The 72,089-nt window shown below is 33.8% G+C and overlaps 1 long non-coding RNA gene across 1 annotated transcript; it reads left to right on the forward strand.

Annotated features, from left to right (window-relative positions):
• The first annotated feature begins 18,438 nt into the window (after window positions 1–18,438).
• Window positions 18,439–41,181, forward strand: LOC144287474 (uncharacterized). The gene is made up of 3 exons (XR_013355262.1): window positions 18,439–18,499; window positions 36,694–36,771; window positions 41,027–41,181. It is a non-coding gene; the product is annotated as an uncharacterized LOC144287474 (long non-coding RNA).
• The last annotated feature ends 30,908 nt before the right edge of the window (window positions 41,182–72,089 follow it).

The raw sequence follows: 72,089 nt of genomic DNA on the forward strand, positions 1-72,089 counted from the left end.
CTCATTCAGATAAAGCTGAATTGGCAAAATGGATATATAACTTTTAATCATGTATATCTAATCCTCCTGCCTTCTTAAGATTATTTTGCTCTAATTTAGCTTCTATTCTCTAGTAATAGTTTATTAATAAACTGAACATATTTCTAAAATGCTCACTAATGTAGCAAAATCTGTCACATGTAATTTACCTGTATTATTTCACTAAATCTTTATGATAATTCACTGGGGTAGGCTTATCATCTGTGTTTTATCAAGGAAAACATGAAGAGACACAGAAGGAAAATAACTTGTTGAAGAATGAAGACCTACATACTTGAAGAGCTGAGATTTAAAAGCATCTTTGTGTGCTAAAGGGTTACTACTGAAACCTTGATAGATATTTATTATACATTTAGTGTTATCTTCAACTTTACAGAAAATTTGTAAGTCATTTCAAGACATGTAATCATTCTAAAACAAAGACTTCTCAATATTACATAATTTTTAAAAACAGCCTCAACATATAGACATATTTTATTGCTAGAGGCATCATCCTTGTAACAAAAGTGTGATTTTTTTATACAGTAAAACACTATATATTTTTTAATGGCAGAAAAATATTCTTGCAAGTTACCACAAGAAAAATGAGAACTAAAGAAGATACAGAACTGAAAAATAACTGAGAGCAAGAGAACAAACATAAAGTGCATAGTGAACAAAATACCTCTTATTGTAAAAATCTCTGAAGGAGTATGCTATCAGGAAAAAAAGGAGCATGCATGCCAAACTTCATTTTTCATTTTGTTTGCTTCTCAGTTCAAGGTTAGGAATGTAAAATCCAATAGATTACAAATTACAATATACACAGCCTACATGACAATCACAAAATATTGCCTTAATTCCTTCTTTTCTTTTTTACTATTGTATACTATCATTAAAACACATATGTCTGATACCAAATTATGGAAATGATTTGAAATCATCACTGCAACCTCATTTATAGAGCTTTTGATGCTTGCTGAAAATGAGAGAAGAGTAGAAAATATATTTAAACCAATTATATTTTTCTCCATAATTGTGATTCTCTAGACTTCTCAATTTTATATAAAGATCTATATAATTATGGGAAATGAAACGGAGTTGCATAATTTAGTTTTAATATAAAATAAGAATCGTCTTCTTAACTGGTACACAAAGGAGACAGCAGGTTTTGAAATTCAGGTGAGCAAATCCCATCAGCAGAGGGCAGAAGAGATGACTATCTCAATGTGAAAGTTGAAAATATATAAACATAACTTTTTAGTCAAAATTACGCACATTTGAACTTTGGATTTTTTTGCATCTATCTACATTCTAATACACATACCAAAAGAGTGTTGCTAGTATGGGAGAAATTCATCAGAAATTTAAAGTGACAGAAGCAACTATCACAAATAGCATATATTCCCGTGTCATGAAGGCAAACATCTATGTATCAATTGCAATACTGTCCAGCTACAGGCTCAAGAACATATGAATTATTTGTTAAGTTCATAAATGAGAAAATTTTATTGACATAAAGTATCAATTTTATTGACATTATAAGTATATGCAGAACCAGCAGGAAACCTAAGAATGGCTATCTGAATAGTTTATCTTTATTCCTTCTTTCCTAAATTTATCAGCTAGAGAAATCTGAATTTTAGACACACATACTCAAATGGTCTTAGTCTTTATTCTCTTCTTTTTTGTTCAGAGAAACCTAGTTATTTAACACAATATCAAATGCCCTTTGTAAGTACTTTACAGAGTTTCAAGGTTTTGCCCTCGATTTTCATAGGCTAGCAAATGTGACAGTGGTCTCTGTCTTGTGAAAAGAAAATCTGTATTATATATCTCATTATTATACGGAGGTTATATTCACATGAATGAACATATGTATCTCTACTTCTTATTCTACTTTTCTGCTCCCACTTAGAGTAACGTCCCATAGAATTTTTTCACACTTGCTCTCTTTCCTCTCATTCTTCTTTCTTGAATTTAGGTAATGTTTAGCATGAAGACTATCACTGAAAAGTTACCAAGTCAAAGGGTGAATGCATTAGCTGTATTTTCTTTTCCATTTTCTTAATTCAGTTAAATAGCACTACCACACCAACCAGTTTCTTCTCCTGGTCCATTAAGTGGATGTCATTAGGAATGTATATTCCCAGATTAACTTCCATTACTGCTCCTCTTCACACATCTACCAGCAAGGAATCAATAAGAGGCTCTAGGACTAAGGGTTCTCCTGGCAAGACACTCATATTTCCCAATATCACTAGGTTTAAAATTTATCAAAATTTTCACCTGTAAGACCACCAGACCTCATCACGTTGTCTTTCATTCCACATTATGTCAATCATAACTGAGTGTCTAAGACACTCAGATCATCTCTCACCTAATGCACTCAAATCCCCATTAAGTTTTTCATTCCTTCTTTATGACCTCACCTTTCTCCTCCTAAATCTTGAAATCTTTGCATTGTGTTTATTGGAACAGGTAACCAATTGTTTGCAAAATTGGTTCTGGGTGTATTCGCCAAAAATATCTTTGCATAGACATCTTTTCTGTAGATTCCCCAGGTTAATTGCTTTAATTCAGTCAATATTTTAATTCCTAGTAAATTTTGCTTACTCTGTAACCTGACTTTCATTTATATATCTGGCTATTTCAATATCTATTTAGCTGTCCTTTCTTCAAATACTCTTGACTCTCCTTGACCTCCTATCTTTCAATAATTTTGTCTTCTATCTAACATTAGTTATTTATTCTCATGGTGGTCATATAGAATTGCAAATAACTTCAACTTCTCCATTATTTCAGTATCAATATCTTTCTGCCCTGATGTACAGAATAATGCAATTACAATGATCCTTACATTTCTCCCTACAAGAACCTAAAATTAATTTATCTTACAACTTTCACTAATTTTTTTAAAGATTTCATTTATTTATTCATGAGAGACAGAGAGAGAGAGAGAGGCAGAGACACAGGCAGAGGGAGAAGCAGGTTCCATGCAGGGAGCCCGAGGTGGGACTCGATCCGAGGTCTCCAGGATCACGTCCTGGACCGAAGGTGGCACTAAACCACTGAGCCACCTGGGCTTCCCCAACTTTCACTAATTTTAATCATCTTCATTTCTACATTTTCATCTTAATCTATCTTAAATTATTTGTTATAATGTTATAATCACTCTTCTTTATATAGTTTCAAATCAAGTGCTGTTTCTTCTAGGATCTTGGAAAAACCCCAATGTTTTTTAAATAGACATTTCTACTTTAATTCTACACTTGCACAGAGGTAAAAAACACAAAAAGATGAACTGGTTTTACCTCAGTTCCATGGCGCTAATCTCCAGAGGGCCTTAAATGCTGCCCAGTAAGCATATTAATGTTTCATAATCTATTTAGTATCTTATTCTAAGTCTTAGGCTTTCTCTTCTCTCCCTAAGTTTGTTAAATACCTCCCACCTTCTTCGTTGTTTTAAGTAATCATTCTTTTCCTTTTACTGACTAGCATTCATTTTTTACTGAGGAAAAAAATCCAGTCTTCTATCAGTCATTAACCATATACTCTTCTTTTCTTCCTGTAATTAAAAATAAACCGGGACACCTGGGTGGCTCAGCGGTTGAGCGTCTGCCTTTGTCTCAGGGCTGATCCTGGAGACCCGGGATTGAGTCCCACATCGGGCTTCCTGCATGGAGCCTGCTTCTCCCTCTGCCTGTGTCTCTGCCTCTCTCTGTCTCTCATGAATAAATAAAATTTTTATTAAAAAATAAAGGTAAACCATCTCTCTTCTTAGAGCCATCCTGTCCTCTGGTACATAGGACCCATCCTTTTTGCCTATTTGTATCATTTTGGTAATTCAGTCTCTCAATCTCCCTCTTTCTCTCTCAAAATTTTTTTTCACATTCAACTGTGTTCTTCCCTTCAAACTTCAGCTAAAGTTATTTATTTTATGTTAAAACACACACACACACACACTTTGTTGACAGTAACCTAAATGTTGCTCAACCCAAGGGTCAATTTTTTGTCTTCATTTTCCCTGACCACTGGATTACTTTCTTCTCTTCAAAATTTTCTTCACTTTACTTATATTTTTCACTTTAAAACAATGTGGTTTTTTTTTATGACCCTGTTCTGTTCTGTGATGTCAATAAATATGTCATAATAAACTCTTAATTCAAATAAACTACTAAGTTCAAAATATGCCTTTTGGGGAAATCTATTCAATAAGGAAACTGAAAACTGAGGATAGCAGAAGCTGGAAGAAACACAACATTCTCATTCCAACATACTCAGAAATAGCAATATTTAAAAATGATTACTAAATATTAAAGTATTTCCTAATATGCTAATTTATTCTACATCATAAATTCGAAATTTAATTTTAGCATGGTCCAGGGTGTTTAGTAATGAGAGAAATGGGCTTTCATCTCACTTATTTAATGTATACAGGTCCAGTTTTGGAAACATTGGTACCATTTATGTGACATCATGGTATTCATGAGTCCTGGTGGCATATCCATAAACAGTAATGCAAGCACACGGTAGAGAAGTGTTCAATTAAAGCAAGAGAGAGGACCATGGCCCATGAGACACGCCACAGGAACTCTCATATCTAACTCAGTAAGATTTTGTTTTGAAGTGTTTTTTCCATAAGCTGTCCCATAAGACCCAGGAAATTTTGGTAATTGCATTAATATTAATGCTCTCTACCCTTTCCCAGGAAGATAATGAGGAATGGGTGAAGCTAAATTAGAAACAGAAGAAGTTTTAAGACTACAGATAAGAATACTCTTTTCATTGTTCAAAGCAGTCTTCATTCACAATGTCCCGTGAATCATGCATGTAGGCAAATGTGAATAGGCAAACTGCAGTCCAGTTTGTTTAATTGGTGAACATTTACAACCATTATCTGGTAGCATCTGAAAACTGTGCAATGATCTTTAATGATTTCTATTTTGAATAAAGACTTATGTTCACCTATTAGCCTGTTAGGAATATACTTTGTTTAGCTTCAACAACGGACCAATGAATTTCCATTTCTAAGGAGATTCAAAGACATTATAATGAAATAGATTGTGGTTCTTAAACACAAAAATGAAGGTAGTTTTTAATGTGTATGGAATGCTATAATTATCATAATTATTTTTTTAATGCAGTTCTATCATTGTAACAACTTACTAGCTACCAAGCACACATAGATTTGAATATTTTGTCCTATCTTCAGCAAGGATGGTGTATGAGGATCTGGATCATTCAGAATACATTGTAAAATAACAGTTCAGAGAGAGAAAAAAAGATTAATTAGTTAAGGCAAGTATTAAGTAAGTAAATTACACTTTCCTTAACCTTCTCTGGGATCAATTTATATTATTAACCAACTGCTTTTTTACTTTTATTGTCTTATTTTTCTTTTAAAGACATTTTTGGTTTGAAAAAACCTTGTGTTATATATGTTTGCAATATATGCCATCTTTTTCAAATAAGGGACATTCCTTAAATTCTAATAGAAACTAATTTTTATTATGTAGGGAATAACTGTTTTTAGTTATAACAAATATGAATTTTGTTCCTTTTATTAAATGCCTTAGTTGAATATATTAAGGAAATTGAAGGAAAAAATATTATTGTAGTTAGACTACAGAAGACATTTCTCATTCAGACAAGATCTTTCAAAAATAAGACAATCAAAAATAATGTAGAAATTTCTTTGAGGGCAGCCCCAGTGGCGCAGCAGTCTAGCGCCGCCTGCAGCCCGAGGTGTGATCCTGGAGATCCGGAATAGAGCCCCACGTCGGGCTCCCTGCATGTAGCCTGCTTCTCCCTCCGCCTGTGTCTCTGCCTCTCTCTCTGTCTGAATTAAAAAAAAAAAATTCTTTGAAAAAGCTAATTAATATAAACAGAATTCTAATAGGTTTTATATGCCTCACATTTATGGAATTTTGAGCATGCATAAATTTTTCAATATACAAAAATATCTTCAGAACACCTCAGACAATTGTCACTGTCTTTTAGAATAAATAACAATATATAATACATATCTCACTGGGGAATGAAGAATTTAAAAAGTTATAAAAATTAAGAAATGGATATTCCTCAGACAAAATACACTCCTTGATATTTTCTCATGCATATCACAGAAACCTCATAGATATTAAATAATGTTTAGAGTAATCTAGATGAAATCTAGATGCTAACAATTCAAAAACTGGTTAGAAAAAGACTTTTTGCTGATACTTTGAAATTTAATGATAAAAACCTACAATATGCCGAAATAGAATATTCCTATAATGCACTGGGAAAATTGTAGCATACCATGTTTTAGATCTTGTTAACTCTGATTCATAAAATGTGACATTTCTTATGCCATTTGTAAGGCAGTTAATTCATCCAGCAAATCTCATGATATTTTCTACACTTGAAAAGCTTTACTATATAGTAATAAGAAATACTTTTGGAGAGAGAAATGATGTAGATGTATAACGTGATAAATATTAGATTATGTTATAAACTGTAAACTAACCCACTGTAGAATGCTGAAATATCAGTTTCCAGATCAACAAGGTGCAAAACAACTACAATAAAATATAAAATGTTAACTGTCAACTTGGCATAGTATTTTTTTATGCAGCTGTAACAAAGCTTTAACAATGAAATCTAACTTTTTCACTGTATATACTTCTCTAAATAGTGTCTTTGCAGAAAATTTTGATATTAGTAATAATATCAGGCAACTGATATATAAAAATTTATAATATTTACTCTTATTAGAGAGAAATAAAAATATACTAAATATCAATTTGTGAAAACATCAAGGGCTACTTTTAAAAGATGACGTTATATCCCAAACATATCCACAATGTAGGGAAGCACAATGATTTATAACTTTTTGGTACTTTTTATGAAGAAAGCTTACAAAAGATCGTAATGTAACTCATATTTGAGAAAATAATAAATAGTGTGTATAGGAATCCAAGAGGTGTGAAAAAAATTACCTGCCAATAATAAAATATAAATATATATTATGACATTATATAATTTTTTGTCTACACATTCAGAATTTGACTATTCCCACCTGAAAACTATTTAAAAATTACTTTTGTCATTCTCTTTTGGAAAGAATGATTATCCTGTAAGCAAAACCATAGTATCATTAGGTTTCATACTATTTTTAAGTGGTTCCAATTTCTCTAGAAAGTGATATATTTAAACATTTTGGAAACCTTTTAATTGTCTTTAAGCTAGAAATATTTTAAGTGGTGACTGTTTTTAAGAATATATATGAATAATATAAGTTTTGCAAAGATGCCCTTTGGTAAACCAAATAAACTGAATTACATTATTATTCAGCTTTAAAAAGAAATGAGCTATGAAGCCATGAAAAAGCATACACAAAACTTAAACGCATATTATTAAATGAAAGAAGCTAATCTGAAAAGACTACTAACTATATGACATTCTGGAAACGGCAGAGTATAGTAACAAAGTTAATGGTTCCTAGTGGTTGAGGGGATAAGAATAAATAGAGCACAGAGAATTTTTAGAGCAGTGAATTACTGTGTTTGACACCATAATGGTGAACACATTTGTCTGAGCCAGGAGGATATATAGCTTCTAGAATGAACCCTAATTTAAATAGTGGATTTTTAATGATTATGATATGTTGATGTAGATTCATTGATTATAAAAAGGTACCACTCTGGTGGGGAATGTTGATAACAGAGGGGAGATTATTTATATGTTGGGACAGGAGGTATATGGGAAATTTCTGTACTTCTCCCTTGATTTTGTTGTGAATTTTAAACTTCTCTAAAAAGTACTTAATTTTTAAAAATTCCCATAAATAATTGATGTGACCCACAGGAGGAATGACTTGTTGAATAAACAATGCAATATACCCATTCAACCATTAAAATCACTATGAAGCGTGTGTTGTAGGTCTTCTGGAACTCATATCAACCTCACAGTTTTATAAATCATCTGCTAGTATTTCCTGGAGGCTTTTTGATGCACAGCATTTTCTTAAATAATATAGTGAATTGGTTCATTATATTATGAATTGGTTTGTGGAAGAAAGAAATCTGTGCAGCATGCATGAGATAATGTTGCTGGCAACTCAAAAAAAAAAAATCAAAGCAAAGGTTTTTCGCATTTACTTGCAAAACAGCATGGATGACTTAATCACTAACATTCCAATAGGACCTATCTCAAAAGGAAACAAAAACAAAAACAAAAACAAAAAACAGTAAAAAGGAGAAAGACAATGATTTCCAAGGGACTACTGGCAGTGAGAATGTGTAATACTTAGGAGGGTTTGTATTTGGAAACAATAATGCCTTAGCATTTTGAGTAGAGGAGGGAGACATATGAGGAAGTACAAGAAAAGAGAGTAAGGGAGGGGTAGAGTGAGAAAGATAGAAAATTAGGGGACATATGAGCAGAGTCTAAAAAGACACAATGAGGATGTATTTCAAGATGAATTCTACAGATTTGTTCATTCAGTATTTTCTTTCCAAAAATCCCACTACTTTTTGCACTTAAAAAAAATCAGTATCAAATTTGTCTTTTTTTTTTAACTGTAATACTATCTTGAGGAAATCCCAATTTCCTGAAATGCATTTTTAATATTTTTTAGAGTACAATAAATTCACAGGTGCACCTTGGATTGAATTGTTAACCTGAACTTGAGGAAATAATCTTCTCCCTCTCTGACTACATTATTGTTATTATTAGACTTCTGGATTAAAGCACTGTCAAGAGTCAGACCTATGCTCTAAAATAATGAGAAACCAGTAAGGTACAATTGTGATATGGGAGAGAATCTGATTTTTGAGACTATGGGAGCTATAATGAAAGTTAAATTTTGATATTTCCAGGAAAGGTAAAACTAAATTGATTAAGTGGAATAAAAACCACAATCAACTTGCAATCTGGAAATTTAATTTAGCCCATAAACATCTGTTGTATTAAGAAAATTGATGTATTTTGGAACATATTAAATTGAAATTATTCTAGGATTTTGCTGTAGTAAATGTGGTTCATTCTGACAAATTAGACTTTACAATGGAATTTAAATCTAACATACTTTAGAAATACTGGTATTGGTCATTTGCCATTAGAAACAAGGAAAATTAATGAGATACCTGGAACACTGTACCAGTGATTAGGAGATGAAATATCTATGTAGGGATGCCCAAGCATTTTGGCCAAGAGAAAGTAATTTGTGGAATGCACACCATGACAAGATAGCTAGAAGTCTATGTTGCCATAGAAAACATTTTAATTCTTCTTGGATTCTGATGCATTTAAATTTTATTGGGTATCTTCTAGGAGTGCAGTCCTGAACATGCCTTGATTAGTTTCTGGCCTCCAAACTTGTGAAAGAATAAGTTCCTTTTTTTTTAAAGACCAAATTTGTTGTAACTTGATATGGCAGTACCAGGAAATTAATGTGTTTAAATAGCAAATTTAACAAATAATTCATAAGAAAAATAAAAGAGAGAATGGAAAAAAATCACTAATTATGAAAATTCTCTTTGAGAATTTTCCAGATTAATGAAAGAAATCTGAAAAAAGTATAATTTCATGAGCAGGAAAAGCAAAAATTACTCCATCTCTAAAACCATGACAGAAAAACTAAAAATCACCAAAAAAACAAACAAAATATCCTAAGAGCAATAATCATTACTGTAATTTCATAACACACCTCCAAATAAATTGTAGGTCATAGGAGATCTTTAAAAACTATTTCAAACTGAATTATAAAGAAAATAAGACATCTGACGTGTGGAACACAGATAAAAAAATTCTTACATGGAAATATCCAGTTTAAAAAAGCTTATATTAGAAAGGAAGACAAATCTAAAATCTGTGGTATAACTGTCCAAATTATCTATTTCACCAATTCTTCTACCCACTTCCCCTTTAATCCTTTGTGTGTTGTCCCTGTTTAAGAATCTGTTCTTTAATTTGTCTCTTTTTTCTGTTTGTTCAATTGTTTCTTAAATTCCACATGTGAGTGAAATCATATGGTATTTATCATTCTCTGTCTCATTTCTTTCACTTAGCATTACACCCACTAGTTCCATCCATGTTATTGCAATGGCAAGATCTCTTTTTTATGGCCAAATAATATTTCATCATATATATAGACATAATGTTGTGTTTGTATATATATATATATATATGTATATATATATATATATATATATATCACATCTTTATTCATTCATCTAAGTATGAACACCTGGATTTCTTCCATATTGTGACTGTGGTAAATGATGCTACAATAAACCTAAGAGTGCATGTATCTTTTCAAATTGGTGTTTCATTTTCTTTAAATACCCAGCAGTGGAATTACTGATCATATGATATTTCTACTTTTAATTTTTTGAGAAACCCTCATACTGAAATCCACAATGGCTGCATCAGTTTGCATTCCTACCACAGTGCACAAGTGTTACTTTTTCTCCACATCCTTGCTAATACTTATTTTTTGCCTTTTTGATTCTAGTCTTCTGACAGGTGTAAGGTGATATCTCATTCAGGTTTTGATTTACATTACCTTCATGATTAGTGATGTTGAACATCTTTTCATTCACCTGTTGGCCATCTGTATGTCTTTTTTGGAAAAATGTCTATTTAGGTCCTCTGCCCATTTTTAAATCAGATTATTTGAGTTTTTGATGTTAAATTCTTTATGTATTTAGTATATTAATCCCTTGTAACATACATCACTTAAACATATTTTTCCCAGTTAGTAGGTTGTCTTGTCTTTTTGTTGATGGTTTCCTTTGCTGTGCACAAGTTTTTTTTTTTTTTTTTAATTTTGTGTAGTCCCAATAGTTTATCTTTGCTTTTGTTTTCCTGCCTCAGGAGATATATCTAGAAAAATGTTTATATGACCAATGCTAAAGAAATTACTACCTGTGTTTTCTTCCAAAAATTTTAAGGTTTAGGATCTCACATTTAGGTCTCTAATTCATTTTGAGTTTATGTATGTTGTAAAAAACTGATTCAGCTTCATTCTTTTACATGTAGCTGTCCAGTTATCCCAGCACCATTTGTTGCAGAAACTGTCTTTTCCCAGTTGTACCATTGTATATTCTTCTCTCCTTTCTCATAGATTAATCAGCCATATAAATTTGGGTTTATTTATGGGTCTCTATTGAGTTCAGTTGATACATGTGATTATTTTTGTGCCAGCACTATATACAACAAACTAATGTTGTTTGATTACAACAGCTTGAAATCTGGGATTGTGACACTGTCAGCTTTCTTCTTCTTCCTGAAGATTGCTTTGTCTACTTGAGATCTTTTGTGGTTCCATACAAATTTTAGGATTATTTGTTCTAGTCCTGTGAAAAATGTTGTTGATATTTTGATAGGGATGGCATTAAATCTGTAGACTGCTTTAGGTAGGGTGGGCATTTTAATAATATTCATTCTGGGCACCCCTGGTGGTTCAGCGGTTTAACACCGCCTTCAGCCCAGGGTGTGATCCTGGAGACACGGGGATGAGTCCCACGTCTGGCTCCCTGCATGGGGTCTGCTTCTCCCTCTGCCTGTGTCTCTGACTCTCTCTCTCTCTCTGCGTCTCGAATGAATGAATGGTGAATGAATGAATGAATGAATAAATAAATAAATATTTTTAAAAAACAATATTCATTCTTCCAATCTATGAATATGGAATATCTTTCCATATTTTTTGTTATTGTCTTCAGCTTTTTCCATCAGTAATTTATAAATTTTAGAGTATAGGTGATCTCCTTGGTTAAGTTTATCCCTAGGTATTTTTGGGGTCACAATTATAGGTGAGATTGCTTTTCTTAATTTTTTTTACTCACTCATTATTAGTGTATGGAAGTCGAACAGATTTATGTTTTTAAATATTTATTTAATTTTATTTAAATTCAATTAATTAAAATATAGTATATTATTAGTTAGAGAGAGAGAGTTCAGTGATTCACCAATTGTATATAACACTAAGTGCTATTTACATCATGTGCACTCCTTAATGCCCATCATCAAGTTACCCCATCTCCTCCCACATCCCTCCCCTCCAGCAACCCTCAATTTGTTTCCTATGATTAAGAGTCCCTTATGGTTTTCTCTTTCTCTAATTTAGTCTTGCTTTATTTTTCCTCCCTTCATCTAATCTCCTTGTTTTGTTTCTTAAAGTCCACATATAAGTGAAATAAAATGATAATTGTCTTTCTCTGATTGACTCATTTCCCTTAGCATAAAACCCTCTAGTTCCATCCACATCATTGCAAATGGCAATATATTTTTTGACAGCTGAGTAGTATTCTGCTGTATATATATCTCATCTTCTTTATCCATTCATCTGTTGATGGACATCTGGGCTCTTTCCATAGTTTGGCTATTGTGGACATTGCTGCTATAAACATTGGGGTGCAGGTGCTCCTTCCAATCACTGCATTTGTATCTTTGGGGAAAATTACCTAGTAGTATAATTGCTGGGTCATAGGGTAACTATATTGTTAATTTATCTAGGAACCTCCCTACTATTTTCCCGAGTGGCTGCACCAGCTTGCTTTTCTAACAACAGTGCAAGAGGATTCCCCTTTCTCCACATCTTTGACAATATTTGTTGTTTCCTGACTTGTTAATTTTAGCCATTCTGACTGGTATGAAGTGGTATCTCATATGGTTTTGATTTGTATTTCCCTGATACCAAATGAGCAGTTTTTTTGTATCTGTTGACCATTTATATTTCTTCTTTGGAGAAAGGTCCATTCATTTCTCCTGTCCATTTCTTGACTAGATTTTTTGTTCTTTGGATGTTGAGTTTGGTAAGTTCTTTATAGATCTTGGATACTAACCCTTTATCTGATGTGTCATTTGCAAATATCTTCTCCAATTCAGTAGGTTGTCTTTTGATTTTGTTGACTGTTTCCATTGCTGTGTAGAAGCTCTTTGCCTTGATGATGTCCCAATAGCTCATTTTTGCTTTTGTTTCCCTGGCCTTTGGAGGTGTGTCTAGCCAGAAGTTGCTGTGGTTTTGGTCAAAGAGGTTGCTGCCTGAGTTCTCTTCTAGGATTTTGATGGATTCCTATCTCACATTTAAGTCTTTCATCTATTTTGAGTTTATTTTTTGTGTGTGTTGTAAGAACATGGTCCAGTTTCATTCTTCTGCATGTGGCTGCCCAATTTTCCCAATACCACATGTTGAAGACAATATCTTCTTTCCATTGGATAATCTTTCCTGCTTTGCTGAAGATTAGTTGACCATAAAGTTGAGGATCCTTTCTTGGGTTCTCTATTCTAGAGGTGAAACAGATTTTGTATATTAATTTTATATCCTGGATCTTACTGAATTTATTTATCAGTTCTAATAGTTTTTTGATGGAGTCTTTAGGGTTTTCCATATATAGTATTATGTCATTTGCAAATAGTGACAGTTTAATTCTTCCTTACCAATTTAGATGACTTTTATTTCTTTTTCTTATCTAATTGTTGTGGCTAGGACTTCCAGTAATATGGTAAATAAAAATGATAAGAGTGGATATCATTGTCTTGTTCCTGATCTTAGCGGAAAAGCTCTCAGGTTTTCACCTTTGAATATGATGTTAGCTGTAAGTTTTTTATATATGGCCTTTAGTATGTTGAAGTATGTTCCCCCTAAGCTTACTTTGGTGGGGGGGGGGGGGTTATGAGGAATGCATGTTGTTCTTGGTCAAATGCTTTTTCTGTGTCTATAGAGATAATCATATGGTTTTTATCCTATATCTTGTTAATCTATTGTATCACACTGCTTGATTTGCAAATATTGAATCACTTTTGCATCCCTGAAGTAAATCCCATTTGATGCTGTGAATGATTTTTTTAAGTATTGTTGGATTTGGTTTGCTAATATTTTGTTGAGGATTTTTTTTAAGATTTTACTTATTTATTCATGAGAGACAGAGAGAGAGACAGACAGAGAGAGAGAGAGAGAGAGGCAGAGACACAGACACAGGCAGCGGGAGAAGCAGGCTCCACACAGGGAGCCTGATGTGGGACTCCATCCCGGGACTCCAGGATCATGCCCTGAGCAAAATGCAGACATTCAACCACTGAGCCACCCAGGGATCCCTTGTTGAGGATTTTTGCATCTGTATTCACCAGAGATACTAACCTGTAGTTCTATTTTTTTGTGATGTATTTATCTGGTTTTGATATTAGGGTAATGCTGGACTTATAAAATGAATTTGGAAGATATTTCTCTTTTTTTATTTTATTTTTGAATAGCTTAAGATTCAGGTACTAACCCTTCTTTAAATGTTTGATAAAATTTACCTGTGAAGCCATCTATTCCTGGACTTTTGTTTGCTGGGAGAGTTTTTATACTGATTCAACTTCATTGCTGGTAATTGATATATGCACAATTTCTAATTCTTCCTGATTCAATTTGGGAAGCTTACCTATTTCTAAGAATATATGCTTTTATTCTAGGTTGTCTAATTTTTGGCATATGATTGTAATTCCTAGTATTTCTCCTTTATTTCTGATTTTGAGTTCTCTCTTTTTTCCTTGATGAGTCTAGCTAATGATTTATCAATTTTGTTTATTTTTTTTAAAGAACCAGCTTCTGGTTTCACCTATCTTTCTTATTATTTTGTTTTCTTAGTCTCTATTTCATTTATTTCTGTTCTAATCTTTATTATTTCCTTCCTTCTACTGACGTTGGGTATTTATTTTTCTTTTTCTAGCTCTGTTATGTATAAGGTTAGACTGTTTATTTGAATTTTTTTTTGTTCTTGAGGTGAACCTGTATTGCCATAAACTTCTCTCTTAGAAAAGCTTTTGCTACATCCCAAGATTTTGGACTGTTGTGTTTTTATTTTCACTTGCTTCCATGTATTTTTAAATTTCCTTTTGATTTCTTGGTTGACCCATATGTTGTTGAGTAGCATGTTATTTAGCTTCTATGTATTTGCATCCTTTCCAGATTTTTTCTTATGCTCATCTCTAGTTTTTCTGCTATTGTAGTTGGAAAAAAAGGTGTGATATGACTTCATTTTTAAAAATTTATTGAGACTTTGTTATGGCCTAATATGTGACCTACACAGGATACATGTTCCATGTGCCCTTGAAAAGAATTGTATCCCACTGTTGACAGCATGTTCTGTATATATATTTGGTCCATCTGGCCTAATGTGTCATTCATTCAAAGTCACTGTTTCCTTCTTGATTTTCTGACTGAAAGATCTATATATTGATGTAAGAGAGGTATTAAAGTGTCCTATTATTATTGTACTATTGTTAGTTTCTTCCTATTACTGTTAGCTGCTTTATGTATTTAGATTTACCCATGTTGGGTGCATAGAATTTACAATTGTTATATCCTCTTATTGGATTGCTTCTCCTATCACTATGTAGTGTCCTTCATTCTCTCATTATGGACTTGGTTTTCTGGTCATTTTGTACAATATAACTACTCCAGTTTACTTTATACTTCCATTTGCATGGTACATGTTTTTTTTTTTTCTTTCAACCTGCATATATGATTAGATTTTTTAGTATTGTCAAGTATTTTTTATTCTCTGTAGTCAATAGTTATTTTAAATTCAGAGACTTTATAACTCAATTTGCTTTTTGTTTCAAGAAAAAAGTAAAGATATAACCAATTTGTTTGTTTAGGAAATATGTTGTACTCACAAAATAGAGGAAATTTCATTAAAATGTCCAAGAACCTAGGTGATCTTATAGGAGGAGTTTTTAGATGGGCTTTCTCCACTTTAATATGTGATGTTATCTATAATATATTTCCAGTCATACTGTGGATTGGATAAGGACTATTTTTTTTATTTTTGTAAATTTATTTTTATTGGTGTTCAATTTGATTAGGATTAATTTTAACATATATTATCAAGTGATGGTAACATATGAACATTTTCCTCAATATTGATTTGACTCATTTGTATACATTTTATGAAAATTCCCTAATACCTTTAAAACAAGAAAAAATTTCATATCTTAGAATTCACATCAAGATTATAAGGAGGTATAAAGTTAATGACCAGCCAGAAGTCATTCTTCTTATTCCGTGTCCATTCAAATTCCAAGAGTTAATGTTCATTTGTACGATTATTATAAAAGCAATTAAAATACTTTGTAATTAACCTAATAGCAGTATTTGCTTATATTTTATATTTCCATAGTGCAAGTAACAAATTTATATGTCCAACTAATTTCCATATGTTTAAAAATGCCTTCCATTGATACAAAAGAACTACCATAACTATAAATAGAACATTATAAAAACCTACGTACTTTACCTTTTTAAGGGGATTTTTAAAAATTATGACATCAGGGGAAAAACTAACGAAATTGAATACAGAGCACAAGCTTTGAGTATTCTATTAATAATTGGGAACAATTTTAAATGTCATCTGTATCCCAGATGTCTAGAGAAATAAAAATCATCAAGACAAACAAATATAAAAAGATAATCAGATTTTATGATTGCCACTACTTCAAAGAGTGGTATTTTTGTCATTTTATAGAAACCAAGTGATTGTAAAAACTAACTTTTCAGTGCTGTTATTTGTGGTGAAGGCAATGAGAAACAGCCTAGTTCTGTGAAATTGCCAATTACTGAGTTGGATAAAATTTAAAGAAAATTTGGGCACAGAGACGTTGTAACAGGATTTGGACAGGCTTACATTGAGAAGCTTATTAGATATCAAAATACAGATCTAGCAGGCGTTTTGATAAATAGGTCTGGAATTCGAGGGAAAAGTTCAGGAAAAATGTAATGGAGAATTGTTAATTTATGCATGGTATTTAAAGCATTGAGATTGGATGAAATAGAAAAAAGGGGAGAGCCTGGAATTGTGCTCTAAGGTACTCTAACATTTAAAGGTCATGGATATGTAGAGAATCTAGCAACAGAAATGGAAGGAGTAACCAATGAAGTAGGAAGAATAATGTCCTGGAAACTAGGAAAAACATAGGGCTTCAGGAAGGAAAATGTGGCTAGTTGCATCAAATACTATTCATAGGTGAAATTATATGAGAAGTGAGAAATTATCCATTAGATTGAATGATTTCCAGGTGATTGTTATCCTTGACGAAAACTCATTCAATCAACTTCTTTGTAAAAATGGCTCATTGGAGTCATTCCAGAAAGAAAAAAAAATGGGAGAAAAATAATTATGGACTTCCTTTTCAAAGATTTTTTATTAAGTACAGAAAAATAGCTTATTTGCAAAAGAGGACTCTGTTATTGATGTGGTTTCATTTATGTTTTTTTATGTTTCAAGGTAGATAAATTATAGCCTAATGATGCTGTAGATAATGAGGCAAAATGCTGAAATAATGCCTGTGCAGTTTTCATTATATTTTCTGTATAATAGTTCATAAACCTTAACAATTTTTTTTTTTTGAGAGAGAGAAAGCAAGTGTGCATGCATGGGTAGGGGAAGAGAGAGAGGGAGAGAGAATCTTAACCAACTCCATGCTCAGTGCAGAAGCCAATAAATGGCTCCATCTCATAACCCTGAGATCATAAGCAGAGCTGAAATCGAGAGAAAGACAGTTAACTGACTGAGCCACCCAGGCACTCCTCCATCCATTTTGTGTCTTACAGTTTTTGAGTTTCTTACAGATTTCTTTGTTAGTAATATGGATTATAAATGCCTTTTGTTTCCCACAATGTAGAGCTTGTCTTTTTACTTTATTTAAACTCTTACAGAATTTATTTATTTTAATGTGGTCAAATAAATTAATTTCACTTTGTGCTTGAGTTTTGAGTCTTATTTAAGAAATCACATGCTGCCATGATTTCCTATTTTTTAAAAATAAATGGTTTAGCATTATGCTTTTGTGTCATTTATGTTTTTAATCTATTTCAGAATCAGTTTTTCTGATACTCATAATACTCAAAAGGCTGGCTATCCCCTAAGTATTATTTTTTTCTCTATATCATAAATACTTCCCATATTTACATAAATATTATTATTAAATTTAACTTAAAGAAAAATTTTACTCACAGAATGAAGAAAAAATATTTCAATAAAATATTTATTTAAAAGGTATTCTCTGGGACACCTCTGTGGCCCAGTGGTTGACTGTCTGCTTTCCGCTCAGGGAATGATCCTGGCCTGGGATCCAGTCCTGCATCCGGCCCCCTGTAAGGAGCCTGCTTCTCCCACTGTCTTGGTCTCTGCCTCTCTCTCTCTCTGTCTTTCATGAATGAATAAATAACTAAATCTTGAAACATAATAATAAATAAAAAGTATTCTCTTTTCTATAACTACCGATAATGTAAATTAAGAACATGATGTATCGCTCTTCATAAAATTAAAGACATATACACACATATAATCTATATACCAAAAATCCATTCCTTTAGGTAATTTTATATGCTAATACTGTTTTTGTGTATTATAACATATATATATATATATATATATTTCATATTTCAGCACTTTGTGAAATGCATAAATAAAGCCATCCAAGGGCAGAGTTTCTCTTCTACATCTGGGTAAGTAAAGAAAATCCTTCCTCACAAATGAGCCCATTTTTTAATAGAAAGCCAAGTGCCTATTTTATATTAAAAATTGACCTCAAAAATTTTTTTAAAAATTAAAATAAAAAAAATGGACCTTAGTATTCTTATCATGAGATAAATCAACCCATGTAGCTCTTTAAAAAATATATTTTATTTATTCATGAGAGACACAGAGAGAGAGAGAGGCAGAGACACAGGCAGAGGGAGAAGCAGGCTCCCTGCGGAGAGCCTGATGCAGGACTTGATCCCCGGATACCAGGATCAAGTTCTGGGCGAAAGCGGCGCTAAACTGCTGAGCCACCCAGGGATCCCCCGATGTAGCTCTTTAATGTGGCTTTTCAGTGTTTAATATAATCAATTCTGGAGAGGGGGTGAAGATTTTTGTGCTTCTAGGAAATAAATTTTCAAATTTTAGATTTTTAAGATGTTTTAGGCATCATTGAGTAGGGTGTGATCATCTTGTTTAATGAGTTCCAGAGAAAGTGAATAAAGTTTTCAAAAAGGTCACAGATAACTTTATTGGTAGAATTAAAATTCTGGTTTTATCTTTCTAATGGAATGCTCTGAGTACTACATAAATCGAACATTAAGTTGGTTAATTAATTAAACCAATTATAATTTTAAATGATAATTTATAGCATCATTGTGTAAACTTTTCAAATGGAATTTTATGAAAAAGAATGTAGGATACTGAATATTTTTGAAGGCACCAATAAGGTAATCATAACAATAACAATTGTAACCATAATTAAAATTTGGAAGAAATATTTCAAAGTAATTGAGACTGATATAATGGCATTGCATGAAAAAAAAAATGGCATTGCATGCATGCATATGGAACGAATCTGAAGAAGTCATTGCTATGAGTGGGGATTATCTCTAATGTATTAAAGTTCCAAATAATACCTGCAGAAATTAAAATAATTATCTTCCTTGTCTACCACCTCCAGGTGTGATTCACAATTTAATCATCATCATCAACATTTTATATTTATAGACTTTCAATTGTACATTTGCATCACAATCTGTTTTTTAATTTGTTTCATGCAGTGTCACTTCAAGATAATTACAGTGTAATGCTAGCTTGGTAATCAAAATTGTAAATATGGCAAATAAGGATAACATAGTTTGTGTGTCTGGTGTTCAGTTGATAGTTTTCAACAGGGAAACTACAAGTAAAAGCAATGAACCAATTTCAATATCTACAAGGCAGAGATTTTTCTAATAAATGGGGTAGTATAGCCTAGGATAAAACAGATATACATTTCTATGATCTAATGTTGAAGACAGTACCATCTCCTAATGCAATCATCCAAAATTCTAAAATTTGAATTTCTTTCTTATGATTAATCTTAGAGTCAGAGATTTTATCACAAGGTTTAAGTCCTCAAACTGACTCCTACTCTTTTTTTCTTGCATCTTCAGTACATTAAATAATTATATACGTTTTGTTGAATATATATGTACATATATAAATATTTAATATTTGGAATATTAAAAATTTACAGGTACATATCTAGATAATGTGTTCTTCTTGCCTATATAACTGGGACACTGTCACTTTTAACTGCCTATGTGTTTAGCTCTAGCTAAAATCATGGATGCCAAGGAAGACTATTTTTTGCTTTGTGGTCAGTGCTGCAGTTTGCAAAACATGACACTGTGACTGCCTATTAAGCCCCAAGTCAGCTCAAAGACCATGTTGAACAAAGCTACCTCCTCTGTTGCACAGCAGGCTGGTCCATGTAACATCTTTGCTAGTTATAGCTTTGTTGAGTTGTTGAACTTCTGTTTGGAACGAACTTTGAAAACTTGTCTTTGCTTGCTGATTTATATCCTCACTTGGTTCAAAGAGGTGATTGGTGTCTATGGCATGGGCAGCACATTTTTATCCACAGAATTGTCAATACGCTTGAGTGAAATATTTTGATTGAACCAGTAAGAGCTTTAGAATGTAGTTGTGTTGGACATATTGATTCATATATACATGCTGTCTGTTACAACATAGCTCTTATATTCTCCTCCTACATTGTTCATTTGTTCTGTAAGTAAGGGAGGTCAGAAATAAGCATTCTTATTTCACTTATCAAAATTGAAATGAATTCCAGTAGTCGAAGTCTTCAGCACTGCTGGAAATTGTTGGATCGGAAAGTTGGCTTTGTGTGGTGGACAAATCACACAACTTCTCTTTTCCTCAGGTTCTCAATCTGCCAAATGGATGAAATACAACATTAATATTAAAGAACAATATCCTTAAAATGGGAGACACAGAATTCTGATTCATTTTATCTGATTTCATTCATTTTGCTGGTTTCATAATCAGATTATAATTAAGTAGTCATATGTTGGAAATTATTTCAAAAATAAAAATATGGATTTATAAAAGGACACTTAAAATTATTAATGGGAAGTGATTATTTACTACAGGACCCAGCTATATGATATTTAGATATTATTTTTGATGGGTGCTTTTAGAATATTATTTGGTTTATAGAGTTAAATTAGCATAAGGTGTGAAAAGTATTTTATTAAAATAGGCACAAACATCATTAACTTTTAGAAATAATGTACATATTGTATTAATTTAACCTAGAAAATCATCACATGGTTTATTGAACCGTTAACATATATATAGGTTCCTGACATATGACATATATATAAGGTGAAATTTAATTCTGTAAGTAGTTGCCAAATTGTGTTAAAGTTGGTTGCCACAGCCTAAGTAATACCATACAAAGTTTATGTGAACAATATAAGATTTCATGAAGTGTGCTGAGTTTATAAACTCATTAAAGTCTTTATTCATGGTGCATTAATATTTTCTTTACTCAGAATAAGTATTTCAGACCATTTTATATAGACCACTGCAATTTCAGTTTGTTACATATGATCTAAGGTGATGAAAACTAGGATAATTCAAAATCATCAAATACAATAAAAACATATATTGTGTCATGCTGTCTACTGCTGAATGCTAAGCAGTGCGCAGCTGAAACAGTCTGTACAGTCTAGTTCACCCTTCTAATCAACATATAGGAAGCATATAGGTCAATACATAGGAAAATGTAAGAATGTAGACATGCAATCAATATTAAATGAATGCTATTCTCTTTTGAGTTTTCAAATACACCATTTATAGGGCACTGATATTCTTAGTCATTTTAATTCAGGGGACTGATACCACTGAAAGTTGTGTACATCTTAGCTAGCTATATTTGTACATTTATTTCAAGAAAGATTATTTTCAAGATGACTGACTGCTGGCATTGGTAGAATCTGTGCCCACGAAACAGACTTTCAAAACGAACACACACTAAAGTGGAATTAGACATTTGCTTAATGAGCATGGATCAGATAGTATATTGAATGATCAACAAGTTATATAAATCATATATATTTATATACATATGCTCTTAGGAAGTAAGTCTATATGTCAAAATCTAACAACATTCTCAGAACTAGTAGAAAAGAACAACAATGCCAATTGTTTCACAGTTCACTTCTTTCTTGGCTGTTCTACCTGCATTGCACCTTGTCAACATTTCTAGAATAGTTAAGTTGTTCTAAAATTATTATGTGGCCCTTCTTCTCTAGCTAGAAAAGTAGAACATTGTAGTTAGAAAAAAGTAGAGGATTTAAACTGAAACAGGTCTTACACAATACTCATGTAGCTGCAGCATTGTATAAATGAGAATCTGAAACAGAAAACCTTAAAGTAATTTCTTTGAAATCATGCAGCTAGTTAGAAGGGGAATAAAATAAAATTGCTTATCACTTTATCTCACTATCAGCAAATAATACAATGTGGTCATTTTCTCTTTACTCTTGGTTAACTAGTGCTAAAGATTAGAAAATAAATACTGAAAAGGTTAACTTCTCAAGTTTTAAAACTGAGTTCTTGTTTTAAAGTCTGTCCCAACCAAAACTTTTATGAATTCCCATGAAGTGGATGGTTTTGTTTCATAAGTTTTTTGATGCGTAACATTTTTGTATATTTTATGTGTCTATACATCTTCCTGTGGCATATGGATAGATTTGATAAAATTGTCAAAAGAAAAAAAATGACCTAAAAGGTTAAATTTCATAACATAAATTTACATAACATAAATTTCATAACATAAAACAAAGTATATAGACACATTAAAAAAGTTAATATGTATACATATAGGTAGAATGATTAATATAAAAATTACCTGTTTTTTAAAAAAATATATGATAAGATTATGTATTTGGATTATAATTGAAGATGTATTTTTGTTTATTTTTATGATTATAGGACCTCTATTGATTTTTTTATTAACCAAGGGTTACAGTATAATTGTTTAGCTTATTATATAAGTTTCCACTGGAGTTGGCCATTACCAATTGTTTATTTCCTGTGGCTGCTATAGCAAATTAGCACAAATTTGATGGCATAAAATAACAAAATTGTATTATCTTACAGTTTCAGAAGGCAGAAGTCCAAAACTGGTTTCACTTGGCTGAAATCAAGGAGACATTAGGGCTCTGCCCTACCTCCACCCCCACAGATGTTCTAGAGAATCCGTTCCTTAACCCTTTCAGTTTTTGGTATCTATAACCATTCCTTGATTTGTGGCTGCATCACCACAATTTCTGCCTTAGTGAGCACATTATCGTCTCCTCTGTGTGTGCCAAATATTTTCTCCCTCCCTCTTTCGACAATATATGTGATTACATTTAAAGAACACCAAGATATCTGGTAAAATCTCATCTCAAGATGAGATTAATCACATCTGCAAAGAACTTTTTGCCCCTAGAAGGTACTATTTACAGGTTTCAAGGATTAGGGCATGCATTTATTTTGGAGTGTCATTATTAAGCCTACTACACTGATTCTCCTTTGCTAGTACTTACTTTTCCACCAAGAGTATCTTACAGCTCAGCGATAGACAGGAAACCAATTATGGTTTTTTAACACATTGACCTCTTCCACTCTTCAGTGCCTTTGCACTTGTTATTCCATCTGTCTTCAATGCTCTTTCTCATGGCTCTTGACTGACTTAATTGCTTCATATCCTTCAGTCTAATTCAGCTTAAAACAAACAAAAAACAAAAACAAAATAGCAGCAAAATATTCCTTGCTCTACCTACATTATAATTGATTTTGGCCTGTGTTCTCTGTATATATTTCTGTATTTCATAACTTTGTATTTTAGATATTTGTCACTTCTTTATTTCCTGATCCACAAAGAATATAAAACTTTCTTTTTCATATCTGGTAGTTACTTTATTGCCTGACACACAGTAGGATAGCAGTAGTGTTTATTGATTGCATTATTGTGTAAATAGAGTTAACTTCATTTGTAGCAATGGTAATTTACTTTAAAATAGTATTCTGTCCAGGGCTCCTGGGTGGCTCAGTGATTGAGCCTCTACCTTTGGTCCTAGGGTCCTGGGATGGAATCCCACATCAGGTTCCTTGCAGGGAGACTGCTTCTCCCTCTGCCTATGTCTCTGCCTCTCTCTGTGTCGCTCATGAATAAATAAATAAAATCGTTAAAAAAACAGTATTCTGTCACTAGGGAAATAAGCTGAATTGCAAAGAGAAAACTAGAGTCACTAAGTTATCTATAAATAAGAATTGGATTCTCTGTTAATACAATGGGTATTAAAAGGAAACTTTTCTAAAATTAAAATGAATAGCATAAAGAGTGTTTAAATATATTCTATTTTGGGATCATAACATTGTCTAGCTTATAAAAAAGAATTGATTCCTTATTAGAAAACTGACTATTTAAAATGAAATGTGTAATATATCCTAAAGAGGAATATGCCATTCATACATTTTAAGAAAACAAGTTTCTACACATTCTTTAACATATGAAAAGCAAAAACTCATAATACCATTCTATGACATTTCATCCTAAAACCTTATAGTACTGATCATATGTTTACTTAAATCAACTTATAATCAAGAAAATGTATTCTAGACTAGTAAACTGGAAGAGGAGGATACAGAGCATGGTGAGATGTGGCTCCTATTCTTAAGGAGATTTTCATATAAAAAGGGAGATAAAAATAAATTGACAATATGTAAAAGAATTGGGTTAGTGATAGAAATGTTAAAATACACAATAGGAACACAGAATAGAAATCAAAGACCTGTGTGTGTGTGCATGCGTGTGTGCACACATGGACACACACATGAGATGGATGGTAAAGTTTGGTGGGGAGCTGAAGAATGATTGTAGCTTTTGGACTGCACCCAGAAGAAGCAATAGGAATCCACCAGGCAGTCAGTCAGAAAGGGATAACTTAGTAAAAAATACTAAGGAGTCAGACCGGTTCAGAGATATGCAAGTAATCTAGATTATTCAGAGCAAAGATTCTCAAATTTGACTAATATATCAAACTGGGATAAACAGAAAAGAAATCTTGCATGCCTGGGTGACTCAGTCAGTTCAGCATCTGACTATTGATTTCGGCTTAGGTCATAATCTCAGGTTCCTGGGATCAGGCCCTACATCATACTCTGCACTGCATGGAACCAGCTTGAAATTCTCTCTCCCTCTTCCCTCCCCCATGTTCTCTCCCTCAAAAAAAAAAAAAAAAAAAAAAAGAAATCTTATATAATTCCCATTGATATATTCCAAAGTGTATTGTTACTTAATATCTATAAATACATATCATTTTAAAACATCTTACATATACATTATTATGAAGCTATAAAATTAATGCAAATTTATAAATTGTGTTTAATGAAAACTATAAAATTAGTAGGAATAAAATTAACATTTAATTAGTGTCCTGCTAGAATTCAGTTCTGTGTTAAATTTTACATATTTAACCTTAACTTTACTAATACAGAAAATGTCTGTTCTCAGAAAGTAGAAATGCATGGAATAACTGCAAATTTATTTTTGGAAAGATCAGGATAAGCAACTCTTCAATTTTATAAAATTTCTGCTCAGTGATTATTAGTTAAATGCCAATTTTAAATGAATGCTATTTGAGGATAATATTTAAATTGTGGGAGCATTTAACTTGACTTAAATGGTAGGTAAGTCAATGCGATTAATCCTGAAACTGGAAAAAATGAGGTCATACCTTAGATTCATATTGGCCACTGGAATTATCTGATCCAAAGCATTTTGAAAATAACTGATTAATCACACCTTTCTCTGCAAATTTTGAGACAAAGAAGAAACCGATATACCAGCCAGCAAGAGCTAAAAACACCCTTTTAATTACCAATAACAACAACAACAAAAATTGGAAAACATGGTTTGGCTCTGAGTCCAAATTTGCCACCTTACTAATATTATATCCTCATAAGTGTAGACACTGTAAACAGCATATATGAAGATTGTAGAGCTGACAATTAGAATCAGCCAGTATTAATTCATATCTTGGTCATATACCACAGTCCAATCAGCACCCAGAGTCAGAATGAAAAGCCACTCAAGAATAGTAATTTAATAATCAATGGAACACATCATTGTAACAGTACAGAAGGCAAAAACCTTTGTGGCCACATTAATAGTCACAGGAAAAACTATTTGGTAAAGTCCAATTTTTCATGATAAAATGATAACAAAAAACATTAAAAAAACTAGGAATAAATTGGACTTTGCTCATACTGAGAAAGAACATCTTACTACTTTTATTCAACATTTCTGCTAGAAGTTCTATCCAGAATAATATGGCAAAAGGAGGAAATAAAAGACATCCAGGTTGGAAAAAAAAAAAGAAGTGAAACTATCTTTATTTGCAGATGGAATGACCTGGTATATAGACACCCTCAGGAATCTACAAAAGAACTGTTAGAACTTATAAAATAAGTTCAGCAACATTACAAGATAAAAGATTGATATACAAAATAATGTATATTTGCATATAATAAGTGAATAATCTAGAAGTGAAATTAAGGCAACAGTTCCATTAAACATCAAAGACATCAAAAGAATAAAATACTTAGTAAATTTCACAAAAAAGTTCAAGACTTATACAATGAATATTGCAAAATATATTTGAACAAAATCACAATATAACTAAATAAATAGAAGGACATCTCAAAGTCATGTATTTAAAGACTTAATATTGTCACAATTGCATACTGCTCAAATTGATCTGTGAATTCAATGCATCCCTTATCATAATCCCAGGTGGCTTTTATGCAAAAATTGGTAAACTAATGCTGAAGTTCCTGTGGAAATACAAAGCTCCCAGAATAGCCAAAACAATGCTGAAAAGAATAGAGTTGGAAGACTCACATTCTCTGATTCCAAAACTTACTATAAAACAATAATCAAGACAGTGTGGTACCAGCACAAGGATTGACATATAGATCAATAAGCTGGAACTGATAGTTCAGAGATAAACCCTTATGTTTATAGTCAATTGGTTTTTGCCAACAGTGTCAAGATAACTAAAAGAGGAAATGATTTTTTTTAACATTATGGTGCTGAGATAATTAGATATCCACACAACAGAATGAAGTTGGTCCCCTACCTCATACAACACACACACACAGAAGAAAAGAAAAGAAACAAAGAAAGATAGAAGAGAAAGGAAAAAGTGAATCACAGCCCTAGATATAATAACTAAAACTGGTAAACTTTTATATGAAACCATAGAAGCATATTGTATCAGGCAGTTTTTTTTATATATGATGTCAAAACATAAGTGACACAATAAAATAAAAAATGACACAGTAAAACCAGAGTTAAGACACCTCACCAAAGAAGATATACAGGTATCAAATAAGTACGTTAAAAGATGTTTCACACCATATGCTCTCAGGAAAATGCAAATTAAAACAACGATAAAATAGCACTGCACAACTATTAGAATCATCAAAATCCAGAACATTGACAACACCAAATGCTGGTGAAGATGTGGAGTAACAGATACTCTCTCGCTTATCATTGGCAGGAATAAAAAATGATACAGTCACTTTGGTGGTTTATTATAAAGCTAAATATTCAATCATATGATCCAGATTGTGCTCCTCGGTATTTGTGCAAAGAACTTGAAAACTGATAACTGCACAAAAACCAGCACATGGATATTTACCAGCTTTAGTGTCAAACTTTGAAAACCAATCAAGTTGTTCTTCAGTAGGTGAAATGAATAAATTGTGGCACATTCAGACAATGAATATTATTTATTGCTAAAAGGATATGAGCTATCAAGCCATGAAATGTCATGAACTTTAATGCATGTTACTCATGAAAAAAAAAAAAAAAAAAAACAACCAATCTGAAAAGGCTACATAATGTATAATTCCATCTATAAGACATTCTGAAAAAGGAAAATTTTAAAATAGTAAAAGTATGACTGGTTGCCAGGGTTAGAGAGATGGGAAGGGTGAATGGGGGCAGATTTATTTAGGGCACTGAAAATACTCTGTATGATACTGTAATGATGCATATGTGTCATTATGTTTACCCAAATTGATAGAATGTACAACACCAAGAGTGAACCCTTATGTAAACTATAGACTTTGGATAATTATCATATAAATGTAGGTCCATCAATTGTAACAGAAGTCCCACTCTGGTGGGAGATAGGAATTATAGGGGGGCTATGGATGTGCAGGAGTAGGGAGTATTTGGAAAATCTCTGCACCTTCCTCTCCATTTTGCTATAATTAAAACTTCTAAAATGAAATCTTAGAAAAATCTTAACTCTGTATCTCATTTCAGATTTTAAATAAAATGTAGCTAAATTAAATTCTCAAACAAAAAAAGAAAAAATCTTAAAAGAGAATAAGTATTTTATATTTATAAATAAAATAAAATATTTTAAAGTCATGCATTTTGGAGAAGAGACTGGCAGTACAGTAGGATCTCTCTAGCAAGGAGGAAACAAGTAGGAAATTGACAAAACAGTGATAGATTAGTAAAAATGTCTACATACATTTAAAAAGTCTCAAAATACAAAACTCTATTATTTTAATTGTCTATTGAAAACAGATTCCTAAGCATGATACAAGATTTAAAGGTTTTCTTTAATAATGATAAAGGCCATCCCAGTAAAATGCATAATAGTTAAATTAATATTTTTGAGGAGTGCCATGCTTTTAGAGAAGAAATATATTCATACATATAGAGAATGTGAACAGTATGAATACATTTGAGGGGAAGAAATCAGTTTTAAACAATAGAATGCTGAGGTGTCTGGGAGGCTTAGTCACTTAAGTGACAGACTCTTGATTGCCACCCAGGTCATGATCTCAGGGTCTTTAGTTAGAGCCCAGGTTTTGGCTTTTCTGACTCCCGTGCTGGGTGTGGAGCCTACTTAAGAAGATCCTCTCTCAGAGAAGAGGCAAGATGGTGGAAGAGTAAGGAACCTTGTTTCATCTGGTCCCTTGAATTTAGCTAGTGACTATCAAATCATTCTGAACACCAATGAATTCAACCTGAGATGAATTGCTAGAACTATACAAGTAGAACCACTTTCTGCAAGGTAGGAGGTGCAGAGAAGTGAATCTGAAGCAGTATATCTGAAGATAAATGGTGGGGGGAGAGGGTAGCCACCGTAAGCTGGCTATAGGAAAGTGATATAGCCCCAGAATGCAAAATTGGAACCCTTAGAAATCTACTGCAGTGAGAGACATCTCTACCTGAAAGGTGCTCAAGTGGTGAAATGGGGGCAGAATTCTTGTTGGGACAGTGTGGTCTCAGGATCCCTGGAGTCACAGAAAGAACAAGGGTGCCTGAGTGGGTAGAGTTCCCAAGTATTGAAGCAGGGCAACTGGTTATGGACAGTGAGCCTAGGGTGGAGTGGGGGGGAGGGGGCTTTTCCATAAAGTTTGGTTTTCCAAAAACCTGGAGTCATGGCCTAGTTGGGTGACTGCTCTCCAGGTGGAGACCCTGCAAAGGACTGAAATGCAGGAACCCTCTACCTTCCCCTCGGAGGGGCAAAGCAGTTGCATGTACAAGGCTACCAGTCTCCTTGCCAGGGCCCTGTAAGTGCAGAAATAGGGGACCCTCCACGTTCTCCCAGGAGGATTGGTGTGAGCAGGCACCATAGGAGTCTGCAGAGTTTGACACACACAAAATTGAAGACTGCTTATCCCTGAGAGTTTACTGAAAAGAGGATACTTCGATTTTTCCACTCTGAGGCCAGATATCAGAGCATGGGCATGACCATTTTTGTTTTGGTTCTCTAAAGAAGTACAGAAAGCCTTCAGGGAACAAAAGCCCCAAAAAGCAACCAGGAACATCTTACACTGAACCCAGCCGCTGGCAAGGGGTGGTGCAACTCTGCCCCAACAAAAACACCTGAGAATCAGTGCAGCAGGCCTCTCCTCTAGAAGACCAGCTGGAGGAACAGATGAACTGGAAGTTTATGGACCTAACAACACTGCAAAACTCCAGTGCTAGGGGGAAAAGTATATAGAATTCAAGTTTTTTTTCCTCATTATTTATCTTTCAGTTTAAATTTTCCATTTCTTGTTTTTTCCATTTTAAACTAGTTTCTGGTTTTATCAACTCTTTGTTTTGAAGTCTTTTTTAACTTCCATTTTTTACATTTAGATTTTATTAATATATTCTTCTTTTTTGGCTTCTTTTCACTCTATTCAATTTTATTCTTGCATATATATGTTTTGCTTTCTTTAAAATTTTGGAAGTTAGTGTCCTCTAACACACAGACCAAAATACACTGAGGATCAAGTGGAACACCTTGTTTTGTCCAGCCTGTGAGATTATATTCTCCCCCCTTCCTTTTTTTTTTCTCATTTTTCTTTCCCTTTTTTTCTTTTCTTTTTCTTTAAGTTTTTGGTTTCTGACCTCTTTCATTTATCTAGTGTGTATTTTGCTTGGGTCATGATTGATATTTTTTTTTATTTTGTTCACTCATTTATCTATTTTTCTCTGCACAAAATGACTAGAAGGAGGAATTCCTAACAAAAGAAAGAATCAGAGGCAACCTCTCTGCCACAAATCTAACCAATATGGATATAAATAAAGTGTCAGAACTGGAATTTGACAATTATAAAGTTATTAGCTGGACTTGAAAAAAGCATAAAAGATACTAGAGAATCTCTTAGTGCAGAAATGAGATCTAATCAGACTGAAATTAAAAATGCTCTGAGATGCAGAGCATCGGATTCTCTAACAGCTAGAGTAAATGAGGCAGAAAAGAGTAAGTGACATAGGAGACAAGTTGATGGTAAGGCAGGAAGCTGAGGAGAAGAGATAAAAAACAACAAATGACCATGAGGGGAGGCGTCAAGGAATCAGCAATGCCATAAAATGAAAAAAAAAAAAAAATTAGAATTACTGGGGTCCCAGAGGGAGAAGAAAGAAAGAGGGAGTGGACCAGAAGGTATATTTGAGAAATTAATAGCTGAGAACTTCCCTAAGCTAGGGAAAGAAATAGGCACTCAGTCCAAGATGTAGAAAGAACCCCTCCCCAAATCAACAAAAATAGATCAACACCTCAACATAAAATAGTGAAGACTGCAAATTTCAGAGGTAAAGAGAAAATCCTGAAATCAGCTTGAGACAAGAACTCCTTAACCTAGAGGGCTAGGAACATTACACTGTAGCAGACCTATCCACAGAGACCCAGCAGGCCAGAAAGGCTGGCATGCTATATTCAGGGTACTAGATGAAAAAAAATATGCAGCCAAGAATACTTTATCCAGCAAGGCTGTCATTCAAAATGGAAGGAGAGGTAAAGAGGTTCCAGGACAGACAGAAACTGAAAGAATATGTGACCATTAAACCAGCCCTGTGAGAAATATTAAGGGGGAATCCCCTTAAGTGAACAGAGAGCCTGAGAGTAACAGACCAGAAAGAAACAGAAAGAAATCTGAAGAAACAGGGACTTTACAGGTAATATAATGACACTAAATTGAAATGACACTAAGTTGAAAATAGATCTACCCTAGGACCCAACAATTGCACTACTAGATATTTACCCCAAAGATACAAATGCAGTGATTCAAAAGGGCACCTGTACTCCAATGTTCATAGCAGCTATGTGCACAATAGACAAATTGTGAAAAGAGCCAAGATGTCCATCTACAGATGAATAGATAAAGAAGATGTGGTATAAAAGTACAATGGAATATTACTCAGCCTTAAGAAAAGATGAATACTTATCATTTGCTTCAATATGGATGGAACTGGAGGGTATTATGGTAAGCCAAATAAGTATTTCAGACAAAGACATTTATCATATGGTTTCATTTATATGTGGAATATAAGAAAGAGCACAGAGGATCATAGAAGTAAGGGAGGGAAAATTGAATGGAAAGTCATCAGGGAGAAAAACCATAAGAAACTCTCAACCATAGGAAACAAACTGAGGGGTGCTGGAGGTGAGGTGGGTTGAGGGAATGGGGTAACTGGGTGATGGACATTAAAAAGGGCATGTGTTGTGATGAGCACTGGGTGTTATATGCAACTGATGAATTACTGAACACTACATCGGAAACTAAGTATGTACTAGATGTTGGCTAATTTAATTAAAATTTTAAAAAAAGAAAGAAAGATGTTAGTTGAAAAAGAAAACATTCTCCCTTTCCCTCTGTCATTCATGCTTTCTTAAATAGATAATAGATAGATGATAGATAGATAGATAGATAGATAGATAGATAGATAGATAGATGATTGATAGATAGATAGATGATAGATAGATAGATAGTAGAATGCATGAAGCAACATATTTTTTTTGAAAAATAAATGCAGTTTACTCTTTTCCAGGCCTATTTCACAAATAAGATGTAAGTAAGTAGAAGTCTTACAGAATAATAGAGACAAAGGAATATTTGTACTTAAATGCTATTTGTTCATATGTTATCAAGGCCTCAAAAATACTGCTTTATTTCAAATTAGATCCCATATGAAATGTTGTTTATATCATTAACGTGCTCAGGAAGCATTTATGTAATGAAACTTATGTTTCATTACATTGTCATGAATTATGCATTTGTGGCTCTAATTCTTTATGTTTTTATTATACTAAGTAGAAGATTGAGGCAGACACATTAAGGATATTTTAAAATCACATTTGATAAGGAAACATTAATACTAAAGTTTGAGAACTATTTTCAGGATGATACATTTTACTGTGAAAATATGGGAAAGAAAAGCTAATAAATTTTAATAGAACTAATTATTATTCATTGTGAGCATACAGTATTTCTTAATTTAAATTTTACTGATTTTATTAGCTGGTTCATTAAATGCAAATTTTCACTTGTAACAACCAAAATGAATTAGTGACTTATTCATTTTGTTATACTGCGAATTCACATAAAATCTCTGTAAAAAATCTTTTGCCTGCCTGGTACCTTTGGCATTGATATGTCTCTTCACAAAAACTCAGAATATGCTCTGAGTTTCCATAGGGAAAATAAACATCTCATATTTCAACATTTTCTATCAAATGCTTGGAGTCCTTATGTTAAAAACACATCTAAACCTGATAAGCATTTGACTAATGTATTTCAGTGTGCGATGTATAAAACTTTTGATATGCTTCCACTGTATTGTAACTGAAGTTGATATGTTTTCTCCAAACACTAAAAAAGATACAAATCTGTTTTTTCTTTTGGAATTGAAGTACAGCAGAGTTGAATTGCCTATGATAAAAGCCAAGCCACAAACTCACGTGTGGCTATCCTCAGACAGCACAAGCTTTCTCATTTTCTTGTTTATCAGGCTCCGTTCATTTCATTTTAAAATTCTCCAAGCTATGGATCATCTCTCTGCTCTTTGGGGAGACTATTCCACCACCTAATACAGTTCACTAGTTATGTCAAAGCCCAGCTTTACTTGCTGGAAATCAGAGTAGAGTAGAATTTCCTTCTAACAGAAGGGCCATTTGACTCATTTTATTATTTTTATTACTGAACACCATAGTGAACTAGCCAGTTGACTGTGCTTTGAAAGACATGGGCCTGCCCTAAGGACTCACATCTCAGCAAATGATCCCTTTCCTCTGCCTGACTCGCACAGCAAAGGACAGAGAATGCAATCATCTTGATCAATGAACCTGAGTAAAAGCAGAAGAGGCAGGACACTAATCAAATAAGTGGATCTGCTGAGGCTAATCCTTCAACTGCAAACTTTGTTTCTTGAGGGCCCACTGGAGATAAGCAGAGAATAGAAAGCTAGACGGTGTGCTGTACTTGCATGCCTCAGAGAGGCCCTCTGCAGTGACATTTCCATTTAGTCACCTTGGGAATACAATGTAGTGTCACTGGCCTAGAAATGTATATTCTGCTTTGGATGTACTTCCACATACCATTTTGCTATTGTCCGCAGCCTTTAGGTCATAAAATATCATACCTGTAATTACAAGCATCATCACAGAGAGGAATAAGCAGAAAAAAAATTGAAAATAATTAGTCTTCATAAGGTTCCTCCTATATTATTCTTCATAGATAGTACAATTTAATGTAAAGAATAACTCTGGGCAAAGAATTGGAATTAAGATTTAAAATGTGACACTGAAAGCTACATCACCTTGAGAAAAAGACATTTCACCTCCCAACACTTCAAATGTATCTGTAAAACAGTAACTACTTCAACGGATTGTTGTGAAGTATATTTGGAATAATGTATTTAAAAATGCCATAGAGTACAGGTAGCAAATGCTATACTAAAATTTTCTCTTCACTTTAAAAACAATTACTGAAATTCCAATCCCAATTGAAAATGTTAAGGACTTCTACATAGTGTTTGGGGAAAAAAATAAAGAAAGAAGAAGAAAGAAAGAAAGAAAGAAAGAAAGAAAGAAAGAAAGAAAGAAAGAAAGAAAGAAAGAAAGAGAGAGAGAGAGAGAGAGGGAGGGAGGGAGGGAGGAAGGGAGGAAGGAAGGAAGGAAGGAAGGAAGGAAGGAAGGAAGGAAGGAAGGAAAGGAAAGGGAAGAAAAGTGTGACTTATTTTGTAAAAATGAAGTAAACTTTCACTGAGCTTATGAGGTCATTTTCATGAATGGCCAGAGTGGGCAAATTATTTAATGGAAAGAAGGAGATATTCTGCCAAATAGTATAAATATTTGTTTTACGTATTAAACATTAAATAATTTCTTTGAAATTCCTTTCCAACACTAGTTTAAACCTTTTGTCTCATTTTTTTTCATTAGTACCAGGTTCTCAGCTTCAAAATAGAAATTCCCTTTCAGGGCAGTCTGGGTGGCTCAAAGGTTTAGCGCCTGCCTCCGGCCCAGGTCGTGATCCTGGAGACACGGGATCGAGTCCCACATTGGGCTCTCTGCATAGAGCCTGCTTTTCTCTCTGTGTCTCTCATGAATAAATAAATAAAATCTATTAAAAAAATTCCCTTTTAAAAATGTTTAGTGAAATATCTAGCATATGCGTGAATATTTAAAGTATTAAGTATACTATATATTAAGAATACTTAAAATATGAATATGTGTGTGTAAATGTAGAGAACGGTTCTCACGAGTCAAGTTTATACCTAGAAAGAGAACTAATGAATGGACCTCAATGATAACACACAATGGGGAATATTTGAAAGGCAAGATTATACCAAGGAGAAAGGAGAGTTTGAGAAGTTGAGCCATAACGAGATCTCCCATAAAAAGAATATGTGCTGAGGTGCCATGTCACTATGTCTAAGAAACACACATACAGACACCACACACATACACATACATACCCCTTCCACGAGATTAATTAAGCATGGAGTGTGTGATGCAGAGGAGTCAGTATTGAGCAGAGAGCTCTGACAGCCAAAGTCAAGAGGAATATACAAAAGGTCAGTGATTTAGGACATATTTGTCTCCTCTCTCTCTCCTTGCCACCCTAAGGCATTGAAAGAGTCATTCCTTGAAGGAGAAAGAAGGGCAGCCTAGTTGGCTCACAGGTTTAGCACTGCCTTCAGCCCAGGGCGTGATCCTGAAGACCCGGGATCGAGTCCCCCATCCGGCTCCCTGCATGGAGCCTGCTTCTCCCTCTGCCTGTGTCTCTGCCTCTCTCTCTCTCTCTGTGTGTCTCTCATGAATAAATAAATAAAATCTTTACAAACAAAAACAAAAAAAAAAATAAGGAGAAAGAAAAAATGCATTTTAGAGTCAAGCTCTCCACCCATCAACTCCAAATATAGAGCATGTTGTGTGAGATGACTGAAGCCCTCATCTCAGGTACAAAAGTTAAGATGAGGTTCAAAAAACTTAATAATCAACATTAATAATATGTTAATGTACATTTAAATCCTACACTAATTCAAAAAATCATGATGAAGAAAATAATGAAAATTTTAAATGAAGACCCATTCAGTTAAGAGTCCCAGATTCAAGGCCATGATATTCTGATAGGGACTGACTGCATCCACATTACCAAAAGGTATTCGAGCACATGTAATGTCATTATGTACTTTTAAAAACATTTAATACTAATAAATATATGTTAAAAACACTGTCAGAGGAAAATATGATAAACAAGGTTTATTTTAACTTCATATAATTCAATAGTCCTTTGGGGATTTGGGCAAGCAGAGGTAAGCATAGTGGACCTGCTGTCTTAATTTTAGCAACTTCTTTTCTGGAGTTCATCCACAAGCCTTCCTTCAATATCACAAAAGATATTTGCTTTTTGCTCCCTTCTATGTTGTCCTCTGTCATTTTTATTACCAGTGTGATGCTGTTTAAGAGGCTATCATAAACATTTTTAAAATAAATTGTTCTCCTTTTTGCTTATCTAATATTCAGACATAATTATATTTTATTTATTTAATAACAGTGCTGGAGGACAGCTGTTTCAATGGTTTTCTTTCCTACATACATTAGCCCAGCTGATATCTGTTGAGATTTATTGGCTTAATTAATTATAGCTTGGACACCATGAAAGTCTTTGGAGTCACAAGAAAGCTTGATTTTCTTTGGAACTCTGGTAAGCATGGAAAACTAAATATTATGAGATTATTATGTGTATATGCACGTGTGTATATATAAATATAACAAAATATATACCATGTAATTATATCGATGGTTAAAAATTATAAAATATGGTTTATGCTAAAGGCTGAGTTTTTCTTTTTCATTCTTATCAGTTTCCTGCAGAATGTTTGCAATGTGCCAGCAGGTTGTACAAAAGAAAGGTGAAGCTAAGCTATTTCATGAACTCTCAAAACATGACTCTGTGAAATCTTTTGTCAGTAAGCCAACCTTCAATTAATCACGATGTCTGAGAGTCCTCTAACATCTAACATTATTTCCAGGTATGACAACTTTAAAGACAACCCCTCGAGGGCAATTCCCGTCTGCTATTTCAATACTTCTGAAGCCTTGACAAAAAAGTAGGTGATAGATACAAAGACCTTTCAAACTAATGTGCTTGCTTTTCTGGTTCCTGTAATGAAAACTATTTTTATGTGACTATCAATCAATTAACTTAGATGAGAAGATACTTAATTATACAGGAATGGAAGAAATGAAAACATCTTCCTTTCCTTAGGGGGAAAAAATGACTTTTTCCCCTCAAAGTTACAAGTTGTATATGTTTCATTTCTTTGATTTCTGCTAAAAAGATGAGCTATAAATCTTTGGGTATATATACTCTCAGTTAAATAAGCAAAACCGTAATTTTAAGTCATGCCTTTCTCTGAAAGGAAGTTTCCAGTTAATATTCTTGTTTAACTCTAAAGATCCAGAATAGAAGTAAGATGTTGAAGGGTCACCATAGTAGTCACATTAGACTCAAGATTTGACCTGACCCATGTCTATGAAAAAGCACAAGAATAAGAAAATAAGACTTAGCACTCTTCCTTTCTGTTTTTTTTTTTTTCCTGAGGAAAAAATTTGCAGTTGTATTAATTTTTAATGATGACCTTCTGCAACTATATTTCCTTGAAGACCACATTTAATAATAGTGACTTACATTAAAAATTCCACAACCAAACATTATATATATAACTATATTTTATAATTATTTTATTTAAGAAATAAATTTTGTGATTTTCAGTCCTACTGTGGTTATGAATCAGTTGTGAATAATTGAAAAAATACAGTAATATACAATCTACATTTCTGCAAAATATAATTCTAAAATAATTTGTTAACCATTTTCAGTTACTAATTAAATATGCACAAAAAATTAAAAAATATACAAATGAAAGCAAAATTCTAGTTTTTTTAAGAGAGAGAGAGAGCAAGCACAAGGTGGGATACAGAGGAGGGGCAGAGGGAGAGGGAGAGAGAGAGAGGGAATTCCAAATTTCAAGCAGTTTCCATGTTCAGCAGGAAGCCTGATATAGGGCTTGATCTCACGACCCTGAGATCATGACCTGAACTAAAATCAAGAGTCGGACATGACTGACTAAGCCACCCAGGTACCCAAAGACAACATTTTAAAAAATACTGGCATCAGTGTCAAATTACACAACATTCTTATATGAACACTAGTTAAAACCAACCTCTGTATTAACCTAAATTTGACTTATTTTAGTATCTCAAAGGTTTTCTAGAAGTAGCTAATAAAGCCAGAATTTTTTTATTAAATATACGCAACTTGTTGATAAAATTTGTGAGCACTATTATTAAGTGGAAAGAAACCTGTCCTCAAAACTTACATATATTTTATGTGTCAGAGAAGATGGAGTAGATATATTTTTTCCCATTTCTTACATGAAGTGCAACTAAAAACCCTGGATAGGTGACATATTTTCCCTCAATGCAACAAGTTGTGTGTGCTGCATCTCTCTTGTTTTCTGATTTCTTTTTGCTTCGTGCATTCTGGACTTGGAGCTAAAGAAACTGACAACCTAGAAATGTCAATTGATATGCACAATAAAAGCCCCAACAAGAGCCTGTTCTGTCAGACAATAGACCAGGAAAAATAGCATCATAGCATGACAGACAACTTTTAGAAAATAACCGCTTGTGGCAGCCAAAGCCACAGCCAAAACAAAAACAAAAACAATCCTGTGGCTTCTCACTCATCTATACCTGCAAAGGTTAAGTGGGGTCCCTAGACTGGCGAGGCGGTAATAAGGCCTCACTATCCCACCAAGGCAGTGTCACAGTGGGCAAGTGAGGACCTGAGATTTTCATTCCAGACACCCTGTTGTCAGAAGAGACAATACCGGGAGCGTGGATTGTTGTGCTGCAGTAGCAGTAGCAACACATCCCCTCTTTCCACAGCTGATGCTGTTAGAAGTGGCTGCATGTAGAATTCAAACTTTTACCATTTCCAAGTGCTAGAAAGCTGCCCTCACTGTAGTGTCATGGAAACCACGTGGGAAACTGGAGTGTCCACCTGCACCAGCATTAAGGAATAGCAACACCCACCTCAGGTATCAAGTGGGGTATCTGGATTTCTACCTCCACTTGTCTGGTAATGGGACAGTATCCCAGCCCTTTACTCACCAGAATGGTGTCAGAGAGAACCAGTTAAAGAGAACCTATGAGTCTAGCTCCTATGAGTCTGGACACAATACAAAAATATCTAGGTTTCAATAACTAATTCTTTTTTCATGCAAGGACAAGGAAGACATTCTAATAAGTATATTTTTAAAAAGATATTCAATAGGTGCCATTACTGCAATAGCAGAGATGTTAAAATTATGTGAGACATATTTTAATGTAGCCATGTTAAAAATGGTCAGCTCCAGTGATCAGTTATGAACACAGTCGAAACAAATGTAAAAGTAAAAATACACAACAAAGAAATAGAAGACATAGGGATGAAACAAATGGAAATTTTAAAACTAAAAAAAAAAAAAAAAAAAATAGCCCAAACAAATAAATTAACAAAAACACCTCTGTGAATGGGCTTGACAGCTAGAAAGCAAAAGAGAGGATACAGGAAATAATGAACTTAAAAATGGAATGACAGGGATGTCTGGGTGGCTCAGCGGTTGAATGTCTGCCTTTGGCTCAGCGCGTGATCCTGGAGTCCCGGGATCAAGTCCCATATCAGGCTTCCTGCATGGAGCCTGCTTCTCCCTCTTTCTTATGCTTCTGCCTCTCTCTCTCTCTCTCTCTCTCTCTCTCCCTCTCTCTGTGTCTGTCATGAATAAATAAGTACAAAAAAAATTAAAATGGAATGACTCAATCTGAATGACAAATAAAAGAAAAAAGACTGGAAAAAAATGAACAAAGCTTCAGGGATCTGTGGGTCTATGACAAAAGGGCTACATTTGTGTAACGAAGCTCCATGTGTTGGCATTATATTCAACTTTGGATATCTTTATATTCAAGCATTAAGAGCATATTCAATTAGAGTAGTCAAAATCTCAAAACTCTCGTGAACTACTTTGAAATATCCTGTCTCTAAATGTAAAACTTGGCATAGAAAATATATTATTTTAGGTTTACACTTTGCCAAAACACACACTTGCTTCCTGGTCCAAAAACTTCCCCTGAGCCCAACAAATCTATCATGATAAGAATAATTTACTCAACTCAGTGCAACTGATCTTTATTAAGTACCTATGAGGGGCCAGACCCTCTGTATTTGGCATCTGTTCTCCCTTCCTGGCACAGATTTCTTTTACCTAGGCCACATGGCAAACTCCCATTCTTCCATAAAATTCAGTCCAAATACAGTCTTTATAGACCCTCTCAAAAACATATGTGTGTTCTTCAGTTTTACTTCCAGTTTAATACATTATGCACTGATTTCTGCCATCCTAATTAAACAGTATGCTCTCAGAAGCCAGGACTCTCTCTTCTCTGTCTTTTCTATTCCAGTTGCATTGAAGTATCTTCTGTCACAAAATTTATTCATAATTATCTGTTGCATAAATAAGTGGACCAATGTATTCAGATATGCATCAGATATTTTTTTATTGCCTATTGTGACCAGGCATAGTAATATACCCAAGGTGAATGAATGAATGATGTTACTCATTATTCTAAAGAATTCAAATTTTAGTGTAGAAAACATACCATTAGAGTACAGAAGTAACTATTCTAGACAATGAGCTCTATACAAACCCCATGTTGTTGGAAGGTTTTAAGAGTAGGCATAATTCTGAGTCTTTGTATCCCAGGAAGCCACACATCTCACAGTACTCTAGAGTGTATGGTATTTTACATTTTTTAGAAAAGGAAAGACAAACATTTTTGCAATACTGACTATGTAACTGCCCTATCCCCTTTCGAGAAATAACACAAGTCATGTTTTAACTACTTGACTAAATTGTCTTGCTAGTACACATCACAGGGCTCAGGATATAGTTAATTCTCAATAAATACTCTGTTGAAAAAAAAAGGTTAAATAAATGGTCAAATTAGTGGCCTTCAAACTCTTACCCTATGAAAATCCTTCCTGAATATATGTATATTTTAAATATAAAATGCACATCTCCTACTACAACAAGATATCAATGCTTTTAAAAAAATACAAAAAAATAATTTTGTAAACATAAAATAAGCAATGTTTATATAATAACTTGTATTTATTATTAATGATAAATAATTTAAAAGTCTGTGATTTAATTTAATTAATATCAAAACTTATAGTATCTTTAAGAAATATCTTAGTTATTAAACAGTAAAAAATAGTACCTTGAACACAGAAGAATTTTATTTTTTTCCTGTTTTAAACAGCATAAAAATAAGAAGTCCACAACTATTCCATCTTTTCAAGTATGTTTTCAAGGACCACTATCCTGTCTTCCTAATCTGTTATTTTCAATGTAAGACTTTCATGTTTTTGTTCACACAATGGCTGCTACACCTTTCATACTCATCTGTCATCTAGGCAAGAGGTAAAATCAGTGTGAGGGGGGTACAAAAGCAAAGATTGAAGAGGCATGTCCTTAAATTTTTTTCCAGCATAGCTACTGCTTGTATTTCTATGGTTACAACTGTGTCACAAGTCTAAGAAACAGGTTACTCTTGGAAAACATTTTGGCTTAATCTGTAGTATAGTAGAGTAAGGAGGTGCAAAGGGAATATACTAAATGGCTTTTGTCTAAATATGCCAGTTTCTGGTTTGACTAGTATAGGTCAAAGTGGTAGTCACTAAGGACTAAAAAAAAATATCAATATATTGAAATCAGGAAAATAGTTTGAATGGATTTATTAACTATGTCATCTTCCCTTAATGCTGTCCTTCTGAAAACTAATTGGAAATATCATTTAAAAAAAATGTTGGTATGGGTCTAAAGCCAATTGAAATTTTGATTTCAAAAATGTAAAACAAGAAAAAAAACTGTTACTAAATTTCCTATGCAAGTAATAGGAGATTTTGTATAGTCAGACATTCCATATAATTATGCCAACATTCCTAAGCCTTTGGTTTACGAATGTTCTTTCCTTAGTACAGTACAATGAAAATGAACAAAGACTGGTGGCACTATCTTCAAACCTTCAACATAGCAAAATTCCCACATTTCCTCCAGGATACTAATTTATTGAAGTTGGCAGTTAGTGAGGCAGAGTATATCTATAGGTTAAATGTTAGAAGAGAGAATGCTCTTGTTTTTGGTAAAGTTGCATATAAATAGAACTTGAATGGTTGTTTGTTGCATCCTTATAGATATTCTTGTGCACTTCCTTGCTATAAGCAGGTGACTGGAGAACTTTCATGTAAAATTTTGTAAAATTCTTGAATTTAAAATTTCATAAACATCTTTTAGAGAGAGCACTACAATAGGTAGACTTTAATTCTAGTTCATGCTCGTTAATACAATTCTGTGATAGGGTGTCCTAGGAAATAACTTTCATTGAAACTTCATTGAAGGGTGAAATTGTAACCACTAGTTTTCAGATTCATTATCAGGTTCCAAGGCCCTACCGTTTTCTGATTTCACTTCCCTTTCCCACGGTTCTAGTTTAATTTTCTATTATACCACCATATCGTAATTTAAAAAAAATACTCAAATTTTCTTACTTACAGAAAGACTATTTTGAACAGTTCAGTGTCATAGCAGTTTTATGTTACAACTTGTTTTGACAGGTTATACTCTGAGTGCAAATTCAATACCAAATGCACTCAACTGCATATTTATTTTTTCAAAAAAATAAGTTTTGGATTAAGGATTGTAGATTTACCCTGAGATGAGTTTTCTTTCTAAACAACTTTTTATTTTTCTGGCAGTATTTCCTCACCTGGTACATTGAATTACCTTTTTAGACACTCATTCGGCAAATCTACATCCTTTTATTTATTTATTTTTTAATTTAAGGGCTAATTAATTACACATTTCTACATAAATCTCTGTATTTGTTTCTATCCCCAAATAGAATTTCCTGTTCAAAGATAAACTTAACTTGACAATATTCCTCACTTTCTTATAATAAATAATTAATATAAGTTGATATCACATGCATTTTAATTACTGCTTTAATTATTAAAGATGCATTTCTTGCATTTCAGTTTTGCTTAGAACAGAATGATAACCAGGTAATCATAGAAATGAGTTTTTTCAGAAGAATATTATACCTGTCTTGAGAGCGTGACAACTCTATTCCTTGAGATGACCCATTCCCTTATTTTCCTACAACAATGTGTACCAAAGTACAGTAGTCCACACTTATCTGCAGTTTCACTTTCTGCACTTACCTGCTATCAAATTTCTCCTTCTGACTAATCATCAGAAGGTCAATAGTAACCTGACTCTACATACATCACAATGCCAAGTCATTCCACCACTTGCTATCTTATCACATAGGCATTTATCATCTTGCATTGTTATAGGAAGGGTGAATTAAGTACAATAAGATATTTTGAGAGAAAGATATAATATTAATGTAACTTTTACTCCAATATAGTTACAATTGTTTTATTTATTGTTTATTATTATTGTTAATCTCTTACTGTGCCTCATTTATAAATTACCTTTATCATGGTTATCTCTGTATAGGAAAAAACATAGTATATATAAGGTTCTTTACTATGTGTGGTTTCAGGCATACACTGAGGGTCTTGCAACATATCCCCTGCAGATAAGGGGGCACTGCTGTATTAGTTACTGAACTAAGTTTATATTTAATCTTTTTTTTCTTATTTAAATTCAGTTAGCCAACATATAGTACATCATTCATTTCAAATGTAGTTTTCAATAATTCATCAGTTGTGTTTAACACCCAGTCCTCATCACATCAGGTGCCCTTCTTAATACCCATCACCCAGTTACCCCATCCTCCCACCCACCTTCCCTTCAGGGAATCTCAGTTTGTTCCCCAGAGTTAAGAGTCTCTCATAATTTGTCTCCCTCCCTCTCTGATTTTTTTTTCCCATTCAGTTTCTCATCCTTCCCTTATGGTCCTCTGCACTATTTCTTATATTCTGCATATGAATGAAAACATATGATAATTATCTTTCTCTGATTGACTTATTTCATTTAGCATAATACAATCCAGTTCCATCATTGGATGGAAATTGTAAATAGTAGATGTTCATCCTTTCTGATAGCTGAGTAATATACCATTGTACATATATACCACATTTTATTAATCCAATCATCTGTTGAAAGACATCTTGGCTTCTAAAAATAATTTTGTATTTTATTCAACAATATTATATATGAACAATATTCATATATATTATATGTAATAATTAGAAATCAAGGGTGCCTGGGTGGCTCGGTCAGTTATCCAACTCTTGATTTCAGCTCAGGGTCATAAGATCGAGCCTTGCATCAGGGGCATAGAACCCGCGTAAGATTCTCTCTCTCTCTTCCTGTCCCTCTGCTGCCCCTCCCCACAACTTGTGCCCTCGCTCTCTCTAAAAAAAAAAAAAAAAAAGGAAATGAAATCAAACGAAGTTCCATACCTTTTCAGGTAATATTACCAATAAAGTGTTTTTTTTTTAAGATTTTATTTATTTATTCATGAGAAACAGAGAGACAGAGATGTAGAGACACAGGTAGAGGGAGAAGCAGGCTCCATGCAGGGAGCCCAACATGGGACTCAATTCCGGGTCTCCAGGATCATGCCCTGGGCTGAAGCTGGCACTAAACCGCTGAGCTACCCAGGCTGCCCACCAATAAAGTTTTAAGACAAACTTAACATGTAGAAATGATATCAGAAAAATTATATTAATACACCTTTCCTTTAAAATATTATATTTCTGTTTTTAAAGTATATTTTTAAATACAAATTTAAATATCTTCAAACATAAATTTGATACAAAATCTTTGATTTTAGAGCTATAATCTTTCAAAGACTTAGTAAATGACCCTCTGTGAGCTTGTTCATTATTCATAAATCTTGGGTTGGACTTGATCTATGTAGTCAGTAAGATTGACCCTTATGCAATTAAAGCAAATAGTTCATTTATTCATATTAGAATTTAGTAAGCAATAAATCATCCTTGCAAGTTATTTATACATCTTAAGGTTAGTGCTACAAATCACCCTTGCGTTTACTCTGTGTCAAACACTTTTCCTCAAAGAAGAAAGGAGAGACAATTATGAATTTGACCCTATGACAGAAACTAGTATATTAATTATAAATTTTTCTCTCCCCCTAATTCAGGTCCCTGTATCACATCCTTAAGCATATGTGTGCAACCATGGAAGCTACCCGTTGTTTTTTTCCTTTTCTTTCTTTTCCTCTTTAAATTTTATTTTCTTACCTTGTGCTTTAGTCTTTCTCACCTTGAACATAATTCAATGTAGGAGAATAGTTTGAGTGGGAGGCAAACAAGACTTTGACATAATGGAAATGTCTGTTCTGTCAAGGATTGATCTTGTAGACAACCCAGTATGTTTCTATCCCCCCAAAGATGAATTAACTAAACAAACAAATAAACAAAACAAAGCCTACTATATGCCTTACTAAGTGCCCAGGTATTAAAATCAAAATGGAGAATACGAGCACACTTATTTCTCAAAAACCTTCTATTGTGTCTCAGAAGCTTCTCACCAATAGTCTGCAACCTTGACCATGTACTGTCACATATTAAATTTCTTCTGTCATTTCATAAATGATCCTCTTTTAATGAACAAATACTACAAAATTACTTTCTTATCCACTTTCTTATTGTTAACTAACATTGCTGTATATCTGACACTAATATAATAGTTATGTGCTTTACATATATTATTTAATCCAAAGAAAAACTATATAAAGTAAATCCTCTTGTTATCCACTTTTTTAAAATGATATTTTGACTTTGATGGATGAAAAAACTTATGCTAGGCCCTGCAACTAGTATCCTATTCTGCAATCACATGGACAAAATTTTCTGACCCCACTGCCAAATCCTGTCACTGAGACAAAATATTTAATTGCAATTTGTATCCTCTATAAGTAAATTTGTTTAAATCAAATCTCTTCCCAAACTGTTAGCACTAAGCATGGGATAAAGCAATTGTTTTCTTTCCACTGTCTATATTTATGTATAACCTAATTTCCAACTATATAATCAAATTGAGTTCTTGAGAGCAATCTTGCATGGCAGATATTATTATTCACCATTTTCAAATGGAGAAAATCTAGCTCAGAAACTTCCGAGAGTTTTGTCCAGTATCACACAGCTGATAAGTGCCCAAACTAAAATTTTAGCCTCCATTTTCTAGCTAATTTCTTCTACTCCTTCCATGATCCCTGTACAGTTTTTAACACATTTTGGTAAAATATGGTTAAATGTGTCCTTTCTTTAGTCATATATCTTGATTTATTCTAATAACATGTATAAATAAACTTGCAAAAAAAATACAAAATGAAATGGGAGTAGTTGTCCTACCTCTGTTTAGTCTAATAGCAGAGAGGAGTGGAATAGGAGAGTGGCAAAAGAGGGAGTGAATGAGTGAATTCCTTTTCAAGACTTCTGACTCCACAGCCTAGAGAATAACAGATATTTGAATATCCCTACCTCTATAGGAAAAGCCCTCTTAAAGTCATTTATAATCTGTCTGCAAGAGACTTATATCTAATTATGATGCAGCACCAGGAAATATATATATATTTATATATATATATATTTAATGTGGATAGAATTTATTGAAATATTTTATTTTATTACAATGAATACTCTTCCTTAGATTTTATATAGCATAATCATTGTCTCAGAGCTCAAAATAATTAGTGAAAATTGAGTATTTCATAAGAATGTATCATCTAGAAAATGAATACTATATACATGTAGTGTTAGATATCTGAAAAATCATGATACATGCTAAAGTTTGATTCAAGTATTCTTTGATTCTGTAAACAAATAAAAATGAGGTTTGATTTTTCAAACTCTAATGTACATATGAATTACCTGGGGATCTGGTTAAAATGCAGATTTGGATTCACTAAATTTGGGGTGGGACCTGATTATCTGCCTTCCTAACAAGCTCACCAGGTTTCTTGGAATACACATTAGAGTTTGAGACACAGATTGAAGGGATAGTTGGATTGTCTCTAGCAATTAAAAATAATTGACACTGAAATGCTAAGTAGTATCCCTCCTTCATACTTACCTCAGTGCCTATTTTGATCAGGAGACAGCACTTTGAGAGCTAAGGAGCCTCTCTGAAATTAACTGTAACAACAATAGTGCTCAGATACAGAGAAGAGATTTCAGGCAGCACACTTTTGAGGTCAAATCACAAAGGGGAGATTCTGGGCTATGGAGAACAAACCACCCAAAGCAAGAAAGTGTTGAACTATATTTAACTAGAAAGATAAACCGGAAGAGACGACTGGTTCTACCTGGAACGGATAGTTACACCTGAATATGCCTCTTTTAGATATCCTGATGAAGTGTGTATTCTGCGGAATAGAGCCAAATGTTCCAAAATAAATAATTACAAATAAAACTCCTAAGCATCTCACTGTCACTTTCAATCAGCTGAGTAGCAGTTGAGAGAACTTCAAATAGTCAACTAAGTTAGTAATGAGGCTGCAATAACAACAGTTAATAATATTCAAGGAAGAGCTGACCACCTGCACGTGAGGCGGAAGGGACATTTGAGTAACATAAAAAAAAATGTGCTTGCTTCTGTAATTTTGGTCCAAGAAACTATTTTAACAACTAAACAATATTTGATATATTGTAAATTATAAGGTAACAGTATTATCATTCTGAAATTTGCAACGTATTCTGAATATTAAAAGAAGTTAGGTATTTTGGGGATATGTTTTTAATATCTTAACCCTAATGTCAGCTCTTTGTGGATGATAGCTGTAACAATCAGATTTAAGTATGCTAAATGTTTCCATTTGAAATTTTAATGGGGAAAGTAATTATTATAAAATATGTTGATTTCTCATTGTCAATGAAAATTACAATGCAATTCACAGCAAGCTTTTAACTGAGTGAAAATAGTTTTTATAGTGTCAGTTTATGGCATACCATCAGCAATTGTCTAAGCAACCATTATATTTTTATTGGGGACACATATGGTAAAACAACTGAAATATTCATGTAAAGTCTTTATATTGCTTGTTTTTTTTTCATAGTTTGTGTTATATTTAAATACCAGTACTGCCAAGTTCAAATTTACTGCTATAGTGAATTCCAAATGGTAATATTTTAACATTCAGGTATGAATATAAAGTAATTATATTGACTCTATAATCCAAAATATGAAAGTCAGTAATTTTTTCACAAACATATTTTATTATACTGTCAAATATTGTTTTTGCAGAATACAATGGCATGTTGAAATCTCAGAAATTGGGATCCCTGGTGGCGCAGCGGTTTAGTGCCTGCCTTTGGCCCAGGGTGCGATCCTGGAGACCCGGGATCGAATCCCACGTCGGGCTCCCAGGTGCATGGAGCCTGCTTCTCCCTCTGCCTGTGTCTCTGCCTCTCTCTCTCTCTCTCTCTCTCTCTGTGACTATCATAAATAAATAAAAATTTTAAAAAAAGAAATTTCAGAAATCACTTGAAACATGAAAATGTCCACAAGCTAAAGCCACAAATTATAAATCATACCTAATAAATCCACAAAACTTGAAAGATGATTAAGATGGCCAATCATGGGATTTTAGTCAATAAGCTAAAGGAAAAAAATGTCTTAAAAATCCAAGACCCAAAAGATGACAAGGTTCTGGGAGCCACAGTGAGACTTGGGATGCTGACTGACCTCAGGCAAAGGGCTTGTCTCAGCCCTTCTTAGATTGGCCACTTTCAATGTGTTATTGCTTTCATCCTCTGACATTCTGCTGCTCACTTCATGGCCTTTAGCAGGTGCTAGAGTGCCCTGTGAGTATTGCCTTTGTCCTGTATCCAATCCTTTGCTGTTGTGCAGTACAATGGTCACATTAGCTTTGTGACCAATATAGATTACTCGTTATCTCAGAAATGTAAGATACCCCAGTATTTAGAGTGGTGTGTGTGTGTGTGTGTGTGTGTGTGTGTGTGTGACAGAGAGAATTCATATTAATATACACCCTTGGGATGGTTAGATAGTATTTGTAGGACTCTAATTAGGAATATACGATTCAGAGGCAGTTAATTGGCATTTAGAGTCCCTTAATCGAGAATACACACTTTAGAGCTCCAATATAAGCACATTAGACATTACTAATATGAAGGAGAATATTCATAATTAAAATAATAAATATTAAAAAGTGTATTTGGGGAAAATAAGTGATGATTATGAGACATAGCTGTCTAGGAAGATGGTATTAGTACATTTACCACAGTATACATGCATTCATTTTCTCTCTCTCTCCATTTCTCCATATTGTTCTTAACCAAAAACTAATTCCTGATCCAAGTAGAAGGCTGGTTGATCCTGCCATCAGTTAATCATTTTGTATGCCTTAGAGTGAACTGAAAGTTTCAACATATTTATGTGTGCCTAAAAGAGAACAAGTATCAATGCTATGGAATAAGTTACACAATTATTTTTGTACATGCTTGGTAACAAATGGTTTATATGTTTATCAGAATCCAGTCTGAGGCTCACTTTTATTATAGCAAGTTCCATGTTGGCAAGATTGGGAAGTTGTATATATCTCTCATCTATACCTAGTAGTCAGAAACCAACAATATCTACTAAAAGGATCTGATAATAGTTAACTGCAACATTTTTCTTGGGTCAGTTAACAACAGTCACTGTGATACCCATTACTATGCATATCTCTGAAATAATTTACTGACAACAAGGAATGTTTATTTTGTATAGTTTATCATCAAAAGTACTTGGCATCACAGACTAAAAATTCTATTTAAAGGCAAACAATATGAAGTCACAGTATTTGCAGAAATTGTGAGCTTTAAATTAGAAGTTTCAAATATGATAAGCATACAGATCTGAATTTCATTTTAGGAAATCAACAATTTGTTCAAAATATAATATTAAACAGCACATCAATACATATATACCTAGTTACAATTTGATATTAAGAATCACTGGATAGGAGTGCCTGGGTGGTGCAGTTGGTGAAGTGTCTGACTCTTGATTTTGGCTCAGGTCATGGTCTCAGGATTGTGAGATCAAGCCCCCCCGGTTGGACTGTGCTGAGCATGGAGTCTGCTTGGGATTCTCTCTCCTCCCTCTGCCCCACCAGCTTGTTCTCTCTCTCTCTCTCTTTCTCTTTCTCTGTCAAGTAAATAAATAAATATTTAAATAAGGAAAAGAATCACTGGATAATCATAAAGCTTTTAAGTGGATTTGTAACTCAATGATTATATAGAATATTTCATGTGCCTTTCTTTTTTCTTTCCTTTTTTTTTTTTTTTTTTTTGTATCATCATAGAATGCATGCATATTTGTTGCTGCTGACCTAGTGGTCTATTGGTTGCCTGCTCATTATCTATTCTATGTCCATATTTTATAAGACATACTGCCAGTTGAAAAACCACATTCCTCAGACTCCTTTGCAATTTAGTACTGTCATGAAATACAAGTATTTCCAATGGATTTTCTGCTGGAGACATCTGAGAACTTTTGCTTTCTTGATTCAAGCATCACTTATTTTCCTTTGTTGCTTATTTACCCCTGTATTTGTTCTGGCATTGAAAACATGAAGCCATAGGTAGAGCACTATCTTGCAACCACAAGATGACTGTGAAAGTAAAAGTCATTTTCTAAAGATGACAAATGGAAAGAAGGGGCTCAGGGACATTGCTGATACCATGGAACCTTTGCTGCAGCTCTGGGCTGCTTGCCTTTACATGTTTCCTTATATGAGGAGTCACTGGGCAGGGGAAAGGGGTTAAATTTCTATTACATACATTTAAACACAATCCCAAACTGTTTTAAATTTTGGTAATTAACAATTTTCACTCTTCTTATTGAAAACAAGACCAATAGCAATCATTATTTGCTAAGAAGAACAAAATTTTACATATATTTGGTATAGCTTTTTATCCTAGAAAAACCAAGCATCCATTAGTATGCAGACAGATCTTAAAAAGGAAGCAATTCAAGTTTTGTCCCATGATAATCTGTTAACAATTTTCAGTAAATTCATAGGTCCTGGGTGGAGAAGAGATCAATCAAAGCTGATTAGACTCAGTCTTAATTTTGAACATCTGGGTTTATTTTGTATGGATAATCCAACTCTGAATATGCTTTTGCTGATGAAGATAAATAAAATCATACCTAATATTTGGAAACTTTGATATAGGATGCATAGTGTTTTAACATGTTGTATAACTTTACTTTTAAAATAACTGAATTTGATAAAACATGTATTACCACAATTTTAAAATTAAAGACATGAGAATAAAAGAAGTAGAATGACTTGCTAAGTATGAATAATATATTGAGGAAATTGAGGAATCATGTTTTATAAACTCATTATTCTAAATTGATTCCAATTTTGAAATTAGATTATTTTATTTACCTTTGTTATAGTTCTGGGAAGATTTTAAAAGAGTAGGTCATGTGAACTGATATCAACTGGGGTAAAACTAGGTTAAATATGAAGATTGCAGATGGAGTTAATTTACCATTTTCTGTCAATGGCTTTCACCTTACACCATTATAGCAACCAAATCCCATGGATATTTTGATGGGTCTGCTCATCTCAGACTGATGCCTTTCAGAAAATGTCAGCTCAAATATTCCACCTTCTCAATTCATATTTGATTTTCTTTATGATGACAAGTTGATTCTTGTTCTCACTGAGATCTTTAATCTTATAACCAGATTATTTTTATGCCAACCTCTCAGTTCTCTCTTGACATCATGTTCTTTCCAAGGCTGAAGACCTCATGTATTATTGAAAAGATCAACTTCTTACCTTTTCTGACACCTAAACCCTAAAAATTCTAATTGCTGATCAATACAATACACATTCAGTTGCCTCTTCTGCTCACTATCCCATCCAATGAAACCGTGCCCAGAAAAAAATTTAACAATCTACATACAAACTCTTTGCAACCAGTTTCATTTTAGGGTTTTGAGGAATCTCTGGAATTTTAAATGCTGACTGGTTACATGTTTATTTTTTTTGCTGATTGATGTTGTATTGGATTAGCTCACTTTAAAATATCTCCAAACATTCTCCCATTTTAAAGTTCTGAACCCTTCCCTGTACCACTGTCCTGGCTCTATAACTTTCTGATAATTACCTTTTTTAATATTTAATGAAAATCAAAAATAAAGACATAGAAACCTAATTGGCTTCCTTGGCTCACACTCACCTATATGTGTAGGTATAGTCCTTCCCATCCTTCTCCTTTTTTACTTTCTTCAGGGGAAGTGGCAGTTCCTTCTTCCATGTTTTGAACCCATTTCTCTATATGGCCTCAGGGGTCCCATTCTGTTATGATCTCCTATTCTTTCTGGATATTTGCTTTATATAGATAGATAGATAGATAGATAGATAGATAGATAGATAGATATAGATATATAGATAGATTTGCTCTTTCATTTAAATAATCATGTGCCTCAGTTTCTCTCTGGAAAATAGTACTTCTTGCTTTAAGTAGCTGCTTTGTTTTTATTTTTAATGTTACCTATAGTCACATTGTCAGGCCACCACTTCTCATTTATACTTGAATAAAATATGATCTAGTTATGATCATTTCATTGGAATGCTCTAACAAAAGTTATTAATACTATCACACCTTCAAAATCTACAGGCCAGTTTTAATTTGCTCTAATTTTCTTCTTTGACACTCCATAGAATGTAGCACAGCTCATGATTCCCTCCTCTGGATGCTTTCTGTTTTCCATGGTTGCCATGATGCAACTCTTTTCAAGTCCCTCTCACTTCTTTGGTTGCTTTGAGGTGGTAAACAAACAAACTGCTCTTCTACTTTTCCTTGATACAAGTCAGCATGTTGCCCTACCTACTCCTGCCACTGATTATATTTCTGAAATATCCCTCCTATATCTTCCTTTCCTTCCAATATTTTTCCACATTAGAATAGGGCCACATAAGTCTCATCGAGTCTCATAACATCCTAAATGATTATCTTAGTATTTTTATCCTTGTTACCTACTTTCTAAAACACCATACATGATTTTTCTACAAAAGTGATATGCCATTGCATATGTAGAGGTAAAATAATAAAAGCTGTGGTTGGAAAACTTAACCTGAAATAGTTCTTTCTGACCTGGGACCTGATAAATATTTTTTAGCACCATTTACAGAAAATTTCCTCCTGAAACTGGTTCCAGCTATGCACAATGACTTCCGATTTTCAAAATGTGCTATGCTCTTGCCTGTCTATTTGATAGCACACACTGTTCACTTTCTGGACTGCCCTTCTTCTGCTCTACCAATTAGGTTAATTCTGATTCCTTTTTCAATAGGCAGCTCAAGAATAACTTTTCCTAGGAAGCCTCATTTAATATGAGAATTAAGCTCTCATTCACAGTCCCATAGAGGTTGATAACTACTGGTATTAAATCAATTAATCATACTGCATTGTAATTTTCTAACAATGTTAATAAAAGATACCATTTGGGTGCTATTTCATACAAACATTCACTTATTCATTTTTCCTAATAATAATACTGAGATGGGTTTGTATTACAAAGTATTACAAAGTAAGGAAACTGAGGCACAGAAAGCATTAAGCAACTTCAATAAGGTCTCACATCTACTACAGAGTAGAGGCATAGCACAGCATATATGAATTTTATTCCATTTCAAAATCTTCAATAAAAAAACGCAGCATCCAGCTGAATGAATTACTCAAAGCAGTTTCCTAATACGTGTTTGTTGAATGTTGAATGAGATAGGAAATATATGAACAGACATGAGAGCATACAAATAATTCAGTTAAGTACTTGAAGTTGCTTCATCATGTCTGCTTAATTACTGCTCACAGGAGAGGCATCAAGATTTAACTTTAAAAGCTTATGTACAAGCTAGCATATGGTAAATTCAACTTTTTTTCCCCTCATGTGATAATGAATTTAGGTTATAGACAGATGTTTAATTTAGGAGTGTAGACAAAAATACCAGTAATCCTAAAGAAGAATTAAGCAGAAACTGAGAGGGTCAATGTAGTCATAAAATGAAATTTAATTAATTTCCTCCTAGGCTTCTTTTATCATTCCTTTAAGCTTCCAGTGACATTATTTTGTGATTTCAGAAACTAATCACTCAAATGCTTTGGCTACGTAGACACTTTAAGTACATGATCATAAATCATAGTGAGGAGAGTAGAGCCAGAACATTTTGTTTTTAAGTTTATTGTTCTCAGTGTCATTTTTAATGAGAAGATCCTTCTATGTGTTCAAGATGAGAACAAAGATTCTAAGGGAAACATGAACAACATTAATTTCAGTTATCTTACCTCAAAAAGCATTTTCATTAAACAATGTTTCAATTGATCTTTTAGAAATATTTTAAATATAATTTTTATTTTAATTTAAAAATTTATATCAACTATTATAAACTATACTTATTTTATAAAAAGATACATTAATTTCCTTAAAAATCTTTATCAAGCTTCTCTCATACATACCATGTTCATTGATGGATTTACTCATCTTTTCAATTCTTTGGAAATGACACCCTCTTACCATATCAAATCCCACCTTTCCAGGTTTCCATGGAATAACAATATTAATTTATTATTTCAGTTTCTCACTATTATCTGAGTTTCTGTAATGCTTATAAATCTGTTACACATTATAAATCACTTCATACTGTTTTTTATTCCCCATCCCTTTCTTGGAGAAATGTTTACTTATGCAATTTGCATTTATTGCACAATGTCTACAAAACAAACACCATGCTGGGACTTAAATTTATATGGTGGTAAACAAAACAAAACACATGGAATGAAAACAATGGTGGAGCCAAGGGCCATAGAGAACACTGAATTGGAAAACTGCCTACAGTCACAAGTTGGGACCTAATCAAGAAACATCCCCAGCCTTCAATGAAGACTCCCTTTGCAACTTCTGCTAAGTAGAATTTCAGGATGCTAAGGAAGACTAACTGTTATGTGCCTTCCTGAATGGTAGTATTTATTATGACTGTCTTATCCTCATTCTACTATTTTATGCTTGATATACATGTGCACACACACACTCAGATTAGAGAAGGGAATGAGAAATGGTTAACTTGACATTTTACTGTGTCGTGTGTGTGTGTGTGTGTGTGTGTGTGTGTGTTCTAGATCAAGAAAAACACATTCATTGGCTCTCAGTGCAAATCCTAGTAAAAGAAGAGGAAGAAGATAAAGAGGAGGAGGAGGAGGACTACCACACTAAGATATTAAATAGGAACTTGGAATAAAGCCAAAATTTTCCTACAAGGGACATTAACATGAATAAGAAATGCATTTTTATTCTTGTTGGCTAATGAAATTTTAGGTTACTTGTCTCTGCAAGATAGCATAGTCTAAGCTAGATAATTAAGAAGAAACAAAACACACATTGTACCATCATAAAACTTACAGTCTATTAGCACAGATAACTCTTAATTTAATAATTACAGCAGAAAATATAAAATTGCAACTGTAAAATATTGCAAAGAAAAATTATAAGGGACTCTGTTAAAGAAGTGTGCACAAGTAATAGATATCAGAAGAGGTCCTCTTGAGCAGAATTGACCTTAGACCCAGGTCCTATGCCTCTGAGACCCAGGCTTTGGAGTGCTTTCCCCAAAAACTTCCAAGGTCTATGTTGGTGCCTGGGACAGCTGAGGTTGCCAATGCTATCTGGATGGGGCACTCCAAGTCTGGACCTTGATGACATGGGCCCCAGTCCCCATTTCTCTCTTTTGAAGAAAAATAACTTGATGAGAAGAAAAATTTTATAATAGCACCAGAATCATCAGGTCAACATTTTATATCTCTTAAGCCTTCCAATTGAATAGAGTTGTAACTTTCACATTTTTAAGTATTAGAAAATCATTGGAGACAATTTCCATCTATATCAAAATGGTCATTATAGGTAAAGGACATTATCTGTATATAATGTATTACCATGCAGAGGCCAATAAAAATTTCCTTTTTTATTCCTAAAAGATTTAAAACATTTAAAAACAAATTACTAAAATTAAGTCAGGAAAGGACAGATGTTGGTGAGGATATGGAGAAAGGGTACCCTCTTACACTGTTGGTGGGAATGAAAGCTGATGCAGGCACTCTGGAAAAAAATATGGAAGTTCTTCACAAAGGAAAATAGAGTTACCCTATTACCCAGCCATTGTACTACTAGGTATTTACCCCAGAGATACGAATATAGTGATTCGAAGGAGAACCTGCCTCCCAATGGTCGTAGCAGCATCCCAATGTCCACAATAGCCAAACTATGGAGAGAGCCCAGGTCTCCATCAACAGATGAATGCATAAAGAAGATGTGGTATACATACACAGTGGAATATTACTCAGCCACCAAAAAATGAAATCTTGCCATTTGCAATGATGTGGATCGAATTAGAGGGTATTATGCCAAGTGAAATAAGTCAATCAGAGAAAGACAATTACTGGGGCACTTGGGTGGCTCAGTGGTTGAGCATCTGCCTTTGGCTCAGGTCATGATCCCAGGGTCCTTGGATGAGTCCCACATTGGGCTCCCCACAGGGAGCCTGCTTCTCCTTCTGCCAGTGTCTCTGCCTCTCTCTGTGCCTTTCATGAATAAATAAATAAAATATTTAAAAAAGACAATTATCACATGTGGAATTTAAGAAACAAAACGAAGGAGAATAGACAACGGGAGGGAAAAATAAAACAAGATGAAATCAGAGAGGGAGACAAACCATAAGATACTCTTAACCAAGGGAAACAAATTGAGTGTTGCTAGAGAAGAGGAGGATGGGGATGGGGTAACTCGGCACAAGATGTAATGAGAACTAGCGTTATATGCAACTGGTGAATCACTGAACTCTATCTCTGAAACTAATTATATACTATGTGTTAGTTAATTGGATTTAAATAAAAAATAAGTGGGGGCAGCCTGGGTGGCTCAGCGATTTAGTGCCTGCCTTAAGCCCAGGGCCTGATCCTGGAGACCCAGGATCAAGTTGCACGTCAGGCTCCCTGCATAGAGCCTGCTTCTCCCTCTGCCTGTGTCTCTGCATCTCACTTTCTCTGTGTCTCTCATGAAAAAATAAATAAAATCTTTTAAAAAAATAATAAGTTAAAATAAAAAATTAAACTAAAATGACTAAAAACTTTAAAAAAAAGCAAATTACTTTTAAGGACTTCTCATGCTTTCCCATGTGGCTTATAGCTACTGTCATCTAAGGGGCATGAACTACTTCCTAAAATTTATTAATTTGCTAATATTAAACATTGTGAACACTTCCTTTACCACATCTAAACTGGCACCACTCACAACAGAAAAACCATCTAGTCCAGATTTTCCCATGTGTCTAACATCAAACTCATGTCTGGATTCCATCTATTGTAGCAGTGGCTGTTTTTTTATAATTGACTAGTTTTGCAATTTTCTTTAGTATCTTCCTTCTATTTCATGGGTATTATTGTTTTCCCCCTTCAAAATAGCTCTTCAATTTAAAACTCAATGTTACTTAAATGATTTAAAGAATATTTCCATACATACATACCCTTTCAAATAAGTCTAAATTTAGAATAACTACCTCATACAACTTTCTATTATGTTGACCCAATTATGCAGAGCATTGAATTCTATCTACACATTTTAGGCATCTATCAAATAATTTTGTATATTCCGGATTCACCTGAGAAAGACATCCTTACAAATTTTCTGAAATCTCTCTACTTGACTTTTTTGGGGTCAAGCTCCCTTTCCGAGCCCACTAGCAATTCATGAAAATCTATTCCCTAGAACTACCCTTCCCAAGTAGATATATAATCTTATTTTATCTTTCTTGCAATACTAGATTTGCCTCTAAGAATTCCATTTCATTCAGCATTTATTTATTTATTTGACCATTTTCCGTAGTTTATTTTTGGCCTGCTGGACTTAATCTTCAAAAAAAAAAAAAAAAAAAAAAACCACCAAAACACAAAAACTAACAACAACAACAACAACAAAACATTGCTAACTGATTCCAAAAGAAAGATGTGTGGAAAGTACTGGCTGTTTAATTTCAATTAGCTGTTTATTCAGTTTACTCTTTATGTATTCATTGATAACATCAACTGTGTTTGATCTCCATCTGGTTCTCATTTAAGACCTATACAATGAGAAATACAGAAATAAGTCAAGTGGTGGTAGTAAGGATAGGGATATTATCAGAATCACAAAGAAAAGACACAGTAATCCAAGCTATGGCCATTTTTAAATCAGTTTATTTTTGGCCTTTGAAATATTTTTTAAATATTTTTCAGAAGCATTTAGGCATTTAAGAATCAGTCATCCAAGGGTCACCAACTTGTGTCTGTCCTAACATTTTATTTTTATTTTGTATTTTTTATTTTTTCATGTTTCAAGTTTCTATTTAAATTCTAGTTAGTTAACGTATAGTATAATACTGGTTTCAGGCGTAGAACACCCAGGGCTCATCATAAGCGTCCTCCTTAATACCCATCACCTATTTAACCTATCCCCCCACCCAAATCCCCTCCAGTAATCCTCAGTTTGTTCTTTCTAGTTGAGAGTCTCTTAAGGTTTGCTTCTCTTTTTTTTTCTTCCCTATATTCATCTGTTTTGTTTCTTAAATTACACATATGAATGACATCATATGGTATTTGTCCTTCTCTGACTTATTTTGCTTAACCTAATACACTCTAGCTCCATCCATGTCATTGCAAATGGCAAGATTTCATTTTTTTGAGGGCTGCATGATATTCCATTGTATATAAATATACCACATCTCCTTTATTCATTCATCAGTCAGTGGACATTTGGGATCTTTCCATAATTTGGCTATTACTGATAATGCTGCTATAAGCATTGGGGTGTGTGTACCCCTTCAAAACAGTATTTTTTTGGGTAAATACCTGGCAGTGCAATTGCTGGGTCCTAAGGTAGTTCTATTTTCAACTTTTTAAGGAACATCCATACTCTTTTGCAGAATGGTTGCAATCATTAGCATTCCCATTAACAGTGTGAGAGAGTTCCCCCTTCTCCACATCCTCACCAACCTCTGTTTACTCTGTTGTTAATTTTAGCTATTTTGACTGCTATGAGGTGATATCGTTTTGCAGTTTTGATTTGTATTTCCCTGATGATGAATGATGTTCAGCATCTAACATGTCAAAGGACAGTAAACCCATACACAGGTGCTTGTGACCTCTTAGAACATTTAAAACTGATAACATAATCTGAAATAGAGATAAATAAATGTATTCTACATGTTGATGGCCATAAATTTTGTAACTGTCTGATTTGAAATAAGTCTCAGAGGAAAATTATTTTTTATGTGTTTTCCTGGAAATCAGATGTAAACCTTAACCAGTTTAAGAGCTGCTATATTCAAATAAAGAACTTTGCCTTCTTCTGTGGTACATTGACCCCAACTCAGCCATGTTATATCTTTGCATAAATGGTTTGGAGATTGTGTAAATATTTAAGATCTCTATTAGTGTGCAACACAGAAAATATAGCTTGAATATTAGAGAAATGCTGTAATCAGTAATAGAATATTTTCCTGGCCTTGTGAGAAAACTAGAGTCATGATGAGTACTTCAGAATTAGGGTTATTTAATAGTATAAGGTATTTATGCAAAAATGGGGAGTGCTGAGAAAGTGAAGTTCTGGAGAGGAAATCATAACATAATAGAGCCACTGATGATTCTGCTTTAAAGTCTGACAAGTGAAAACATGGACATTTGGAGAAATATGAAAACAAACAAACAAGAACAAGAACAACAGCAGCAACAAAAATGTTCATCTTTGTGAGGAAAATCATGAGAGAGAAGTGCAAGAGGAGGGACTTGGTGTAGCTAACACATCTGTAGCTCCACAGCCAAGCATTTAGGGTGATATAAGGCCCATGACTGGTCAACAGGATTAGCAGTTGGGAAGACTGGCTAAATGCAGAACAGGGAATGGCTGGGGTCCCATCTGTGTTTGTCACTATATCTGATTATAATTACCTTTGTAGAATAATTGACAATTCTTCAGCTTTGCCTTCCAAATCTCAGGCAAAATCTCTTACCCATTTCTAACTTGAAATCATAGAGGAAGAGATAATCTGAAAAGCCTAGTTTCCATCTTAACCACATTTAACTTAAGTTAAATACATTCAAATTAAAAAAGAATTTAGGATATCTTGACAACCACTTTATTTATAGTATTGCTGAAAAGTAAACATTTTCTAACCTTTTCATCCTTAACTTCTCATCCTTAGCTGAGAACAATTTCATAATAGTACCAAGATAATTATACTGACAAGATTATATTCCTCTCAAGGCTCCTTTTATAATAGAATTTTGACTTATATTTCCATATTTAAATCAAAGAAATTAAAGTCTGAAATTCAGGTTTTCAAAACAGAATTTTAAGTATAAAATTCATGTTAAAACTTTAACCTTGATTGTGACAATTAATTAGCAAACTATATATGTTATCAGAAGTTATATATATTTGCTTCATCTGAGTATAAAATATTTAGTATGGGAATTTGCTCACTTAACTGTAAATTAACTCATCAGATTTATGTAGATTCTCATCTGGGTAGAGGCTCTTTTGCCTCACGCTTTCCTATGACTGCATAAAAAAATAATAATAATAAAATACTCTGACAGAGCAGATTCAAACCCAAGGCAAAGTTTGATTTTGTTCCTTACTGGTTTCACTTAAAATTCATGACCACAGATCTCAAATAGAAACTTGATGCTGCCTAGAAATCTAATATATCTCTCCAGCATAATCGTTTTCCACTCTTGAGACTGTTTTATACTCTGAGCTCTTTCCTCAATATCCAACTGCTATCCCTCTTTACTCTCAGCTAAAGTCTTCATCTCAGATTGCTTGAGAAAATAGAAGTATTGGGGGAAATTCTTAAGTTTTTACCTCTAAATCTCAAAGTCAATCCTTCTCAGAAATTATGGCCTTAGTCTTCCCTCCTGTTAAATGGGAGGATTATTCCAACTCCGTCAAAGTCCAAACACTCTACTTGCCTCTGGACTCCAAAGCTCTCCTAACTGCCTCTTTTATCTCTGCTTGTCATCTAAAATTGAGCATGACCTCAATGGACAAAAATGATTCTTTCCACACAGCTTTATTAATCTGCCAATGTTCCTCGTTCTAAAATTAGCACTACATTCTCCTCAGCGTTTAAGTCAAAAACTCAGAAGTCATCTTTGAGTTTCCCCTGTAGGTCATCCAGCCCACCAATAAATTCTGACAGAGCTTTAAAATACATGCCAAGTTTATTGGTTTCTCTCTATACCCATTGCTGCTCCTCTTGCCAAGTCTCAGTAACTTTTACCTTAACTTCCACCATAATCTCTTGCTAGATCTGCCTCAGTTCATCTGCCTGGCTCAAGCCTTGCTAATTTGCTTGATTATTCTTGGAGCCAAGGGAATATGACATGGTTTCTGACATGCTTTCTGACATGCTTTCTTAAGGAGCACGAGACTAGTGTGGAATGACACAACCTCTTTGTTTTTAAGGCACATCACTGCGTGGTCTTTTCATACCCTTCTGGTAATGGTGCTCCTAGAAAATCTTCTACTTTCAGATGTCTCTGTAATCAGCTCCAAGTCCATGATAAAGTGTACCCTATAAACTTAACAGGACACATGTGAAGCACCCCACTCTTCTACACTCTCATGTGAGGAAGAAAATCAAAAGATTGATATTCCATAATCTTAGGCTGAGAGAAAACTCTCCTAAGAATGTTCTTATGAAACTCTATACTGGGCACAGCACAAAGATGGGTTCTGTAGTTGAATAATTAACGTATCAGTCAATTCTTATTGTAAGAACAAGCCATATATATGAGGGGTTTTTTTTTCCAGAAAAACTTCTACTTGATGTGATATAGAAAGACTCTCTTCTTTTAGTACTTCTCTTAGAGATAGATGGTGCATTGTTTGTTTCTGGCATTTTCCCTCCATATAACTAATTACTAGGCAGCTGTGTGCCCTAACTACTTGTAGTTCATCAGCAGCTATCTGTATGAACTGAATATATAGTGTCAATTTGAAGCTCTAGATCCTGTTTTTATTAGTTCCAATGTTGAGACAACAGAAGTCATTCTAAACATTTGTGCATTGATTGTATGTTGTTGTTTATTAAAAGTGTAAATACCATATAGCCTAGGTATATTTGTATGTCTAGCATTGTATCTGTTATTTATTACGTCAGTGGATATATTTGCTAAATGAGTAATTGTGAAAGGAATGATGGGTGAATGAATGATGAATGAATCACATAGGAAATTACACTAGTAGAATGTGAGTTAATGAATGGCTGGAATCCTATTTATTGGATTACCAGTTCTTCCTCCTGGTATCTGCACTACACATCCAGCGGGCATTAATAGGAAGATCTAGTTTAAATTGTAGACTCCATATATTGACTTGGCAATTACAAGCATATTAGATGTATTTGAATGTATTTGCTATCCAGGGAGGGAGGTGTAAAATAATAAATAGGCCAAAATAGAAATTGCAGGATTACACTGAAAGCAGCTGGTATTTATTGAGTGTCTATTTTGTGTTAGGCATTATGACAAGGGATTTTCATCAGTGACTTCATTTATTCTAAGTATTATAGGTGAAAAACTAAAAATTAGAGAGGTTAAGTGGCATCCCCAGAATTATTTCTAATTGTGGATGCCAAAATATGGATTATAGAAAGCCTGAATTTACAGAACTCACCTTCTTAATTGAAATATACTTCCGTTTTTCTCAGAAAGAAATGAGCAAAGGAAGAGAAAGAAAAGTTCAATAAACAGGATAAAGTCAGTAAAAGTTAATACCAGGAATTTTCCCCTTTCCCTTTTTTGGACAATTCTTTTTAGTTACTTTGCCAAGTTCCCTATTTCCTTTCCAGTAGTAGAGTATGGTTATGAAAATTATTCAGAATTGTGATTTATATCCAGTGATTTGTATCCAGTTATGTTCATTTATTTTTACTAGGTCTTATCACTGAGAATTAGACTCAGTTTCATAAAGTAGTAAATTATTGATTATCAATATTTATAAATTATGAATCTATATGATAATAATGGATGCCTCAGGAATCACCTGGTTAGAAATCTGAGCTAACCATTTCCAGAATTATTATCTAGATTTAGCCATCTTCTAATGGACACTTAAAGGATTGCCTCAAGCATTTGATTCTAGAAAATGCACCTCTTCCTTTTAGCTACTTGCTTCTGCTTATTTGTGTATTGCTGTTGGAACAAGACTTATAGGTGCTCTCCAGGTCACAGGACCCTAGAGAGCCAAATTGTACCAATCAGTGCCTCTCTGGAAATGTTGGAATATACAACTAGATAATAAATCCAGGAATTCTTGTGGTAGCTGAAACCCTTACATATAAAAACAAGAAACTTCAATATCCATGTTTGGCCAGGTGAAACAGAAAAGAGATTGTGGGCTTTGAAAACAGAAGGAAATTAATGAGCATTCTTACAAAGACCATGGAAGGAGTGAGAGACCTATTGATGTATGATTTCCTAACTTCAATTCTTTTCTTTGATCAGCTGGATTCCTATTGTTGAGTTCTATGAGAGTTCCAGTATGTTACAACAAATCTCTGTTTAAACTCAGACTAGTCTGACTTTCAGTTACTTACATTCAGCAGAATGCTAACTATTCCATGTTCCTTAAATATTCTCTGAGTTGTATTTCTGGAGTCCAACTCTGCAATTTCTTTTGTTGCTGGGCACAGTTTGGGTCTTGTGTCAGACTGAAATAAATTTTCCTTCCTTGCTTACTCTGTGTTTCAGTGAAGAAAAAAAAAAAAAAAAAAAAAAAACACGATCATTTCTTATCCTGGAATCTATTGCACTATTTATCATGGCCTGTTATATTGTAGTCACTTATGTGTGTTTATCTTTTGCAAGACTCTGCCCTTTTTCTGAGGACAAGGCAATATTTTATCCTTCATTCTATCACAGCTAGTACCTAGAATAGTGCTTGGCATGTGGGTGGATTCAAAATAAAATATTTATTAAATTATGTGTTACATTTTGAATATATCACTTTAATTATAAATATATTAAGGGGCAAATGATAGTATTACTTCATTTAATCCAATAAAGTTTGTAATATGTTCACTGAACAATATAATATTAGTTCCCAGAAAATGACCTATTTATCCTAATCAGGTCACTGCTAAATGGTTTAAGAAGCTGTATATTAATGTAACTGCAATTTATGATTTTAAAAGTAAGTTTGAGTGTGGCTTTAACTACAGGCTACATTCCAAATCTCATTGTAAGAAAGTGATTCATGCATGTTGTGCTTTGTAATAACTTTCTTCAATTATTGAATTACTCTGCTTTACAGTTTATCATGTGACCACGCAGTTCATAAACTCCCCAGTTACTGGAAAATTATTAAATCTATATATTAATCCAACATATTTCCATAATAGAATCTCTAAAATGTAAATCATGTTAAGTCATTTAAATCATTTTTCACCAATATGGGGCAGTAATTAAATTATATTCAAGTCACATTAACGCTTCTTCTTTGGTTTTGTGGTTTGTCAACCCTTAGATTATGAACATTAGCACAGTTTTGACAGCAAGAAATACATACACCATCAGAATAAACAAGAGAAGTTCTTGATAGAAATCTAAGATATCCAACAATTTGGACCATGGAGTATTAGAAGTTGGATTTATGACAGATGTGGAGTTACAAAAATCAGCAAAGCAATCAAAACTCAAGAAACTCAAGTAAATAATAACAAATAATTATAATCATGTTAAATCAGCCAAAAACTAATTCTAAAATTTCAGCAACTAGGTAAACAACGTAGTCATGAGAAAAATATTAGAGAAGAGATAAGATGGATCATTAAAACGCAGGGAATAATCAGAAATCAGGTTCTCTCATCAAGATAGCAGGCCACCTGCATACTGTTTCTCCTTTTCCTCTCTCCATCTTATATATGAGAGCCAGAAGGGCAAAAAACCAGAACAATATACTAAGACTACCATATAAAGGAGAACAAGAGATAGTACTCATCAGCATACAGGATATTTTAATAACTTATGGAACATGGAAAGCAGCTTTTAGTATCTATTTGTCTTGTTTACCTACTTGCCTTCATTACCTTCGATAGTCTATTGAAGGGCAAAAAAAAGCAGGAAAAACACTCCATATTAAACTCAATTCAATGAAAAACTCAGGGAGATCTTTGTAGTTTGTCACCTAGCCATGCTGCTCAGCTCACTGTCCTCCTGTCTTCTCCTCAATTTTTATTTTATTTTATTTTTATTTTTTTAAGATTTTATTTATTTATTAATGAGAGAGAGAGAGAGAGAGAGGCAGAGACACAGGCAGAGGGAGAAGCAAATTCCATGCAGGGAGCCTGACGTCAGACTGGATCCCGTGACTTCAGGATCATGCCCTGGGCTGAAGGCGGGACTAAACTGCAGAGCCACCCGGGCTGCCCTTAAATTTTTAATCTCATGGCAATTCTACATCAGCAAACTAAAAAAGAAGGACTAGATAGTCCTCAATTTAAAAAAAAATTAATTTATGGGGCTATACTTAAAGAAAAATAAATACTAGTCTACACAGGCACAAGTTGGAGATACTGTGGGTTTGGCTGTGGACCACTTCAATAAAGTGAATATCATAATAAAGCATATTAAAGGAAGTTGTTAATTTACTGGTGCATATAAAAGTTAGGTTTACACTATACTGTTGTCTATTAAGTATGCAATAGAATTCTGTCTAAAAGACAATGTGCATACCTTAATTTAAAAATACTTTACCTTTGGGGTGCCTGGTTGGTTGACTCTTGGTTTTGGCTCAGGTGGTGATATCAGGGGTGAGATCAAGCCCCACATTAGTCTCAACACTCAGTGCAGAGTCTGTTTAAGATTTTCTTTCCCTTCCAGCGAGGTTGAAGTTGCTAAGCCTCTTAGTCTCGGGGTCCAAGTCCTTGCTCCGCTGTGTCGGGTATACTTGGACCCAGGCTCGAGCTTGTAAATAAACCCTCATGTGTTTGCATCGGAAAAAAAAAAAAAAAAAAAAAAAGATTTTCTTTCCCTCTCCCTCTTCCCCTACCCCCCCAATGCCCTCTCTCTCTCGGTCTCTCTCTAAAATAAACAAATCTTTAAAACAAGTACTTAACTTCTAAAACTGCTATCCACCATTGAACTTTCAGTGAGTTGTAATCACTGATCACAGATTAGCATAACAAATAGTTAATAATAATGAAAAACTTTCAAGTATTGTGAGAATTGCAAAAATGTGAATAGATACATGGAGATGAGCAAATGCTATTGGGAAAAGTGGCTTGATGCAGGGTTTTCTCAAATCCTCATTTTGTAAAAAAAAAAATGCAGTATCTGGAAAGAGTAATAAAGCAAAACAATGAAGTGAGGTATGTCTGTAACATTAAAAGAGCTTGAATTCTGATCATTTGTCTAACCATTAATCTTAATTTGCCCTCTAATATTTTATCTTCCTAGTTCTTTTTTCTTGTATATCTTAACACTATTTTCTGAGCTATTCGTATTGGTCTCTTACCTGGTTTCGCAAATACCATTCCTCAAAACTTTATATATTAATCCAGCAACCCTCAGTTTATTTCCTATCATGAAGCCTTTTTTTTAATGTAAAGAAAATAATTTGAAATAACATTTAAACTACTACATTTTTTACTTCAACAGATGATACTCTTTATAAAGACAGTCTTTTCAAACAATGCCTACTTATATACCATCATATATCCATGATTAAACTCCTTTTACTACAGAGGCTTGTAAGATACTGTATGTGTGAGTATTCATTCCAAGAAAGTGGTATAGTATTTTGACAATGCCATTTTCAAATTTATGTTCACTGCAAATGGGTGCCAGACAGCAGATCACTTAGGATAAGAAGTAAGGCACACCAAGAAGACCAACTTTCAAACTGCCAAAAAATTCCAAAGTCCAGGGTGCAAAAAATAAGGCTAGTCATCTGGAAGTCATATTTAATATTAAACTGAAGAATCTGGATTTAAAAATGGGTAATAAACTGAGTATAAAGGTGAGGGTCAAGGGGTAGTCTCTCTTTTCCCATTTCTCATTTCATATTAAGGGACAGTGTGTTATTATGGAGTTATGAGTTAGGATTAAAAACCAACTTGGGTTTAGTTCACATCTTTCTAATTATCAACTATGTGATAATACTGCTCTGGTTTTCATTTTCCTTATCATAAAAATAGTACACTTTTTGGGTGCTGCAAATCAGATACAAATCAATGTGTGTATCTGAATGTGAAACCACCTGGTGGAGAATGTATTAAGTCCACTGCTTCTGCAACAGTTTCCTAAATTAATACTTTAGAGAGGATAAACATGCATTGGAATTTGTATCACAAAACATTCACCAGAATTTGATACTTTGTATCTTCTCATTTTATTGGGTAATATCTCTAAGTTATTATTTAAATGAAGTTCTACTATCTCTCCTTAGAGTAAGGAGGTTGAGTAAGTCTGGTATATGTGTACATCCTTGGTTATAAGCATATCTTTTAATTTACCCAATGTATAATCTAAATGCTGAATTATTTCCAGACCTGATAACTGGTCGTGATATTATTTTAAGGAAGCATCACATTGTTCTACTATTAATTTAACAATGAAATGAAAATAATTAATAATTTAAAGAGACAAGACAAATAAATGAAAAACAGAGTCTTAAATACAGAGAAAAAACTGGTGGTTCCTAGAGGGGAAGTGGGATGAAATAGATAAAGGGAATTGAGAGCACACTTACCACGATGACAAGCACTAAGTAACGTATGGAATTATTGCATTATTATAATGTATATCTGAAACTTAAAAAAAAAAAAGGTCTTGTGAAGATCTTGAAGCCAATAGCTTCAATATAAGATAAAAAACATTGAACATGTAAATGCAGCCAAAGATCTGATTGTTTATGGGTATTCTGTTAAATTTGATGATTAAACAATAAAAATTTCTCCAGTAGCAGTCATTTATTTTATGTAAAACTTATGTATTTACAATAGAACAATAAGAATTGAAAAATACTAGGCCTTTGAAACATGATTTCAGTGAACTGTTAAATAAAACCTAAGTAACTCTAGTCTTTCATGGATACAAAGTTTCCTTAGACACAAAACTCTCATACTCACAAAAAAGGGATCTTAATAATTTGTTTAATCAAGAGCATATGAAGGACCACTGTTAGTATTTTTGTAAAAAATAGTAGTTAATAATAATAAACAACAAAAATCATTGAAGGGCTAGAGGACTGGAAGGTGAGAAACTATCATAGGCACTTTGCATCTAGGTCACAGCCCTGTAGCTGAAACCCAGAGTTAGAAAAACGTTTTTGCTTTCGTCATCATCATTAAGCAACCACATGGTCCCGTACTCACAAAACTGGAGACCAGGTAATCCAGCCACCGTGAACACTCTCTTCCACTGGCTCATTCAAGATGAAACCTTATGAATCTCATGAAAGTTCCTGAAAGATAAAATCTAGTTAATTTCCAGAACCCTGGCAACAGGGAAGGATGAGAAGTACAGATTTTTAGTTTTCTTCCTTCCTCAGATAGAGGGAAAGTGGAATGGAAGTGGAGACAGCCAAACCATCATCTTGTACATTTATGGTCAGGAAATCCAGGAGAGTGTATGACATATAAAGATTGTTTTAAGTACCTGAAAAAAAATGTATTTGACATTGAAAATTTCACAGTGGTTGAGATGTAATTGTTTTGAAACTATTACTTCAAGTAGGGCTATTTTTTAGGAAGACACTTTCATAGCTTTATAAGCCCACATTATTAGGCAGCATAAAACAAAACCATTGGCAGGCAAGCCCCCCAACCTACCGTCCCTCTGGTAATCATTAGTTTGTTCTCTATGGTTAAGAATCTGTTACTTGGTTTCCTCTCTCTCTTTTTCCTTTGCTCATTTGTTTTGTTTCTTAAATTCCACAGATGAAGGAAATCATATGGTATTTGTCTTTCTCTAACTTATTTTGCTTAGCATTATACTCTCTAGCTCCATTCATATTGCTTTGAATGGCAATATTTCATTTTTTATGGTTAGTGTGTATGTGTGTGTATAGTGTGTATGTGTGTGTGTGTGGGGGGGTGTGGGTGTGTCTCATCTTTTATCTATCCATTCATCTATTGATGGATGCTGGGGATGCTTCCATACTTCTGCTGTTTTAATAATAATTCTATAAACACAGGGGTGCAAGTATTTCTTTGAATTAGTCTTTTTGTATTTTTCTTGGTAGTTACACAGTAGTGCAATTACTGGACCATAGGATAGTTCTATTTTTAACTGTTTGAGGAAACTTCAAAATGTTTTCCACAGTGGCTGTACCACTTTGTATTTCCACTGACAGTGCACAAGGATTCCTTTTTCTCCACATACTCACCAATACTTGTTTCTTGCATTGTTGATTTTAGCCGTTCTGACAGGTATGAGATAATATATCATTGTAGTTTTGATTTGCATTTTCCTGATGATCAATGATTTTGAGCATCTTTTTTTTGTGTGTGTGTTGGCCATCTGGAAATCTTCTCTGGACAAATGTATGTTCACATCCTCTGTTCATTTTTAATTGGATTGTTTGTTTTGGGAGTGTTAAGTTGTATCAGTTTTTAATGCATTTGAGATAGTAATCCTTTATCAGATATGTCATTTGCAAATATCTTCTCCTATTCAATAGGTGACTTTTAGCTTTGTTTATTGTTTCCTTTGCTGTGCAGAAAATTTTTATTATGATGTAGTCCCAATAGTTTATTTTTGCTTTTATTTCCCATGCCTCAGGAGACATATCTAGAAAACTGTTGCTATAGCTGATATCAGAACAATTACTGCCTGTGCTCTTTTCTAGGATTTTTATGGTTTCAGGTCTCACTTTTAGGTCTTTAATCCATTTTGAATTTATTTTTGTGTATGGTATAAGAAAGTGGTCCAGTTTCATTTCTTTCTTTTCTTTCTTTCTTTCTTTCTTTCTTTCTTTCTTTCTTTCTTTCTTTCTTTCTTTCTCTTTCTTTCTTTCTTTCTTTTCTTTCTTCTTTCTTTTCTTTCTTTTTCTTCTTCTTCTTCTCCTTCTCCTTCTTCTTCTTCTTCTTCTTCTTCTTCTTCTTCTTCTTCTTCTTCTTCTCCTTTATAAATTTATTTTTCATTGGTGTTCAACTTGGCAACATATAGATAACACCCAGTGCTCATCCCATCAAGTGCCCCCCTCAGAGCCCATCACCCAGTCACCCCCAGACCCCGCCCACCACCCCTTCCTAGTTCATTTCCCAGAGTTAGGAGTCTCTCATGTTCTGTCTACCTTTCCGATATTTCTCACTCATTTTTTCTCCTTTCCCCTTTATTCCCTGTCACTATTTTTTATATTCCCCAAAAGAATGAGACTACATAATGTTTGTCCTTCTCCGATTGACTTATTTCACTTAGCATAATACCTTCCAGTTCCATCCACATCGAAGCAAATGGTGGGTATTTGTCATTCCTCATGGCTGAGTAATATTCCATTGTATACATAAACCACATCTTCTTTATCCATTCATCTTTCGATGGACACTGAGGCTCCTTCCACAGTTTGGCTATTGTGGACATTGCTGCTAGAAACATCAGAGTTCAGGTGTCTCTGCGTTTCATTCCACCTGTATCTTTGGGGTAAATCCCCAGCAGTGCAATTGCTGGGTCGTAGGGCAGATCTATTTTTAACTCTTTGAGGACCCTCCACACAGTTTTCCAGAGTGGCTGCATCAGTTCACATTCCCACAAACAGTGCAGGAGGGTTCCTCTTTCTCCACATTCTCTCCAACATTTGTGGTTTCCTGCTTGTTAATGTTCCCCATTCTCACTGGTGTGAGGTGGTATCTCATTGTGGTTTTGATTTGTATTTCCCTGATGGCAAGTGATGCAGAGCATTTTCTCATGTGCGTGTTGGCCATGTCAATGTCTTCCTCTGTGAGATTTCTCTTCATGTCTTTTGCCCATTTCATGATTGGATTGTTTGTTTCTTTGGTGTTGAGTTTAATAAGTTCTTTATAGATCTTGGATACTATCCAGCATCAACTTAATTCCAAAACCAGACAAAGACCCCACCAAAAGGAGAATTATAGACCAACATCCCTGATGAACATGGATGCAAAAATCCTTCAACAAGATGCTAGCCAATAGGATACAACAATACATTAAGAAGATTATTCACCATGACCAAGTAGGATTTATCCCCGGGATGCAAGGCTGGTTCAACACTCATAAAGTAATCAATGTGATTCATCATATCAGCAAGAGAAAAAACAAGAACCATATGATCCTCTCAATAGATGCAGAGAAAGCATTTAACAAAATACAGCATCCATTCCTGATCAAAACTCTTCAGAGTGTAGGGATAGAGGGAACATTCCTCAACATCTTAAAAGCCATCTACGAAAAGCCCACAGCAAATATTATTCTCAATGTGGAAGCACTGGGTACCTTTCCCCTAAGATCAGGAACAAGACAGGGATGTCTACTCTCACCACTGCTATCAACATAATACTAGGAGTCCTAGCCTCAGCAATCAGACAACAGAAAGACATTAAAGGCATTCAAATTGGCAAAGAAGAAGTCAAACTCTCCCTTTTTGCCAATGACATGATACTCTACATAGAAAACCCAAAAGCCTCCACCCCAAGATTGCTAGAACTCATACAGCAATTTGGCAGTGTGGCAGGATACAAAATCAATGCCTAGAAGTCAGTGGCATTTCTATACACTAACAATGAGACTGAAGAAAGAGAAATTAAGGAGTCAATCCCATTTACAATTGCATCCAAAAGCCTAAGATAACCTAGGAATAAACCAAAACAAAGAGGTAAAGGATCTATACCTAAAAACTACAGAACACTTCTGAAAGAAATTGAGGAAGACACAAAGAGATGGAAAAATATTCCATCCTCATGGATTGGAAGAATTAATATTGTGAGAATGTCAATGTTAACCAGGGCAATTTACACGTTTAATGCAATCCCTATGAAAATACCATGGACTTTCTTCAAAGAGTTGGAACAAATTATATTAAGATTTGTGTGGAATAAGAAAAGACCCCGAATAGCCAGGGGAATATTAAAAAAGAAAACCATAGGTGGGGGCATCACAATGCCAGATTTCAGGTTGTACTACAAAGCTGTGGTCATCAAGACAGTGTGGTATTGGCACAAAAACAGACACATAGATCAATGGAACAGAATCCAGAATCCAGAAGCGGACCCTCAACTCTATGGTCAACTAATATTTGACAAAGGAGGAAAGACT

The sequence above is a fragment of the Canis aureus genome, chromosome 17, assembly GCF_053574225.1.
Source record: "Canis aureus isolate CA01 chromosome 17, VMU_Caureus_v.1.0, whole genome shotgun sequence".
Classification (NCBI taxonomy): Eukaryota; Metazoa; Chordata; class Mammalia; order Carnivora; family Canidae; genus Canis; species Canis aureus.